General features: G+C 45.7%; 5 protein-coding genes and 1 non-coding gene across 11 annotated transcripts in view; 3 read left to right on the top strand and 3 right to left on the bottom strand.

Moving 5' to 3' along the window:
• The first annotated feature begins 4,611 nt into the window (after positions 1–4,611).
• On the top strand, positions 4,612–13,404 carry slc22a6l (solute carrier family 22 member 6, like). The gene is made up of 11 exons (XM_036523536.1): positions 4,612–4,749; positions 5,145–5,662; positions 5,895–5,998; positions 8,016–8,170; positions 8,862–9,030; positions 9,472–9,595; positions 9,964–10,079; positions 10,423–10,637; positions 11,527–11,635; positions 12,235–12,438; positions 12,866–13,404. Exons 2-11 carry the CDS (start codon positions 5,252–5,254, stop codon positions 12,957–12,959), a joined length of 1,701 nt encoding a protein of 566 aa, XP_036379429.1. The 5' UTR covers positions 4,612–4,749; positions 5,145–5,251; the 3' UTR covers positions 12,960–13,404.
• trnas-gcu lies at positions 11,361–11,442 on the bottom strand. Its single transcript has one exon. It is a non-coding gene; the product is annotated as a tRNA-Ser (tRNA).
• A 1,971-nt stretch (positions 13,405–15,375) lies between the features above and the next one.
• LOC118774295 (cytochrome c oxidase subunit 8A, mitochondrial) lies at positions 15,376–17,379 on the top strand. Its single transcript, XM_036523538.1, has 2 exons — positions 15,376–15,571; positions 16,798–17,379. Exons 1-2 carry the CDS (start codon positions 15,452–15,454, stop codon positions 16,891–16,893), a joined length of 216 nt encoding a protein of 71 aa, XP_036379431.1. The 5' UTR covers positions 15,376–15,451; the 3' UTR covers positions 16,894–17,379.
• Positions 17,380–17,854: 475 nt separating this feature from the next.
• otub1a (OTU deubiquitinase, ubiquitin aldehyde binding 1a) lies at positions 17,855–24,277 on the top strand. The gene is made up of 7 exons (XM_036523537.1): positions 17,855–17,950; positions 18,872–18,933; positions 19,272–19,370; positions 20,130–20,248; positions 22,579–22,663; positions 23,048–23,242; positions 23,352–24,277. Exons 1-7 carry the CDS (start codon positions 17,905–17,907, stop codon positions 23,547–23,549), a joined length of 804 nt encoding a protein of 267 aa, XP_036379430.1. The 5' UTR covers positions 17,855–17,904; the 3' UTR covers positions 23,550–24,277.
• Positions 24,278–24,948: 671 nt separating this feature from the next.
• Positions 24,949–29,883, bottom strand: epdl2 (ependymin-like 2). Its single transcript, XM_036524394.1, has 6 exons — positions 29,704–29,883; positions 29,295–29,329; positions 27,996–28,130; positions 26,909–27,095; positions 26,059–26,146; positions 24,949–25,633 (listed from the first exon to the last, which is right to left on the bottom strand). The coding sequence occupies exons 1-6, from the start codon at positions 29,777–29,779 to the stop codon at positions 25,492–25,494; spliced, it is 663 nt and encodes a 220-aa protein (XP_036380287.1). The 5' UTR covers positions 29,780–29,883; the 3' UTR covers positions 24,949–25,491.
• An 18,744-nt stretch (positions 29,884–48,627) lies between these two features.
• Positions 48,628–60,948, bottom strand: part of nrg2a (neuregulin 2a) — a 95,313-nt gene continuing 82,992 nt past the window's right edge. For 3 of the 6 annotated variants that reach the window (XM_036524941.1, XM_036524943.1, XM_036524947.1), the window contains exons 6-11: positions 60,624–60,647; positions 56,742–56,844; positions 54,704–54,821; positions 53,653–53,795; positions 50,646–50,876; positions 48,628–49,291 (exon numbers count right to left, since the gene is read on the bottom strand). In XM_036524941.1, the coding sequence (XP_036380834.1) occupies positions 48,637–49,291; positions 50,646–50,876; positions 53,653–53,795; positions 54,704–54,821; positions 56,742–56,844; positions 60,624–60,647 (1,274 nt within the window). In that variant the 3' untranslated portion in view covers positions 48,628–48,636. Of the gene's footprint in view, positions 49,292–50,645; positions 50,877–53,652; positions 53,796–54,697; positions 54,822–56,741; positions 56,845–60,623; positions 60,648–60,948 lie in introns of all 6 variants that reach the window. The other 3 variants (XM_036524942.1, XM_036524946.1, XM_036524944.1) reach the window with 2 other exon arrangements.

Genomic DNA, 60,948 nt, shown 5'->3' with positions numbered 1-60,948 from the left:
GGAAATAAAGCCTGTCTCAGGCCCCGGCTGGCACAACCTGCCCAGCCAGTCTTCTTCAGTCCTCACATTCAACGCTGTGGTTTGACCCATTATCATGTTCATATCGCTATTACATATTCATAAGGTTGTTATGCTTAGACTGATGTTATAGGCCTAATACACACATTACAATTTTAAAATAAGGTTAGATTAGATTAGAGTAGATTTGTATTTCTCTGCTGTACACAGGAATTTGCTTTGCCTCAAATGTGCTCTTCCATAAAATCTAACACAATGTCTAACACACTAAAGCAGAATAAAACAAATATTTAGCATAAATCAAATGTTCCCTCATATCTTTACAAGATAAAATTCTCAATTTAGTTAGCTAGCTCACTATTAAGTGCACAGACCAGATCCCATACTGTTTAAATGAAAGCAAAAGTTCATCAGCTTTTATCACATCGTGTGCTGGGGGTTATTTGCGATTAATGCCTGTGCCCTTCGTTCTTTGGATAGCCCCGCCCAGAAAGCTCACACCTATTCAGGAAAACAGTAGAGCTTGCATAGCCAGCTTTCACACCATTGGCCAATAGTAAAGGTTAATGCGTTCACAACATGCAATATCAAATACATGCACTTATGTATTGCCTTATTGATTTGTAGATGAGCATAAAAAAATAAAAGAGGTCTCTGAGTGTGAGCTGTTTGTTAATTTGACGACCTTTCCTTTCCCCTGCTTCCGTCTTTGCCCACTTTGGAAAATAAGAAATTCCTCCACAGAACAGGAGAGAATTTCTCTCCTCTCGTTCTCTGCCCCAACAGCATCTTTCCATCTCTCGATCACTCTAAATTCAGTTCAGTCTAAATTCTATTGAAATAATTGTTACTGGCGAGGCAAACGCATGAGCAAATAGATAATGAAAACAGCTCACTTATTAACTGCTGAAATCTGCAGATGGCACCAGCCTCGTAAGACTTCTCACTGACAATGATGAGTCTGTCTATCGTAGAGGGGTGGGTTGCCTGGCGTCATGGCGTGCTGGCAATGACCTGGAGCTCAACACCCTGAAAACCATGGAGATAAAGATCAACTTTCGCAGACACCCGCCTTCACATCTGCCCCTCAATATCGTCAGCACATCTGTGAACACGGTTGAGTCACTCACACAACACTACCACAGGTTAACTTCTGCTAACCTGAAACTAGACAGCCTAAAAACTAAGGGAAGCCAAGTGCAAACACTACCAAACATCACACAAAATCACAAGTATCCATAATGCATTGCGCTAGCACAAGTGAAATAAGTGGCAAGTAATATCAGTAGCAGGTGTTGGACGGTGACGACTGTCTGAGTTTGGCACCGCCTCCGCCTGCTCCAAGGGGAACCTGCAGTGTGTCGCCCACTCAGGTGAGAAGGTCACTGGCTGTCAGCTGTGCTCCATCGACGCCCTGCACGCTGCCCTGTGCAATGCCCTGCACAGTGCCCTGCACGCTGCCCCGCACAATGCCAGAGCAAGGACTGTTGGGGGCCTTTTTCACTGTTCTTGGGGTAAAAGCCCCATGAAAATTTCCACTTTTGAGACTTTATGTAGCAGAGCTGAAGTTATTAGCTCGTGTGAGTCCTGCGTGAAAGTCTTGGTAGCGCGTAGCAGGTAGCCGAGCGGTTGCAGCAGTTACGTCACTCCCTGAGACTTGATTAACCAGCGTTGTTGCCAACAGGCTAGGGGCAATTTGCCTTTAGCTCAGCTGGCAACTACGCTAGCAGTAAGGGGTTGGCAGTGAGCAGTGAGAACCTTGGTTCGAAACTCGCTCACTCGCTGACCCCCATAACATCTAATACACAATGCAGCAATATCCCTCCCATTACATAAAGCCTGCATTCATTTTCATGCTCAGAAAACTCATTTTTATGTCTACACAAAAAGTTGCATTGTTCTTTCACTCTCTCTCTCTCTCCTCTGTCCCCCTGTCTCTCTCTCACTTCTGTCTGTCTTTTTCTATTCCTGTAAAATAACATTCTCTCATCTCTCTCTTTGCACCTGTCTTTTTCTATTCCACTAAAATGTCGTTCTCTCTCTTCTCTCTTGGTAACGGGTCTGTCTGTCTTTTTCTATTCCTCTAAAATGTCATTCCCTCTCTCTAACTCTCTGTTGGTAACATGCCCGTCTCTTCCTCTTTCAGGAATATGTCCGGCTCTGTACCAATAACATGCTGGTCTAGCTGTCTGTCTGTCACAGAAACATCTGTCTGTCTCTCTTTCCCAGTAACGTATCTGCCTTCCTGCCTGTCTGTCAGTCTGTCCAATTCAATTTGCTTTATTGGCATAATTATAGGATATGCAACAGCACAACAACCATGAACATAAATGTAAAGCACACAAATTGACCATTCAAAACACTACAAATACATGCAGGCTAACACAGACACCCAGCCGTTCCTGCTCTTGGCCCCTGTGTTTGGCCACTGAGGGTCATGCCAGAACATATACTGGGCAGCGAATGCTTTCTTTCCTCCCAGCAGGGTTTAGGGCTTCCTCTCCTCCAAAAGGCACCATTCCTGCCAAATCAGGTGCTCACTCTGTCTCTATCACAGTGACTTGTAGGTCTCTCTCTCTCTCTCTCTCTGTTTCTCTCTCTCTCCCCCTCCTCCCTCTCTCTCTCTCCCCCCCTCTCTCTCTCTCCCCCCCCCCCCTCTCTCCCCCTCTCTCTCTGTCTCTCTCCCTCTCTCTCTCTCTCTCTCTCTCTCTCTCTCTCTCTCTCTCTCTCTCTCTCTCTCTGGTCAGGAACGGTCAGCACCAAACCTCAGTCTCGGTGCCGGTCGTATAATTCAATCATTAGCTTGTTCCGGTGTGTTAGTGTCAAAGCTGTCGCAGTTAGTGCTGAGTCAGACCCGCCGCTTCCCATGCAAATAAGATTAAATGGTGAAAGGAGGTGAGCCCTCATAGGGGTCACGGTTACTCATTAGCAACCATGTGTCTTAAAAAAAGAGGTGCATTATGAAAGGGTAATAGATGCTTTCAAAAGATATGAATTCCTTTGAATGTTGAAATATCTGCTACACTTAGGAACCCATAGAGATCATAAGCACCACTCACATGTGTTAGGACAGAGCCATCACATGTACTGAACACAATTTTAAAGCTGATGTATCACCTTTGTTTTGCTGTATTACTGGATTATTTTTATGGTGATGATGATGATTATTATTATTATTGGATATATCATACTTCCATGTCACATACGAAAAGGAATATGTAATGAATATTGGTTTATGTCAGCATGCTCCTAGAGTGACTGGCATTTCCAAAACCCAGTTGCGAGTGATGTAATGCGATGTGATGCTATGCGAGGTCGTTCCCATCTGGCCTTGTAAAACACATTTAAAAAAACATGAATGGAACATTTATGCAACATCTTATTGGTAACATAAGCAGCAGGTGCGTACCTGCGCCAACTGTGTCTTGTGTTATTGCTTGCCTGCAACGTGAGGCCGCCATGTGTTGACAGTTATGGGGGATGGGGGGGTGGGGGGTGGACTTTGGCACACAGGCATGATGGGCGCACTGTAGGTGGCTGAGACACAGGGCTGCAGCAGTTACTCTTCAACTGTGGTAGCATGTTACCTCTCTTTACATTACGCCCCTATAGGGCGCGTACGTTGCTCCCTCTGTGTTAGTCCTGTGGGGCGAAACGCACTCCGTCTCTCTGCCTCTCTTCAACGCCTCAACACCTTGATCCTTCGCCCCACTTCCTCTGCTCAGCATGCTGTTCTTCAGTATTGCCACATTTCATTCATTCGCTTGTGATATAATCCCCTGGATGCTCCCCTCCCTCTCTCTCTCACTCTCTCTCTCTCTCTCTCTGTCTCTCTCTCCCTCCCTCTCTCCCTCAGTCTCTCTCTCTCTCTCTCTCACACACACACACACACACACACACACACACACACACACACACACACACACACACACACACACACCTCTCCCCTGCTTTACCTCCCCTCTCCCCCTGCACAGCGAAACTATAAACAGCTCAAATTTTACAACCAAGAACACAAAAGCAAAGGTCCTAAGCCTCGGCGCTCACACACAGGAGCTGAAATTCACCTGAGCACCACCGCCTCCGCAGTTAGTGCCGAGGGTAACAGGGACCCCGACTGGATTTGCTGCGCTTGCCACTGTTTTTAATCCAAAGTTGGGTGAATGAAAGGGTTTTTGTTTCCACTGTAAAGCCAAAGGAATTTCAGAGCCAGTGAACAGAGAAAATCACTGACAGAAAGTACAGTTTCTTGACAGGAAAAAGTTTTTTTTTTTTAATTTTCATATATTTGTATTTTTTAGCATTTCAATTGGCTAATATGGTTATTGCACAGTTGGTCATTCACAGAAAAAGTGGAATTTTATGACATGTATGCACTTTTTCTTGTCTTTTTCTGGCTACATGTTTGCAGTTGAATGCTGTCAAATGACATTTCTGGAGATTGTTATTATCACAGTTAATGAACGCACTTTTTCAAATATGAATGCTGTTACATGGGATTTTTCCTTGAGTGATCTAGACTTATGAAGAAGGGAATTTTACACCTTGGAACCAAAGCAAGTGCAATATTCACTAAAGAAAACTGAGTGCTCATATTTGGCTACTTCTAATTTGTTGATAAAATAGTCATTTCAGCATACTTCAGATTACATAAATTTTTCCAACTTCTTTCAGAGATTACCTTTTTATTTTTAATTTTTGGCTCTGTTTTCAAGTCACTGCAGACACAATGTAAGTATTTTCTATGTCCTGAGTAATGTATAGCTTAGCTAGTAGTCTGAGAAGGTCAGGCAACATGTGACACAACACCTTTTAGTATAATATAGCCAATCAATTCAATTGGTTCTCTGGCAACAAAATAATCAATGTGTATTCCTTTATGTAAAACATATGGTGTAATTATTCATGTTTATAATTGTAAAATTTGTATAGAAATTAATCCTTAATACTGATTTATTGATTGATTACAGTTTACATTGGGTTAAATTGTCTGCTGAAAAAACAGTCCTCGTGAATAACTGAGGCTCCTTAAAAGATTAAGGATCTTGGTTTGATGTTATTTTAACTGCTCTAAATAACTATCAGCTGTAAGCACCACAAAACTTTTTTGCTTGATTGATTTTTAGATTTTTTCAACATTGGGTCAAAGTGGAAGTGCCAGCGCTGTAGAAGTTGGTTCTGGTTCTAAGCTCTGCCCCCCTGTGCAGTGCCCCTCCCCTGCCTCTCCGTTGCCATGGCGTTTGCGGACCTCCTGGAGCAGGTTGGCAGCACAGGCCGCTTTCAGGTCCTGCATGTCACTTTGCTTTGCCTGCCCATCCTCATGATGGCCAGCCACAACCTGCTGCAGAACTTTGTGGCCTCGGTGCCGCCCCACCACTGCCGCGCCCCCAAAAACTCCTCCCTGTCTCACCTGGAGCCCCAGGTGGCCCTCCTGCTCACCGTGCCCCTGGACCCCCAGGGCCGGCCGTCCAAGTGCCAGCGTTACTCCAGCCCGCGGTGGCACCTCCTGGCTGATAATGACACCTCCGGGGAGGCAGGGGGCGCTGTCGCCAGCACCCCAGACTACCCCGGCACTGAGCTGCAGGGATGCGTGGAGGGGTGGGAGTACAACATGACTGAGATGACCTCCACCATCATTTCTGAGGTAAGGCGGCACAGGGGACATAGGATCGGTGGGGTTATTGGTGGAGGCAACATGGTGTTGTGGTTAAGCAGCTGAGCCTGTAACCAGAAGGTTCCGAGTTCAGTTTCCAAAAGCGGCACTGTCATTGTGCCCTCGAGTTAGGCAGTTAACCTGTACGGCTGAACCCTTATTGACATGGACGTCTGCTTTGGGGAAACTCAATTACTCACCTTCTCTTCTCTCTCCCTCCCAGTGGGATCTGGTATGTGATCTTCGCTCCTTCAAACAGATGGGGCAAACCATTTATATGGGGGGGGTGCTAGTGGGAGCACTGTTCTTTGGAGGACTTTCAGACAGGTGAGCCCTGCTTCTCCTCCGCCCCCCGTTGCCTCGTCTTCATTAACCAGTCCCTCTGAGCTGTTGTTCGGTTGGCAGATTTGGCAGCAATGCCTTCACATCACATTGAAGTAATTAGGTTGGTCTGGTATTTGCACTGTTATTCTGGCATTCCGCATAATCTTACAAAATGTTACAGATGAAATCATTTTGCAATCTTCTACTCATAGATCAACTACCTGCAAGCTGTTAAGCTGTATTATTCAAGGCTGGGGTAATTTGTAAAAACATCTGTTGCAGACCTGCATCCAATTTCATTCTTAACAGGAAAAACACAGAATTTCACTGCAATGAATCAAGTAAACCTGAGCTTGAATCTTATTTAATCTTGAATCAAACATCTACCTCGGAGTATATTACAAACATGGTTTTGTGGCACTTTACTTGCAAGGAAATAAAATGAAAAACCCGCTGTCTGACCATACATGGGGCAGGTGTTTCTTGCCCTGTCAGAGCAAACACAACTCCTGACCTGATTGGCTCCCCAGGCTAAAGACCAGGGTGCCTCTATCTGGGATAGCCAATCAGGAGGCCAGTCCTGACCCTCTTGCCCTCTGTAGTGGACACACATGCTTCTGATTCCTATTGCAGTCACACTCTCTGTTCATGTAGTAGTGCACAAATAATCTAGGTCTTTTGGCACAGAAATCAAAACCGGTGGCTTTATCAGCTAATTTGACCCATTACATTACATTATTGTCATTTAGCAGACACTCTTACATAGGTTAGACAGCTTTTACATGTTATCCATTTACTCAGCTGGATATTTACTGAGGCAATTCTGGGTTACCTTGCCCAAGGATACAACAGCAGTGCCCCAGCAGGAAACTGAACCAGCTACCTTTTGGTTAAAAGCCCTGCTCCTTAACACTACGCTGCACTGACGAAACCTGTAATGACAAGCAGACAGATCCAAGCAGTTAGGAAATAAACATCTCCTCAGCTCCAGAGCTAGGGCCATGCTGACCCTGCTGCCCTGCTCACTTGCTCACCTGCTCCCCTGCTCCCCTGCTGTCCTGCTCACCTGCTTTCCTGGTCCCCTGGTCCCCTGCTCACCTGCTTTCCTGGTCCCCTGGTCCCCTGGTCCCCTGCTCACCTGCTTTCCTGGTCCCCTGGTCCCCTGGTCCCCTGCTCACCTGCTTTCCTGGTCCCCTGGTCCCCTGGTCCCCTGGTCCCCTGGTCCCCTGGTCCCCTGCTCACCTGGTCCCCTGGTCCCCTGCTCCCCTGGTCCCCTGCTCACCTGGTCCCCTGGTCCCCTGGTCCCCTGGTCCCCTGGTCCCCTGGTCCCCTGGTCCCCTGCTCACCTGATCCCCTGGTCCCCTGCTCACCTGGTCCCCTGGTCCCCTGCTCACCTGGTCCCCTGCTCACCTGGTCCCCTGCTCACCTGGTCCCCTGCTCACTTGGTCCCCCGGTCCCCTGGTCCCCTGGTCCCCTGGTCCCTTGCTCACCTGGTCCCCTGGTCCCCTGCTCACCTGGTCACCTGGTCCCATGGTCCCCTGCTCACTTGGTCCCCCGGTCCCCTGGTCCCCTGGTCCCCTGCTCACTTGGTCCCCTGGTCCCCTGGTCCCCCGGTCCCCTGGTCCCCTGCTCTCCTGGTCACCTGGTCCCCTGGTCCCCTGCTCACTTGGTCCCCTGGTCCCCTGGTCCCCTGGTCACTTGGTCCCCTGCTCACCTGGTCACCTGGTCCCCCGGTCCCCTGGTCCCCCGGTCACCTGCTCACCTGCTCACCTGGTCACCTGGTCCCCCGGTCCCCTGCTCACCTGGTCACCTGGTCCCCTGGTCCCCCGGTCCCCTGGTCACCTGGTCACCTGGTCCCCCGGTCCCCTGCTCACCTGGTCACCTGGTCCCCTGGTCCCCCGGTCCCCTGGTCCCCTGCTCACTTGGTCCCCCGGTCCCCTGCTCACCTGCTCCCCTGGTCCCCTGCTCCCCTGGTCCCCCGGTCCCCTGCTCACCTGCTCTTCTCCCCACACCTGCGCAGGTTCGGGCGGCGCTTCCTGCTGCTGGTCTCCAACCTGCTGATGGCGGTGTCGGGCACGTGCGCTGCCTTCTCGTCCTCCTTTTCCCTCTTCTGCCTCTTCCGTTTCGGCTGCGGGATGGCGCTCTCGGGACTGGTCCTCAACTCCTTCTCCCTCAGTGAGTCCCCGCTCGGTGCACGTCCGTTTGACTGGCAGGCGCGCCCACACACAGGCTACATGCTATCATACGTGCAATCCACCCACCCAGCTGGGTGCTCACTAAAGCCATGCAGGTCCAGCACCCTGCTTCACTGTGTTTCAGCTAACAGTTCATCTGTGATTCAAACGTACAATACTCTGATCTTGTTATGGAAATGGTATAGGTGCTTTCTGCCCTCAGCAACTGACCCTGAATCAGAATTTAAGTTTTACAATGAGTGGTTTTCGGTAAGAACTAGTGAGTGGACAAGCTGATCTTAGATCTTTTGTCAAGAGCAGAAAGCCCTGAGATCAACAGTATCTGAGTGGAAATTGCATGAGTCCCTCAGTCTGTGACACCCTGTGGAGGTTTGAAACAGGGGAGGCTGTGAACTTGTGTTTACATCTAGATTTAGCCACTTAGCAAATGCTCTCATCCAGAATGACTTCCAAAAGTCCTCACAAGGTTAGGCTGAGAGGCAATACTAGGCAATACTAACTTCTCTATATTGGTATGAGGCCTGAACCTATTCTTCACTTCTGTTCACCTCCCTCTCCCATCCTGACCCTCGCCACTACCCTGCCCCGCCCAATCCTACCCATTCCATACCCTGCCCTGCCCCACCCCACCCACCCTGCCCCGCCAACCCCACTCCGCCCCACCCGCGCAGTCGTGGAATGGATCCCCACGCGTGTGCGGACAGTGGTGGGCACAGGGTCAGGGTACTGCTACACCATGGGGCAGCTGATCCTGGCGGGCATGGCATACTTCATCCGCGACTGGCGCTGGCTGACCCTCGCCGTCTCCCTGCCCTTCTACGTCTCTTTCCTCTACGCCTGGTGAGACACAGACAGAGGAGGGGTTTAGTCCACACTTTAACCCTGTTCTGGAGGCAGCATCTCTGTCAGCTGACAGCCCAGCTTAGTGCTACCATGACTTGTATTTATCTAATAATGTAAGTGTCTGATTTAAACTGTTAGGACCCAATAATTATAGCTGATAATGAGCTATCCATAACACTTGCTTTAGGCAGCAAAAAGTCTATTTTGAGTTGGACACAAGAAGCATGCACTGATCAAGTCCATATTTATGGATAGGATTTGGTATAACAGATGAATTATCTTTTTTAGAAGCCTAAAATAAGACCTGTTAGTATGTCTACATCATGAGAACAGGGCAGAGGTAACTTGTTATCAGGGTTCCTGATATGCAGCTGGTAGCTCCCACACTGACCCAGCCTGTCCTGAGAGGCTGATCTGATTGGGCGACCCTCCCTGCAGGTGGTTCAAGGAGTCGGCGCGGTGGCTGGTTCTGAACGGGAAGTCGGAGCAGGCCGCCCAGAACCTGCGTAGTGTGGCCCGCATCAATGGGCGCAGGGCTGAGGGGGACAAGATCAACGTCGAGGTCAGCGTCTCCTGGGGCAACGGGGCTGGGCGGGGGGGTGGGGAGGAGGGATGTGTCTGCATCTACTTGACTACACGTGGTCAATACGGGGATATAAGCTCAAATATAAGAACATAGCAAAAGAACCACTGAACAGAGGCTCTGACCACTTTGGGGGGATCTCCATCAGCCTAGTGGTGAAACAAAGGCACTGCTAAGCAGCAGGTGAAAGAGTGAGGGTGGTGGGATATTACCCTCTCTAGACCCCAAACCCCCCCCCCCCCCCCCAGCTGCAGCAGAGTAAAACTAACAGCTCAGATGAGCAGAGCAGGTCAGACCCTGGGAACTGCACGCGCTCAGTGCGTGAACAGTGCTGTCTGTGTGTGCAGATGCTGCAGGAGTCCATGAAGAAGGAGGTGTCCTGTTCGCAGGGCGCTCACTCTGCCCTCGACCTGCTGCGGACCCCCACCATGAGGACCATCACCGTCTGCCTGAGCGCTGTCTGGTGTGTCATGCTCTTCATCCATCTGTCTGCAACTGCCTCTGTCTGCCCCTGCCTCAGGGATTCTGTCCTAGACTGCAGGGCTGCGCAGATTCTGTGAAAATTCACCGGTGTATACCATTTGTGGATTGGACACAGCTGGTATAATGAATGTTTTTTTAATTATTATTATTTTTAGAAGAAGGCACCCACATTGTTTTTGATTACTTTTAAACAGTGCTTTGCTCTCACTTGGTTTCATGCTACAATTTACTAGATCTTTACTAGATACTTTATCTAACCACTAGGTGGCATTGCAGCCACATCTCAATCATGAGAATAATGGCTCTGTGGTCTCTCTTCCCAGGTTTTCCACCAGCTTTGCCTATTACGGGCTCTCCATGGACCTGCAGAAGTTTGGTGTCAGCATCTACCTGATCCAGGTGATCTTCGGGGCGGTGGACATCCCAGCTAAGGTGGTTGTCACGGTAGCCATGAGCATGATTGGCAGGCGGCCCTCGCAGTGTGGATCCCTCATACTGGCAGGAATCACCATACTGATCAACTTACTGGTGCCGTATGGTGAGTCTGAGAAAATGATCCGTGATATATGTGTGTGCATGTGTGTGTGTGTGTGTGTGTGTGTGTGTGTGTGTGTGTGTGACATGGCTGAAGCAGCATCTTAACATACATTATTTCATTTGTCTTCTTGTTTGCAGAGGTGAAGTGAATTATCTGTACAAGGGCTTTCATTGGAGAAATTTCTACCCTATAAGGGAGAATAATTAATGATTTTCCAAAGAGGAGCATGGGGTAACTGTGTGTGTAAATTGTTGCATTTAAACAGTACACATTAGAAGCTGATACTTGTATAGATAGGTAGACCTGGCTGCTCTGGACAAGTGGCTGTATCTTAATTAAAATAATCCCGCACTGCAAATACTTTGCCCTCTCATTGTCTTTTTGTGTCTGCAGTAGAGGTTACTGTTGTATCAGTCATTCACAGACAGACACTTTTATAAAGAGAAACTTACATAGCTTACCGTTTTAACATTAGCCATCTATACTGCTGAATATTTGCTGAGGTACACTTATGTTCTGGATACACTTCTGTTCTGTTGTACTGGAAGTCGGTCTGGATAAGACGGTCTGCTAAATGCATGTAATGTAATACAATGAGGTATTTTAGGTTAAACTTTGCTTGACAGTACACCACTAGTACCCCACCGCTGAATTAATCTGGCAGCCTTTGGACTAAAAGCCTTGCTCCTTAATGCTATGCCACACTGCCGCCCAAAAGGCCAGCGACGAGGATGGGATTCGAACCCACGCGTGCAGAGCACAATGGATTAGCAGTCCATCGCCTTAACCACTCGGCCACCTCGTCACAGCTGCAACAGGCTAGGCTACAGCAGCATGTTTGTTGGGATTAAATGCTGGGTTGCCATGTCCATACCTCTGTGCTTTGCAGATATGCAGACTCTGCGCACCAGCCTGGCTGTGATAGGAAAGGGCTGCTTAGCCGCCTCTTTCAACTGCTGCTATTTGTACTCCGGAGAGCTGTACCCCACTGTCATCCGGTACGACACTCTCTCTCCTCTCTCTCTCTCTCTCTGTCTCTCTCCACTGCTCCCTCATCAAAAGCCTCTCTGTTTCGCCACTCACCCATCAAGCCAATGCCTTTCAAAACAGCATTAGCATGCAGCGTGCCCATTGTGTCGTCTCTTGCTGCTATTTTTCTCCGTCTCCCTCCCTGTCTTCCTTTTTACTTTCAGGTGAAAAGTAATTTGTTTGCTTTAGCTACATTTAGCAGTAATGAATATCTGTATGCATTAAACTGAGAGCTGCGCACAAAAACTGATTTTACTCACTGCCACAAATAGATCAGGCCCTTGAATATGAAGAATGGACATTTTGCACTTACAGTTAACTGTTAGGTGCTATGTCTAATGCTTTAAAAGGGTTCAGCTTTATTATACGCATTGTGTATATGATTAAAGCAGCTTTGGCTCTAGGCTTAAGTCCTAGCATTATTTTTCAGCGTGTCCTTTTCAGCATATCCTTGTTCTTATGGCTCCTGTATGTGTTCTGTATGTAGGCTGTGTAGGCTCTCTGTATAAATCATCTGCCAAACGAATAAACACTGATGGATAATTATGATTATAATTATCCATCACAGGCAAAACGGCATGGGCTGGGTGTCCATGATGGCCCGCTTGGGGGCGATGGTGGCCCCCATGGTACTCCTCCTGGGGGAGGCGCTGGTCTGGCTGCCAGGCCTTATCTACGGGGGCATCCCGATCCTCGCTGGGGGGTTCGCCCTCTTCCTCCCCGAAACCCTGGCCACGCCCCTCCCAGATACCATCCAGGATGTGGAGGAAAGGTAAGACCGAAAGGCAGTCCTTTTTAAAGGGGGTTGAGCTAGCTATAGTCTTTGTAAGGAGGGGTCCTAAAATTAAGTAATTTTACCTGTTGGACAAATTACCCTAATAAGTGGCAAAATGAACCGGATGATTTCACTAACTGGCTCCTCTTCTGGCTAAAGAGGGCAGAAAATCAAAGTGACCGGAACAAATCCTGGAAGTACTTCTACTTTTTGAATCCAGACTTTTGCGCCCCTGCAGAAAACATAAGTGGGAATTTGTTGTTTTTGCTGCCTTATATCCCTGTCTTATTGTGCAAGATGAAGAAAAAATATCATCACTTGAGAACAATAAAGTGGTCTAATCTAATCTAATGTAAACTCACTGGTCAATGCAACACACTCTGCTCTACAGAGCAGAACCTTTTAATGATCTTGCCTTTTTCAGAGGGAAAGGCAAAAAATCCTCCAGTGCCCTGCCCAAGAAAGAGGAGCTCGTGCTGAAGGATGCCAACAATTCTTTACTGAAAGAAGCTGTCTGATGTCATCGCCACTAATACTTACCGCCTGTGCCTATTGTGATCAGTTTCACAAGTCGGTGCTATAAGCCTCATATTTGGTCAGTAGTTAGGTCCATGATTAGGATCATTGAGTTTTTCTTTTGCCATTTGAATTGTTGTGTCCATTTGTTATGTACATCATGTCAGCTCCAAAGCGTTATGTGCTCATTTGTAAAATTCATTCAATAGCAGCTTTAACTCACTGATGTATGGGGAATATTTTTTTTATCTTTTTTTGTATTACATGCCTGTGATATTTCTTAAAAGAAGTAGAATAAGTTAGATTTTTATATATGATCAACAGACAGCATCACATGTATCCCTGTAGAGTAAGTATGGTGTTGACAAACAGTTTAAAAATGCACTAATATTTTACATGGTTACTACCAACTCCTTCTTTCCTTCTATAATGGTATTATTCAGTATTATCCAGATTTTTAAAAAATGAATTGAATGAATTTGTATGTAAAAATAAACTCTTTCTAGAGATCATTTGTGTGATCCTTTTTCTGTTATTTTTCATGTGGTCATTAATTCATTTTAAAGTAACACTTTCAGTTAATACTGTGCTGAGGTGAATGCCATAGCGTGCTCTTTCACAACATAGCAATACCTTACCTTAAGTCTTCCTCAAAGACTTAACACCACACATGTTTTTTCACCAGGCTTTCGGCTCATGTTTTCACGACAGGAACTTTCTACTGTATTTTTAATAGCTTAAAATCTGAAACAATACAGCTATTTTGAAGTCAAACCTTTAAAGCCATGTATAACATATGAAATATTGACTCTTCCATGATACTCAGTATAAAGTCCCTGCATAAATTAACTGCAAGTTATTGTTATTGTTGTTAATCATCAGTAATGCACTCATTCAGTTCACAAACACTGTTATCCAGAGTCATGCACAAGGCTATTATGGCATGGTACATGACATTCTTCACAACACTAAGAAAAACAGCAATAGTGTAGATACAAAGCAGATAGAATTACAGTAGCTAGGCGCAGAAGTAAGTGTTAAAATGAAAAGATTTCACACAGAAAAACCACAATACTGAGCAATTATCCTATTTTGCAACATAATTGTATTGTACTAGACTAACTATAGACCTTAACAAAATTATATAAAGTATATGAAACAAAATACCAAATAATATAGTTACAAGCAACATTTTTTGACAAACAATGTACTGAAAGAGTTATACTGAACCACAATTTGTTTAAGGATGGAGTCCTCAGATGTTGGGTATTAGGTGTAGGACAGGTCCAAATTCTTATGGAGTTTGAACACATATAGGCCTACTTAGATTCAGTCAGAAGACAGTGAACGATTCTGCAATGCCGACAGTTACAGCTGATTCAATCATACAGTTCTAACAGTTCATTCCATAAATGAATCACAGATAATTCAGATGAGAGAGTGATCAGGGCTGGCTGATGATGTACATACTGTTTCATGATGGACTGAAGATAGATACAGTAAGAGCTATGCCCTTCACAGCCTGGATAGACAGCCTGTGAAGTCTAGCTGTGTAGAATTTGATGCAAGCATTAAGTTCACTCCAGCCATGCAGATTCCAGAAACAGATTCTGTTCTCTCTGCCTGCTCTTCAAGAAACCTTTTGACAATAGTCAGAAGTTTCGCATGGTGCGTTTCCCTCTGAGCAACCGGATATGGGGGCTCACAGCTATTACGATTTTAAGTAATATTTTTATTTACATATTAGCTACCCTTTTGCAAAGCGACTTGCATAGCTTACATATTTATTTTTAGCGGTTGATATTTACTTGCGCAACTCGGAATAAGTACTCAAGTGTACGAAGTGTACAACCACTGTCTCCCAACAGACAGCTTAGTCACGTCTACACTGACCTGCCTAACAGTTCACAGTTCCCACAGAATGTAGAAACAGATTCAGCCTCAGTGTGGTCTGAAGATAAAGAATTACTCTTTGTCATGGTTATTACACTTAATAGTAAATTCATTTCGTGCCAGTAGCTCCTAAAAAGCTTACATGCTACAAACTACCTAAACTACTGCGAGTTTGCTTTGCTTGACATAGGACGGTCATCGGTTTCTGGTTGCATGGAGGAGTGCCCACAGGAATTCACAGTTGAGGGTGTATTTTTAGCAGAGAGAGAGAAATAAATGATTTACATGGGTTCCACACACACCGGCGTTAGGTGGAACCCTGCTCAGTGGACGCACCCCCATGCCAAACATGGCAATGAAACAGTGAAGTGACGTATTTCCGGAGCGACATCGAGCAAGTTGCTTTTCTCATCGTTCCAAGGCGCACTTTTTTATTATTGGCTAAATTTTATCCGAAGGGTGGTTTGAACCAATTATGTGAAGATGTATCTTTGATCGATGAGAATAACAACAGCGTACCCGCTGAGCGAATTACCCAACGTTCTTTCAGTGATTATCAAACGCGGCCACCAAGGATATTCATTTTACACGGCAAACCGAGATGTCTGGTGTCCTGCGCGGAATCGCGACAGCCCGATCGGCTCTGGTCCCACGGGGACCGGCTGTCACCCAGAGAGCCAGTCTCTTCACAAGACCCCCGAAGGACCCGCTCGGTCCAGTCGTAAGTAGCGTTATCTTGCTTGGGATTTTGGAGAACCCGGTGGTGTTAGCGATCTTGCGATCGGAAAGCATTACTCCCGGTTGCGGCTTAAGGCCTAGGAAGTCAATCACGTTACCATCCACACATTAGTGCCTGCAAGATCATAAATATAATTTGGATGGCTAGTCAGATCGTTAACATACAGTGTTTTTCATAGCTCGAAATGTAGGATTAAGTAAAATATTTTCACTATGTGCACGGTTTATGCTCATATTTTACAAAGGTCATACGGTTTCGTAATGGAGGTCGTTAGCTAGCTAATCTGCTACAGCACAACATTGTCTTATAACTTGCTTGCTAGTATGTTTCAGTGGGCTGTGATATATTGTAACTATTCATCTACCTAATTACGTTTTGGTTGACCAAGCTTTCTATCAATCGTAGTTGGCTAAAGTTGTGAAAATTGAATAGATAACTAACATTAGCTAACGGAAATATTGTTGATGTTCGCTAGCTAGCCGAACAGTGGCAAGCGTTACTTTTCTCCGATTCTTGCGTCATTGAGTTTAAAGTTCATTGAAACCCATGAAAAATACTGTGTCGGTGTAATAAAAGGTCATACGTGTTTAGATGTATTGCTCAGAGGTCTTAAACATTCTTTGTGGGGAGGAGGCGTAATGTAGTGGTAAGGAGCAGGTCTTTTAACGGAAGGGTTGCTGGTTCGATTCCCCAGTGGGGTACCACTGTTGTATCCTCAGGCAAGATACCCAGCCCAGATTTGCCTCCGTAAATATCCAGCTGTGTAAATGGATGATATGAAATTGTAACCGCTTTGGATAAAAACATCTGCTAAATGATAAGAATATTATGTGCAACTAGATATAAACTTATTTGTTTTCTGTACCCTTAATCAGATGGTAGCGTTACAAGCATACTGTTCTCTCAAAATCAACGAATTTATAAAAATGGTATAAACTGGTCCTGTAGAGCCATCTGTTTAGGGTTTTAAAGAATACTGTCATCCATCATCAAATTCATTGGCCGTTCTTTTTCAACCAAGAGCTCCGTTCAAATTAAATGAGAAAGACCTTAATTAATCAAGAGATATTAGGTGTTGTAAGCACGACTAGACCATGCACAGTGCTACAGTGGACACCACAGGCTTGTAGTAACTCGGCTAAATTTATGACACAGCCCATGCTATGCTACTGAGCTGTTGATACATGTGTGTTTCCCTGTCTGCGTAGGAGACCGGGATTGGCCTGGGGATGTTTGCTTTGGCTATCCTGGGCCCTGCTGGTTGGGTCCTGGCCAACCTAGAATCCTACAAGAAGAAAGACTGAGACGACAGAGTTTGACTTGAACCCCAGCCTCACACAGACTGGACCTACCGCACATCATGTACAACTCTCATTCCCATCCTGTGGACCAGCACCCCCTGTAACCACCCTCTGCTTGCTTAATCGCTGTGAAACAATTGTTACTCTCCCCTCCTACCTCCCTATCAAGCTGTTTACCGCACACACTCCAGTCTTTGAGCATCACTTCCGGATGTTCAAATGGCTGAACAGTAACCTCATATCTGGTGGACTTCTTGTTCCCATTGTTACAATAAATACTTATTTAAACCTGTAAACTTTTTGTGTCATCATGTTGACAAGGTTCATTCCAATTGTGATGTCTTATAAACAGTATAGGTGAATGACACGGACACTACACTCTTCCATTTTTAAAATATGTTTATTGTTAGCTGATAACTTTGTTGGAGGGAATTTTAAATTAGGTTTGCTGTGATCAATAAAAAGACATCTGATTACAAGTGGGTACAATTTATGAATCCAGTTTTTTCAATTTAGCAAGATACTTTTCTGATACATGCAGTGTTGCAGTGCAATTGAGCGAACTACTTGTAGTTCACCAAAATTTGAAGCTATTAAGTTAAAAAGCCGAGGTGTACTAAATTTCTTCTGTCTTCAGGTGCCTAGCACTAGCATGTTAACAAAAAGGGCGGTTGTAAGATCTGTAAAATTGTATTTATCAGAGACAGTATGCAGAATTAGAACTAGTTAAGTGGCGTCATACAGTTCAAAACACTGCTCAGTGTGCTGCTCTTTTTCTGTGTCTGTTACGGATTTCCGATTATTTCAGACGTTGAAATACCTAAGGTTGAACGTGTGAATATGTCGAAACAGTGTTTCAGTTGTAGACGGTACAAAAAGAGTTCCAATCATGTAATGTTGCGTGGAAAGGAGAAAACACCATGTGTCACCCGGTGTAACAAAATGTACCATAACACCGGAAGCGCCGAAATGCGCCAGCGGAAGCGGAGCTGAGGGGGGCGGGAAGACAGGAAGATGGCGGAGGAGCAACGGCAGGAACCAGCACAGAAGGATATGGAGGGTGAGCGAAAAATAATCAATATTAAAGACAGTTTGGAACCCGGAGTCACCCGGCCCGGTTGGGTATCTTGTGAAACCTCACCAAGACTTTTGCAAGCCTAGGCTGGTTCGGTGACAGCGAGGCGGCTAGATATGAAGTACGATAACGTTAGCGGGCTAGCTGCTAACGTTCGCTTACCAGTCTGTGACTGAATGACCAAATCAAACGAGGGGAACCGGCTAGCGACCTGGCGACCTATTAACATCCAAGCCGGCGGACACAGTTCGACACACTCAGCATATTTCATTAGCTAGCTCGAATTTGGAAGTGGATGTCCCATTCATCTCATTTGTTAAATAGGTTTGACTATGTTTTATTGTTCAGAGTGGTCCAGCAGAACCCCTGACCGTTGGAATAATTGACGTTAACGTTGATAGAATTTTGACAGTTAAAAAAACGAAGGCTCGGCCTTGTTAGCACGCAATTTAGCCACTAATTAGCAAACTGTAGCTTGCTAGTTTGTTTGGCTACGTTAGCACTTGTAGTAGATCGATAAGTGTGGTCCTAATCAGTGAAATGTCCACAGTCAATCATGCAGACACAACAGGATGGGTATTTAACGAATGTCAGACTGACTTTATTGCTACCTAGCCCCCAACTGTTCGCCATAGAGGTAGCTAACTAGCTTGCTACTTTAGATGTTAAATAGGCTACCTAACGTTGAGTTTCATAGATGAAAACAGAAAAAAATAGACCAGTGTATGTAATATAATCCTTTAACACAACTTTATAACGGAAGAAAACATGGCGAAGTTGGCCTGCACATCCATCTAGCTAACCTGTATGTTTTGTTACTTTAAATGATTGTAACGTACTCTTTTCTTGCTATGGTAAGTTTAACCGATGTGTCCCATCCACGCCCCCCCCCACCCCCCCTTTTAGGGGTGAACTGCCTCGCTTACGACGAGGCCATAATGGCGCAGCAGGACAGGATCCAGCAGGAGGTAAGTTAATAGCAATGACCCCCAGGCCCGCAATTATCTGCATGTCAGTCACAGGAGCAGCAACAAATGGGTTTGGTTCTGCCTAGTGTTTTTGCTTTGCCTGGCGACTGGAAGCATGTCCAACTCGCCGAGTTTGGTTTCTGCGAGTATGTACACACTGAGTTGGGACGTTTATGTCGATGGTGTTTTGTTTTAGTATTTTGTGAGCGTGCTCAGGAAGGCTGTGCAGTTAGAATACAGCTGTGGGTGTGTAGTGTATTTGGTACAAAATGTTGATTAAGGGTTTAAGATGCTTTTTTCCATGCCCATTTTTCTTTGTCTTGTGTGTTTGTGTGCAGATAGCCGTCTGCAACCCTTTGGTGTCAGACAGACAGGACCTGTCAGTACTGAAGTCAGAGTATGCCCAGGATGACACTGTATACCAGCAGAAGATAAAGGTCAGAACCCAACACACGCTTGCAAAATGAGCAACATGTTTAAAGAAGCTTCAGCCTCAGAGCTTAGGGCAACGGGGCCACGCTATAGTGTTGTATCTACTCCCTCGCTGTGTAACTGTGGCCTCGTTTGGGTCCTCTGTTTGCTGTGACACCTGTGTCTTCAGCTAAAGCACACCAAGTGCAACAGCGAAGTGTAAAAACAGCACCACCTGAAGCAGAGACACAGCCTGAGATGGTCTGGTCTGAGCGGTGCCCTCATGTCAAACACATGGTACCTCACCTATTCAGTTATTTTGCTGTTTTTAGTAATGAAATACGTGGACACATTGGGAATGAGAGGTTGTATAAAAATTAAGTAACTAACATTTATTTAGTTCCCTGCAAATCGGATACGTGTCTGTGATTGCAAATAGAGAGAAAAACGCTATAATAAAAATGCTAATAAAAAGGTACAACTTGTTGAAACTCGTAACAGCTACAGTAAAAGCGCAGGAAGACTGACAGGTGTATGACAAAGTGCATTTTGAACAGTTAATGTCATTGAAAAACACAGCTATGGTCTGAGCTAGCTGGCTTACTAGAAGTGGTTTGTTTAGTTAGTGGAAAAAGTTAGCTTCCATATATAAAAGTTTTTAGCACAACAGTGAAATCCTGGCTTCATTGCACAGTATGATGGCTAAATGATTAGAGAGTGGAATGGGAAGATTGGGGTTAAAGGTTTGAGATGATTCGCACACAAGCTCCTCTGCCCCCCCACAGGACTTGCACAGAAGGTATTCTTGCATCCGGAAGACGAGGCCGGATGGGAACTGCTTCTACAGAGCCTTCGGGTTTTCGCATTTGGAGTCGTTGTTGGATGACAGCAAGGAGCTGCAGAGGTGACGTGCTCCTGCCGCAGAGCGGTCACGCAGGCTGCCGTTCCCACAGTCCTTTATACAGCTGCGTGGGGTGACCATATTCTGCCATCATTTAACTCAGAGTTCCCATGGTCCTTGAAAGGATTGTCTTCAGGATAAAATTAGTGGGAGATGATGTCTTGTTGTCCTTGAAAAGTCATGACAATTGCCCCATTGAAGAAGGAAAAAAAAGTACTTGTGCTTTTCTTCTACACCAGGCAAAATGCATCCATCTTTCTTGCTAAATCAGCTGGATGCTATTGCATACTAAATCCCATGTCAGTCTAATGATATTGCTAATCAATAACAAAGCTTGCTACCTTGTTTGCTGTGCCCATTTGGGCTGTACTTCCTGTGTACTTCCTTTCTGAGCAGTCGCTGGACTAGCAGCTCTGGGCTACGTGTGTCATAGAAACAATGTTCTCAGTCATCGTTGTAATGTTCCACATATGTAACGCATGAAACGTGTGGTTTGGTTTCTGACCAGAGTCCTGCTTTGAAAAAACTGGCACCTGTTGCTTCTGTGCTGGGTGGGTAATTAATAATTGCAGGTAGGCTGTCTGACCATGTGATGTGCTCATGTCCTGTCCTGGCCATGTGCTTGAAATGGGCACATGAGCACTGAGTTCTGACTCAGCACCAGTATGTTAGAATGGTTTGCTATTTTCTGCATACGGAAGATCATATACAGTGGACTCCAAAAGTATTTGTACAGTGGTACGTTTTTTTGGTTGTTGTGGCTCTTTACTGCAGAGCTTTGGAATGACACAGTGACTGTGGAGTTAAAAGTGCAGGTTGTCAGGTTTAATTTGAGGGTATTTTTTATCCAAACTGAATGAACCGTGTAGAAATGACAGCACATTTTGTCCATAGTCCCCCTATTTTAGGGTACCACAAGTACGTAGACATATTAATATTATGGACAGTAAAGTTTTCATGTTTAGTACTTGGTCTCCTGTCTTTTGCATGCAATGACTACCTGAAGGCTGACCCACAGAAATCACCAGAGGCTGAGTATCTCTCCTGGTGATGCTCTGCCAGGGGACTCCCCTTTATTCAGGTCTTCAGCATGTGAAATGCCCGGTCAGGCACATTGAGATGAGGCGATTGACTTGGTTAATCAAACATTTTCCACTTTCTGGTTCTGAAAAGCTTTGGTTGCCCTGGCAGTATGTTTTGAGTCAATGTTCTGCTGCATGACAAAGTGCTGTCTGTTGCTTAAAGGCGTATCTGAGAGGACAAGATGTTTCTGTACACTTCAGGAGTCTTCCTGCTGCTGCTGTCGGTGGTGACATCGTCAGTGAAGGCAAGTGGGCCAGTTCCAGTGACAGCTATACAGCAGCTATATGCTTTGGATCTTGGGTAGTTCCTTTTTTCTCCATACTTTCCTCTTTCCATCGCTCTGGTGCAGGTTAATGCTTGGTCTCATCTGTCCATAAGGCTTTGTTCCAGAACTCCACAGGCTCTTAACAGGCACATTTTAGCAAACCGTAAGCTGGCCATTCTGTTCTTGAGGCTTATTATTGTTTTGTATTTTGTAGTGTACCCTCTCAGGTTCTGCTGCTGTAGTTTTCTGTGTATGGAGCTCTTTGGCACCTCTACGCCTACATCCCGAATTGTTTGGCTGTTGTTAGGGGGATTTTCTTCACAACTGAGGGTCTTCCCTCAGAGATTCACTCTAGTGGTCTTCCCTGGTCTACCACCTCATTTGCCATGCATCAGTGCATTCTCCCTTTTAATGTTGTAACTAACAGTTGGTTTTGGCATGCCTAACGTTTTGGCTGTGTCTGTTATTGAGCAGATTTTTCAGCCTCATGATGGCCAGCTGTACTTGCATTGACACTTTGGTTCTTATGTTGTCAGTTGCCAGCAACAGACTCTAAAGGCAAATGCAAGGCCTACAATCAAGACTAGACATGGCGAGCTGTCTTGTTCATGTACTAACGGTGTAAACAAACACATCTAATAAAATACATTTGTGAGACCAAGAGTCTAAATACGTGTACCCTAAAATGAGGAGACTACATACAAAACGTTCAAAACATTCTGTCCGATATGGATAAAAATACCCTAGTTAAAGCAGACTGTCTGCATGTTAATTATGTCATTATATCATGGCAAACCAAAAGTGTTGGAGTACAGAGCCAAAAAAAAAAGTCACTGTACAAATGCTGGAGTTTTGGAGTTCAGTGTATGAACAGTTCATGTTCATGAAAGTCTTTGAACGTCTCAGGAGTAAATGCTTTTGCTATATGGACACTGGGATTGGCTACACGTGCTGATTGTTTGGCATTTGTACTGTGGTTATGTAGGTTTAAAGCGGTGGCAGCCAAGAGCAAACTTGATCTGGTGAGCCAGGGCTTCACTGAGTTCACCATCGAAGACTTTCACAACACGGTGAGTGTGCAGCAGACAGCCCTGCAGTGAACCTGCGGTGTGCGCTGGTGCTGCAGAAAGCGCTACACCTCAGATCTGACGGGACCGAGTTCCCTCACCCCCTGCTCTCTGTCGCTTTCTCTCTCTCTTTCTCTCTGTCTCTTTCTACCTTCTTTTCTTTACCCATCTCTCTCTCTGTACCTGCCTCCCTCTCCCTGCCTCCCTCTTTCTCCACCTCTCTTCCTTTTACTGTGTCTCTGACACGCTCTTGCCTGCCTCTTGCTGCCTCCCCTCAGCTCTCACTGTCTCCTCATGCTTCTTCTCAACCCCTTTTTCTCTTCCTCCTCTTCTCTCTCTTCACTCCCTTCTTCCTTGTCTCCCTCACCCTCTCTCCCTGTACCGCAGTTCATGGACCTGATCGAGCTGTGTGAGAAGCAGTCCTCTCTGGGGGACCTGCTCGGCTCCTTTAACGACCAGAGCGTGTCGGACTACGTGGTGGTGTACCTGCGGCTGCTCACCTCCGGCTACCTGCAGCGGGAGCACGCCTTCTTCCAGCACTTCATCGAGGGAGGGCGCACCGTCAAGGAGTTCTGCCAGCAGGTGAGGGGGGGTGTGGGGGGGCGGAGCACCCCGGGTCATTAGCGTCACCTCTGTCTGCTGTTTGACCGATGAGTGTGACTGAAAGCTTCACTCCCTCTCCCCATGCCAGGAGGTGGAGCCCATGTCGAAAGAAAGCGACCACATCCACATCATCGCCCTGGCCAAGGCCCTCAACGTCTCCATTCTGGTGGAGTATATGGACAGGGGTGAGGGGGTCGCAGTCAACAACCACGTCTTTCCGGAGGGAAGCGAGCCCCGCATCTTCCTGCTCTACAGACCGGGCCACTATGACATCCTCTACAAATAGCGCCTCCTGGCCGGCCTCCGCGGCCACTGCAACGCAACTCCACACAGCGGCCGCAGTGATGCCTCCATCCGCGCTCGGAGGCAATGGTTTTATTTAAAAAAACGGCCACTGGGCGCCCCTGCCTTCACATTGCAGAACTGAAATAACACCACCATGTTTGAGAATAGCAGTGACTCAGGCGATAAGCCATGTACAGGTTTGTTTTTTTTGCCTTTGTGGTTGTAAATGGTATTGAATTGCATTTTGTTGATTTATTTCTTTTTTTTTCCTTTGTTACACTATGTTTCATGTCTTTTATTAAAGGGATTGCTCCTTCGAGTGCTTCGGTAGTGTCTGTTTCCGTACGTGCTGTTTTTAACATGGAACCCCCCCCCCCACACACACTTTCACGTTCTCCATCTGATACTGCTTTCACAGGAAATGGTTGCTTTGTTCATTTTTCGCGTGCAGAATCAATGCGACAGGGAAGTGGTTAACCCTGAACCAGTCAGGAAAGTGCACACAGCTTTGCTCAGCTTTAGCTGAAGAAATTGGTGTGACTCCTCCCTCATGTACAGCTGTAATGCTGACTCGTTGATCTCCCATTGCTTCACTACTAATACAGTGTAGACTGTAGTGTAGTGTAGCATCTACGTCCTCGGATACAGATATAATGTTGACTGCTACCTGTCTGTAGCCTTAATTCCATAGCTTGTTTCAGTCCTTTAATTCCCTCGCTTTTCTCTTGTTCTTTTTAGGTTGTGCTAGTCGGCGGCAGTGTAGCATAGTGGTTAAGGAGCAGGACTCGTAACCAAAACGTTGCGGGTTTGATTCCCCACTGGGGCACTGTTGTATCCTTGGGCAAGGTACTTAACCCACAATTACCTCTAAATATCCAGCTGTATAAATGGATAACATTGTAAAAATCTGTAATTGATACAAGTTGCTCTGGATAAGAGCATCTGCTAAAAGCCAATAATGTAATGTCTTCACCTCAAAGGAGCTTGAGTCCTGACCCCTATCACACATGTACCTTTATCTATAGGTTTGCCTTTTAAAGGTGGCCCATTGCCTGAGGAGCCAGAGGTCCTTAGCTTTGGCTCCCTGGTGGGTGCTGGCAGTGTGGGGTAGAAACACAGTACTTAACCTGAGCTGCCTCAGTATCAGCCTGCGATGTGTCACAGGGAAATATGAGCTATGCATGCTGTCCTGAGTTTCTGCCTAACCACTGTAATATGGGGAGTTCATTTCTACAGAACACTCCAGGGTAGACTGATGTCATATGTCTCTGGAATTGCAGTATGGTATAATGATGAATAACTGAATAAAATGACCCTGGCTCTCTGACTGGGGTATGGATTTGCACATGTGTGGATATGTACAACTGAAAAAGAAGTGGAACCTGCTCATTGTAAAAATGTACTTTATCTTTTAGATCCACATCTGTACGCCATCCTAGACATTCATAGACAGATAATTTTAAGCATCCAGTAGTTATTCATGAATATGTATGATCAGGCTTGGAAATTTAAACATTCATTAAGAGCTGTAGCAAGTGGTATTCTTGGCGGAATCATGATGAGACTTCATTACAACAGCGCCCTCTAGAGGGCGAGCTAGACTGTACACTTACAGAAATTATTTATCTGATGCATTTCCCTTGTCATTCAGTGTCTGAATGCATGTGTAAACCATGGACTTGGACTGTTGGTCTCAAATTCTGCCTGAACCTCCAGTCCCTTCTAAGACATGCTTTTTGTACACTATTTCACTTCATGAAAACAAAATACAACCAGTAGTATCTGTCTTTTTTCCTAGATTATAACAAAATAATTTCATTTTTTCCCTTTTAAGTGAACCTAAAAAGGCAGTGCACATTCAGTGTAGGTAATAATGTGAAGTTGGATTAAAATGGAATTTAAAAAATGCTTTGAGGCACGTTGATTTGCATTGCCGGTTTCTCCTATTGGTCGTCGTCTCTCCGAAGAAGGGCCTGGAAGAAGTCCGTCACCACGTCTCCTTCCTCCACTGCAGCCGATGTGGCACAGAATTCGGGGGGGAAGAATTCCTGGGGATCCTCGATCCCGATCACAAGGTCAAAGAAGCTGGGAATGAACAGAAAGGAAGTTAGAAGCCATCTGCCAGAGAGAGCAGGCCTTAAATCCAACTGTTCCTTGCTCTCAGTGGGACTGAGAATAGCCTCTTATGCCAAAATGCATTTTCTGTGCTTTGCCTACTGTTGCACCCAAACACACAGACCTGGGGAGGGTATCTCGTCTAGCTGCTATGGTGCCCTTTCTATAATGAATGTTGAATTTGAGCGAGTGTTATGGGGGTTTCTTCTTGTCCATGCTTATTCTGTACTGTTTATTCATTTTCACAGAAAATCCCCATAACATTTGTTTATTTTTGGCTCAAACACCAAAGCGCCATGGTGGTTAGACTGAACACGCCCCTCTCTCCGTCTCTCAGGTGATCTCCGGCAGTGGCACATGCACACACACACACACACACACACACAGCAGTTCACCTTGTAAGAATCCAGCCCGTCTTGTCGGTATAGTACAGGCTTGTGATGGGGAGGCAGCCGAACTCGGTGAACGTCATGAAGTACTTTCCTGGGGGAGGAGCAGAAGGCAGAGTCAGGGGTCAGGGGTCACGAGGGCTCACGTGACCCCCAACTTTTTATTGGCTAAACAGACTGTGGACAGCAGAGACAGCATAGCCAATCAGGTGTAACTAGGAAGAAACGCTACAGTAGTGTATAGTTTATTAAAGGTGTAGCTTTTATTGTTACATTATTAAATGTAGAATAGCATATATAGTTATGCCGTTAAAGGTATTAGTGTATCTAATTATATTATTACAACTATATTAGCATATGTTGGTATATGATGAAATGTATTTTAGGGTATATTGTTATATTATTAAACATATTATATTATTATATTATTAAGCTCCTCTCATGATCAGCTCACAGCCAATGGCTGCTCTACTCAGAAAGCCACATGCCTGATCAATCCTTCACCACATGGACCAAATGGACACCCATTGCTACCAGAAGGTTGTAGGTTTAATTCCTGTATATTGCAGCAATGCCCTTGAGCAAGATTAGAATCCTGAACTTCTGTGGTAAACACCCAGCCACATAACTGGACACTATGTGCAGTGTAATCTGTTCAGAGAAAGTCCTCCTGTATAATTGCATGTAATGTCACAAGGTGCTTCCCCTGAGACTAAACCAGAGAACAGTGCCTGGGGGAGCAGGCCAGGGGAAACAGTGAGCCCAACAGTGACACCCGGACAGCCAGCAGCCGATATGCCCACTTCCTCCCACCGTTCCCCCTGTGCCCTACTTTTTCCACCCTTCCTCTCCTCACCTTCGGTTTCCGGCACCTCTCCGATCCAGTTGTTGACCAGCAGCCCCTGTCCCGGGCCGGAGGAGCTTCCCACGATCACCTGGGCCTGCAGCTCGGCATCGCGGGGGATCTGGATGGGCTGGAAGGGCGCCTTCAGAGCCCTCTTCTTGCAGCTATGGTTTCGGTAAGATATCTCGTACATGACCTCCTGAGAGGCGCAGAGGGAAGACCGAAAGGAAACATTAACCTTTTCAAAGAGGACCTGAACCTTTCAGTGTTCAGAAAGTGAGGGTGTGTGTGGGTGGAGCTAACGTGTTGGTGACACAGTAGGTGAACCAGTCATGCTGTTTTGCCTTGGTTGGCTAGGCCTCCTCTGAGGATTTGTGTTCTTCTGTGAAAGCAGACATTGTTCATTCTATGATCATTCTTCTTATTATTATTATTGTTCGGGGTTTTCTTGGCAGACAGCATTATCCAGGGGGAAGTTGTAAAGATTTCGCTATGTGTGTTTACACTAGCAAAATTGTGATGTTCAAGGTCATGTAACTATGGTTTTTTGGGACTGAAACAAGCATGTCTTCATTTCTGAGGTCTTTGTGCTGCAGCTGCCAGGGCAGTTCACCAGCAAACACTTTCACTCAGACTCAGATGTGGCCCCTCCGTTTCACAGGGAAGACAGAAGATTCAATGCAAAATGTGCTGCAGAGGCTGGGCTGAAGTCAGATATCTGTGTCCAATCACCCTGTGGGCTGCTGGTGCCCATGTGCTGCCGTGCATTGTGTTTTAAATCACGCGTCTAATTGGGCCTGTCTGTCTGTTCTCGTGTGTCTGTGTGCCCAGGTCAGGTCTGTTTAATCCAGACAGAGCATGAGAGTGTGAATTCTGATCTACATGGATGTGACATTGATCCAATCTCACATGTAAGGAAAAAAACATCAAAGGCGTTTCTAATATCCAAAAAGGCATATTATGCATCATAAAGTGCAACATTGTATGAGGTGACACCGCTTTTGACACAGACTTTTACAGGAACACGTATAGTGGAAAATAGCATAGGAGAGGTGATGTTTAAAAAAAATTCACAAAAAGAAAACGTTGAAGGTGTTACCTCCCGAAAAAGCATCAGCAGGTCATCGTGGAACGAACGGTTCTGGTACAACCCTTCTGCCCTGACTCGAACCCTCTGTCCCAGAGCATCGTAGGTGAAACGCTCATATGCAAAGAGGGCCTCCTTCGGGTAGGTCTGAGAGAGGGAGAGGGATCGTCATAATTAGGCCCTGGCATTCCCTAAGTCCTGAGGCTCACAGCAGTAATGGCTACTAACACCCGTCAGCCTCAGTACACCACAACAGCAGGTAATACAGTTAGAGTAAACCCAATTATAACACAGCACAAGCAAACCTACATTACCTATCATGAAAGAGAAACAGAAGCACAAAGCAGAATGCCATGCAGTCTGACCCTTAAGAGTGCTGTGCTCACAGAGCCAACTTACATAAGACACGACAGAGCAACATTTTATTTTAAAATGTGAAAAATGTAAAGAGACACAATTTTTATTTGTTTTGTAATTTTTCTTCAGAACTGAGAGAGATGGCAAGATAAAGTCAGACAAATTAAAACAGATGAACACTGCTAGTCCTGAAGCACCAACAGCCCAACTCATAGCGGAGCAAATCCCATTCTGTCTCAGTCCAAAGGCAGATACAGTATGTTACACACATTGTCATCAATTCAATACATTTACCTATACACAGTTCATTATCAGATTAGACTATACTATTAAATACTGTAGTAATTCTGCTTATCTCTCATATCCACCAGATGTATATTTACAATCACTGCTTGTACACTGCACTTTGGCAATATTTACAGACTGTTTCATGTTTAAAATGGATATTGTATTGAACCGAACAGTATTCAGAGGGATAGAAGGCGAACTCAAAAAAAAAAAAAAAACAAGTAGAGAAAATGACCGCTGTTACAGTTTTAGTTTTTGTGTAATTTAGTTCAGAGCTTTGTTCTCTAATTTATAGTGAAAGTGATTTTTAGAGAACCACAGTGTTTTGCTTATGTGTAGCTCCACTGGATTTAATGTTTATATCTGCTTCTGGACCAATTCTACTATGATTTGGTAATATTTACATAAAATACTGCCGGCAATTAAACAAGCTGAGAGACACAGACAGCGAGAGGGAGAGAGAGAGAGAGAGAGAGAGAGAGAGAGAGATAAAGGGAGAAGGAGAGGGAGGGAGAAAGGGAGGGATTCTCGGGTCGCCGCCTTATCACTGTGCGTCTGCACTGTGCTTCTGCAGGGAGAGCATTCAGCCGCACGAGTAAGGATCCGTTACGATCGGTGCGTTAGCATCTGTCACGGTGCTGTGGGAAAAACAGACTGCCTACTCACCACACTGATGCGGCCAACCATGAGGGGGGGAGACTCTGCACGTGAGGGGAGAGGCGTGTCCGTGAGTTAGTGATCAGGACCGTTTTAAAACAGCAAAGTTACTACGCAACACAACCGACCCCCTGCTGTACTGTCAGCGGCATGACATATCTGGGATGAAACAAAGCTTAATACAAATAACACCTAATTACATGTTAAATATACCATCCATTGTAATAACTGCTGTTCGGCATCTTAAAAGTCGAACCCTGATTCTGTGTGACACTGCTAACATCGGTAAACAACTCTCCCTCTCCTCTCTCTCTCTCTCTCTCTCTCTCTCTCTCTCTCTCTCTCTCTCTCTCTCTCTCTCCTCTCTCTCCTCTCTCTCTCTCTCTCTCTCTCTCTCCCCCCCCTGTTTTTTTCTTACTGCATGGGTGTGGTTTTTGTGCCTGGGCGCTGGCAGCCAGGAGCAGGCAGAGTGAGAGCAGTATCAGGTGCTGCATGTTGTCAGAGACGGACGCGGGCGATGTGAGGACGGTAATGCTCCTCTGGCTGACCTGCGATTCTGCTCCTTCCTTATATACGAGCTCAGACGCGCTACTTCCTCATGCGCAACAGTGACTCCCTCGGGGAGTTCAGATCTGATCCAGGTTTTCCGTATTGCCTTCAGGGAGGGCTGGTAACTCATCTTGCATTGTTGTGGTGTGGGCACTTTCTCCCCTTGGCAGCTGATCCTGGACCAGAATCAAAATTGAACACTGAATAGCTGGAGTTAGGGTTGGGGGGAGAGAAAGCTGACCTTAGATCTGTTGTCAAGGACGGAATATGTTTGGAGCTATTTCTGTAAGTGTTAAAGGAACACTACACAAATACAACCCTAGGCATATTAGACAGGGATCATAGCAAACAGCCTGGGCTCACAGTATCATTTCAAAAAGCTTGTTTTTAAGACAAAATTTAAATCCAGCTGTCAAATAACACAATCCAGAGATTTGTTTTCCAGTGTTGAGTTGTCAAAATCTTACCAACTCTGCACTGGAAAACAAATATTGCCAAACTAAGAAAAAAGGAAACAAAATAAACTTGGAAATGAATAACTGAATGAATAGATTGACAAATACATTTTGTACAACTATACTGATTAATCAACAGATGAGTATTGTAATATTATTGACATACATGAGTACATGTAAATGAGAATATATGGCAGCTAAATGTGTATGAATAAGCCATTTGTATAACGTGACAGGTTCTTCTCCTCATGCACTGTAAAGATAATTGCTATCACTGCTAGCTACACCTCTCTGGCTTGTTTCCCTTAGCCAGAGGGATGGCTGTTTTTTTTGCAGTGTGTGATACACAGAGTCAGACTTCTCCCCACTGTAGGTCATTTTTTATTATTTAAATTCACAGTAATGTTTTTCAGAATTGTCCATCATGCTTCTTAGGGGCATGAGAAGGAGAAATGAATAGATTTCCTGCGGGCCCTTGCACTCCGGGCATACAGACACACCAACTGGTGATGTCATCCAGGAAGCAGCCCTAAAACATGTGATGGAGCTGGAATGGAGCCGGGTCACATGATGCGGTTGCAACACCTCTGTGACCGTGTGTCATGTGACGCCGAACAGCACTTACCTGACCAGGACAGCAAAAGAGCAGCACAGGTGCGTGGCTTTAAGGCTCTGGGGGTTTCTGAGTAACTCGCACCCACCATTCAGTCTGACGTTGAGCTGCATAGCGATGGACAGTGAAAAAGGCTTGTGTGTTTTTGCGTGGGTTGACCTGTTGTTGAAAGTCATGACTGACAGTAGAATGGTGGTGAGGGGGGAGTAGTCTGAAGGAGGTGCAAGGTCAGAACATTGATATTAATGTGAAAATTTATCAGAAAATGCATAATGTGAAATGCATCGTCACTGTGTCAGATATTTCCCCCCTTATCTCCGTCTCTGTCCAGAGGGCACTTATCTTATTTACAGTCCATTCAAACTGTAATCCAGTCTCCATGTTACTGCAGTGTGAGGGACTGATTTATGTTGACTTTTAAAACCCATTTACAGGAGAGGTCTTTGGACTTAAAAGGCTCACTGTCATTCTCAAGGCAGTATACTGGTTGTAATGTTGTTAAGCTTGGTATAGAAGTGCCTTCCTCAAACTCAAATTAAACATTCACTGCTGTCTGTACCGATCGAAGATTGATCGGGGTGTGGGGCGGTACTGTTGTACCGTTGAGCAATGCACTTGACCTGAATTGGTGCAGTCAAATACCCAGCCGAATGGGGACATAATATGGCAAAAAGACGTCCTTGCAAAACCGCAAAGCTTGATGGTTCATGAAGAGGGGCAAGGAATAAAAAATAATAAAAATAATAATAAATAAATCCCTTATCAATAGTTTGAGCATACTGTTGCTTTCAGGAGTGTGTCCAACTCTGACCCCTGAACACAGTCAGTACTCACACACACATACGCACACATACACACACACACACGCATACACACATACACTCAGACAAAGGCTCTCTCTCTCTCTCTCTCTCACACACACACACACACACACACACCCTGTTGTGTATGAGAGAGAGAGAAGTGCTGTAGGGAAGCTACTTTCACTTCTCCTCATCTATATTGTTGTTGGAGCTTCTGTTATTTCACAAATAAAGGACAGCTTTTATATTATCATATGATCCAGCATCGTGATCTTCAGATGTGGCTGACTATGTCTTATATCACACACACTCACATACACACTCATGTTCGCACGTACACATACACACATGTACGCACACAGGTGTACACACATGCACACACACACACACGCACACACACACACACACACACTCGCATACACACTCATGCTTGCATTTACACACACAAACACACAAGCACATATATACACTCAAGCGCATACAAACACACACACGTTTATATATAGTGATGGAATGGTCTCAGGCACAAAATTAAAACATGATGTAACAGATTATTATGGTTCATAAGGTTTACATGTGGTTCAGTCTTAAAACGTAGCGATGGGGACATATGGCGTATAAGGTGAAACACAGAAAATGATACATTGCTTGGTATATAAAAGCTTTATATGTGGCTCAAGCCTAAAACATAGAAGATGATATAGGATTCTTTATGGGTCATGTATGGTTCAAACTAACAAAGTAGCTGTTGGCTTGCAGTTCAACAGGAGTGGTAGGCAACAGAAACCTGATCTTCAGGAGAAAACACACATGCACAGCTTACATGGCAAATGACTTTACCCAAGGTAACGCATACAGTTCACATACCCTCCATTTACACAGCTGGATGTTTAGAGTAGCATTAATGCAGCATAAGCACCTTGCTCACTCCTACAGCTGCAGTGCCTCTCCTGGGAATTTGACTCTGTGACCTTTGGGTCACAAATCCAGCTCCTTAGCCATTTTACCGCACGACTGCCACAACAACTGAATTGTTGATTCCTCTGCCGCGCGCACACATCTCATCTCATGTCTGAATAATGCTTCGTTCCTGTTTCTCCTGCCTGCATGAGGTCCCGCTCTCTCAATTCCCAAAAATATCACTGCGCTTGCACCCTGTTTGCGAGTGTGAAAACAGCTTGCAATGGGAGATTCTGGATCAGGGTTGCAAACCGCACACGTATCCATCGATTTGCGTTTTCCAGGTCCAGACAGGTCTAACCAGTGTTAGACAAGCCAGAAAGACAGTTTTGGTCGGCGAATCACTCGAAATACAGTCTATAAACTGGTTTTACTGCTTACCATCAATTCTTTCCCCCAGATTTTGAGACTTGGTGGGATGAGTATGGAAAATCAGCATCAGAAACCAGCACTACTATATTGCATTTTCATGTACCTGTCTGATGTATGATATTTCAGCACTGACTTATAAAGCTACCATGTCAAGGAAAATATATATATTTGATTTGATTTCAGTGAATTTAGAGAGATAGTCCATTTACATTAGAGGAACTTACAGCTTACATAATGTATATTTATTGGTACTAAAAGTATTCTAGTTGCTCTGGAGCCCCAAGCATTAGTCGGAGTTTTGTGTATTTTTACTACAAAGAGACTGTGCAGGAGTGCAGAGCACAGTGGTGCAGATGCTGGTCCTGTAATGCAGAGATTACAGATTCAGCTCCCAGATCAAGGTACTTTTGCCTGAGTTGCTCCAGTACTTATCCAGCAGTATAAATGTCCGATGCGTAATTTGTGTGCTGTGTAGGTCAGCTTTGACGAGGGTACCTGTTTATGTCGGGGTTGGGGCACAGACAAATCACACACACGCACATTTTTTTCTGTTTTGTTTCTTTGATTTGGCACATACTGATGATGTCACCAGGCAGCTGGAGACAGCCCCTCCTTCCAGGTAAGCATAAAAACATGAACTGCTGACCAGAAGGGCAAGAGAGAAAACCCGTGGTGGCAAGCTTGCAAAGAAAGGAGACACCGGTGCCATGTAAATGAATTTAGTTCGTTTTGTTGAGTGTGGAAACCGTTCTTTTGTGGTGAGTCCAGTAGACATCATTTATTTGGGACCACAAGAACCTATAGCACTAGGCTGTGTCATTGATTTTCACTGGGAATCCCTGGCTATCATTCGGAGTCACAGAAATGGATTGGGTTTGTGCTTTTTCGGCTTCTAGCCTTGGTTAAGTGTCAAACTGTGTGGTCCTGCTTTCCCCTTTTCTCCCAGATCCCAGTTGCAGGCACCTCACAAGGAATCGGACTGTCGCCTCTGTCCCATCGTTTTAAATAAAATAGACTAACCTGAGCATAAAGCAGCCCACCGTGGCGACTCCGGTGGCTGCCGGGGCCTCGGAGACAGAGCTGGCCCGAGGGGAGATGGTGAAAGTTCACCTCTGCCTGTTTTGGATTAGGAAGCCTGTCTCGTGCCAGGTTTGAGGTTTGTTAGCTTGTTTTTCTTCCACTCACACACATAACTCACCCAGGTTCGGGACCAGGTTCCCTTTAGCGTCATTTATCATCATTTTATTTCGAGCCAGGGATAACGTTTGTAACATTAAGCATATAAATAATCCATGCTAACCAGGCGCTGCTGTGGTTCTTTTACACAGTCCTCTCAAAGGTTATATTTATTCATCATTTTATGGAAAGTATTGGTTTTTGAAATCAATTGCTCTTATTAAAGCAGTTACATAAGAGAGTGAATTATTATAGTCTTGTTAGAATACCCCCCCACCATAAAGTTCACAGCAATCATTTAGAGAAAAGGTCTAAGTGCATGTGAAGGTCACATGATTATAACAGAGCAGAAACCACAGATGTGTCTCATTCCAAAGCCTCTGGCAGCCTGGAGAACAAAAACTCTCATCTGGGGGAGGAGTAATCACAATACGGTACTTTCAATAGGGAAGTTGAAGTGTATTTGCTGAAGACAAGGATTATCTGTCTGCAGATAGGTGTGATAAAGTATTGTACATACAGTTAAGCATATTTAAAACAAAGATTCACTCTACATCAGAGGAAAACAAAGAGCTGGAATGTGTTCAATGTCATCTTCTCATGTTTTGTGACTGAAATGAAGCGTGTATCTCCAATTCTCAATGAGCAGCAACCCAAGAAAAAAGTACAGGTGTTTTTCTGGAACTTGTGGACAGTCACTTAATTCAACTGGCATTATGGCTCACGAAATGAGTACAAGATAATGTCTGGAAAAAGTATGTGCTTTTCTCCGTGTCCTACAAAGAAAACACCCAGCTCAACAACTGCATAACTGAACTGTGTTATATAAAGCAGATAAAAATGGCTTAGTGTGGAAAATGTTCCTAACTTGGGAGGGCCTAACAACAACAGCACCTCTTCCCTCAGCTGTTTGAAAACAACTGCAGAGGCACAGGTCAGCATTTGCACTCTATATTAATAACTATAAAACGCTGCCATCTAGTGGTCATGAGCTACATGTGCTATTTCATCCCTGTGTCCATAGCGAAGGCATTGGATATGACGGCTAAAAGCAGACTGAGGCAAGGAGAGAGTGGGTGAAGGTGGGCCCATTGCTCTGAAAGGCAGGAGGGCGGGCGGGGAAATCCATATGTATCTGGCCTAAGGGACAGGGGTCACTACAGGAACAGAGGAGTTAAGCAATAGTTTCTGCATCAGCTACATTTCAGCTCCAGTTTCTTTACGATCTCAGCTTCAATCCATCAGTGCTGCCTTTTTTATATTCTGTAGAGAATGTGAGCCAAAGATACCTACAGGCGCCAGAGGCCTCTCCAACAATGTCAAACCTGCAATGTAAAACATTCCTAATAATAGTGCATAAAACTAACTCTGGTGCCAGATGTACTGGCAGTGGTGTGGTGTGTTGGCAAATTTGACTTTTAATCACACCGCTGAAGGTTTGAATCCCAAACCCCAAGCTGTCCCATTGAGGAAGGCAGTCAATCTGAAATGCTTCAATAAATATCCTCCTTTAAAACGGATAATATGTCAAACTTTAGACGTGTCTGCAACGCAATAAAATAACAGTAAAGAGTGCTGGCCTTTAGCCCCGGGTGATCCTGAAGCTCGAGCAACAACCTGCTGTAAGAGACGTTTATCTTCCTTGAGTAGGCAAAAGACGCCTGCTCCCGGCGGACAGGCAGACAGATATATCAGATCATTACACTGCTAACACACCCTGAGTTCTTTGCACTGTGATCGTCCTCCGTGTTTCTTTTCTGTCCAGAAATCCCGGCCCCTCTGTGAGCTCTGCTGAGAGCTTTACGGTTGCTGAGGAGAGGCCGGAGCCCCGGTGCGAACCGCATAAATCTCTGCAGGCACATCGAACCCAGACCGCCGTTAATCTCCGTTAGAGCCGCAGACAACGGCTGGGGGCAGAGCGATCCGTCTTCGTTCAGTTTCACCTTAACACTCACAGTCGAAGTGTGGAGGGGACTGTAACCTAGAACAGAATGTGTATAGGTTTGAATCCCCAATTGAGCACCAAAACAGTTTCCTAGAGACAAGAAAAGTCATTTGGTTGGACAAGTCAGTGTTTAACCGTATGCCACTGTGTGGTTTATTTAGGCTACCTCTCATCACTGACAATGGTTTTTTGCAAAGAGAATGTAATCTGAATTGATTCAGCTCAGTATACGATATATTGTCTTAAATGACAGATAAAATCTGACTGTTAATGTTGCAGGGTAAATAAATAATGTAGAAAGTAAGTTTTAAGTATTACTTAAGTATTTTAAGATATGTAGACTAAGTCACTCTGAATAAGAGCATCTGTTAAGCAAATGTAGGCCTATTGTAACGCAATATTATGACATCCTGCCTTGTCGTGAGCACCCACACACAATCCTGAATAAGAAATAACTACCTATCTATATATTGTATTATCTTGTGAAGGGATGCGGCTTTCGATGACTAACTCCCATGCTCGATGTTTGACTCCACACACAGGGCTGCTGAAGGGGACAGTGCAGTCTGCGGGAAAAGAAGGAAACGAAGTGTGTGATTTTAAAGAAAAAAAAGCTGCTCTGCAAACCAGGCCGAGTGCAAAGGCCTCAGGTGAGGTACTTATAATAGGCCTTGTATTTAGAGCAGACTGCGGAACATCATTACAACCAGAAAGTAAACTCATTCATGCAAATTAGGGACGGCTTATCCAGTCGTGAAAGATTCTGGTGTAAGCTGTCCCGCCGTGTTTGTTGTACACGCCATACACACGGCTCCACCTGAAAGGTAGGCAGAGTTGTAGCGAAAGCGCTGAGTTCTGCGTAGGCGCAGCTGTTATTCATTTACTTAACTTGAACACAATTAAGCTTCCACGGATAATTGAGATAATAACGTAAGGAACACTGATCGCGCTAGCATGTGTCGTTTACACTCCAGGCTTCCTCTAAAATTCGCTGCGAGCTGTGCAGACCTTGGAAACGTCGACTGAACGGTTTAAATAACATTCGGCGTATTGCCGTTAAAGTAACGTTAGCAGTTTATAGCTACCCAACCAACCGTCACCTCGCTCGCTATGATGTCACCTTGCCGTAGATTACCATTGAATTTTTAATTTATTAATGTTGCATTTATTTAACATGTAATGTGTGACAATCAAATCAAGCAGAACATTAACGAAAATACAAAACAACTCATTCATGACATCATTTCCCGTCGGTGCATCCTTACTATATCTAGTTTCTCAAACTCTTCGCCTCTGTTTTAGTTCGTAACGTTAGGGTGTCAGACTTTAGTCTTTTAAAAGTCTTTTCAGAGCCTTGTCAAAGTCCTCTAGTGTATGGTCAGCATTAGCTGTAAGGTATACCGGATAATGAGGGAAAGTGTGTGCAGCCGAACGCGCCTCCGGGTGCGGCGCTTGCGGGGATCGTGGTGCGGAGTTTCAGAGCGCAGCTGCGCGGCCGGTGATGGACCGCAGCTGGACGCAGATTGCGCAATGCGTGCGCGTGTGCTCAGAGGACCGCCGTGTGCGCTGGCTTTTGCTCCGACCTCTGCTCGTAATTTCTCAATCAGCCACAATAATTTAGTCCGTTTTCCACTTTTTTTTTTTTTTGCTTTGAGCGAAATGATGGATTACGGCTGAAGACCGCACATGTGCCTGCCGCTCTAACTACGGTGTGCTTTTCATTTGAGGGAAATCTATCAACATCCATTATACGCGCTAATGAGCTGCTTGGACCAACGGCTGCAGCGGAGGTAGTCGGGACAATAACCAGGGTAACGGATTGGCATCCGGACCCTGAGATTTTTGACACTGCTATTCCAGGGAAGCAGGTGTGGTCCAGGCCAGCCCTCTGTGCCTGATTCTGGATTAGAGTCAAAGATGAACAGTGTGGAGCTGGGGTTAGGTATGGAGGTGGGCAAGGTGATCTCAGATGGGGACAAAATCAGAAGGTCCCCAGAGCCTCTGACTTTAGTTATGGTGGTGATGGCTTCCTATGTTTGGAAACCGTGCGTTCCAAACCAAACATTTCCGTGTTGAAAGCCCTTACCCCTGTGTGTAAACATCTGAGAAAAATGAAGAGCACGGCTTTTCAGCGTATTATACACACATACTGTATATACAAAAATATTAATATATACTCATAATTAATTTCTCCTTTTTAATCTTATTGCCCATTTACCCTCAAACCACATTCTAACTCATATGTTCATACTTCACAAAGTTCAGCTATGCATACAATGAATGTGGTGCATCTGAAGTTTTATTAAACCAGTTTGATGATGATGACGACGATGATGAAGATGATGATGATAATGAGCCTCATCATGCTGTCGTTCACTCGTTCAGCTGTGAGAAGGTGCCTCCTCTCAAATGCGTTTGGCAGATAAGAATAGCTGTACATTTGAACTGCAGTATAGAAAGTCCACTGCAGGTGGGCTGTGGGTTCACTGTGTAAATGCGTGCAGGTGGGAGATGGCACGTTTGCAGACTACAGCAGTCAACGTACCTGGAGAAACCCGGGCCCTCTGCACTGACACCTGGAAATGAGTCTGGACCAACCTGACTCAGAGGCAGTGCTGCTTTGAGGTATGTAAGCTCTGAGAATGACCTCGGCTTCCTCCGTTTTCAGATGGACACAGTTTGTGGGCAGGGAATGTGATTTACATTGATGTGCATGAAAACCAAGGGGATTGTCAGTATGCACTGATACTGTGAAGCTGATGAAGAGGCAGACAAACGATTCGTGGCTTAGCAGTGTGACTTATAACTGGAAGGCAACTGCTTCACATGCTATTGATGTGACTGTATCCTTGAGCAAGGCTCTTGAGATGAACTGTGAAACCCAGCTGTTTGAATTGATAATGCACAACAACCACCTTTTGGTAAAAGTGACTGATAGGAATATGAAGAACAATAATAACTGTATTAATGTAAAACAATCACTTGAAATAATACTTATAAATAAAAAGCCTGTGGTCTCTCTCAAAGGAACATATAAAGGAATGAAGACAGAAAAAATATTGTTCTCTGGGGAGCAACATCCTTATCCTTAGTGAGAGTTTGAATAACTTGAGTGGACTGCATTGTGAGAATAGTAGGGTATTCAAATGTTCTTTTGCCGTTCCAGAGTCTGTTAGGTGTTAAGCAACTTAGACTGGAAAGCTACTGAAGGTCATTGTATGTCTGTCATCTCATAAGAGTTCTCAGTCTTCAATTCTCTGGTACTGTGCTATTCTATTCCTGACGGAGCCTGAATGTTTTGCGTTTATTTGTTCATTCTTCATTCTTCAGCCAGAGTGACTAGCGTTTCTATGGTAGCAAAGCAAAACAGTATCTCTCATTACATTATTGTCATTTAGCAGATGCTCTTATCCAGAGTGACAGTGGGTTACAATTTTATCCATTTATACAGCTGGATATTTACTAAGGCAATTGTAGGTTAAGTACCTAGCCCAAGGGTACAACAGCAGTGTCCCAATGGGGAATCAAACCTTTTGGTTACAAGCCTTGCTCCTTACCGCTACACCGCACTGCGGTATTTTAGAAATACTGGAGGATAAGTTAATTGTTAAAAGTGCCATTCTGAGTGTTAGCCTTATTGCAGGCTTTATTTGAATTATATTTTTATCAAACAAATTTGAGGTATGTATGATAGCTTACTGCACAGATGTAATGTCTTAATGGGCATGTCTTAATGTGTCGGTATGAAATGCTGTGTCTGTGTTCAGTTCGGCTCTCTTAGATGTAGTCAGCTTGACTTTGTTATGTATAGCTTGTTTTCCACTCAGTCGGTTTGAATGAATTGCTTTGCTTGTGTTATAACTCAGGTCTTGTGATTTATTTTTAACACCTGTGCTTGTGGATGGAAAAACAGTCTTGCAACATACTTATCTGAAGGAAATAGTACCCTCACCCCAAGAAAAGAACTTAATACCCCAAGGGAACGCCAGCCTCATCTTGAGGGACTTAATATCTCAATGTAGTTTGATGTAGTGAAGGGAGGGTCAACCTTCATGAACCTTGATCGTCAACTGTCAGCTGTCAACTGGTACCAGTGAGTCACTGGTTTGAGCCAATCACAGTTTTCCGCACGCAGAGCACAGTGTCTTGATTCATTCATCCGAGCTCGCAGTGGCCCCCATCCGTACTGGCAGTCCCGAAACCTCTCTCTCCCATGCCTGGCTCGCTGTCCTGTTCTCCATCCTACCCTGGTCGCACGCTGCAGTCTTCTGCAGGGTGTGGGCAAGACTCTCCCTCTTTACTCTGCCAGCTTGCTTTCGTCTGATCTCGTCACACCACCTCCCTGTCGAAAGCACTGATCTGCCTCCGATCCAAAGGCCAAATTGATTACTGTGCATGAAATGTAACGCAGGTCAGCTCTGAAATGCAGCGACCCCCCCTGCGCAATCCCCACGCAAGACTCAATAAATCCACCTTTTATAAATGCCTCATTTTATGGTCACACTCCTCTGGCCAATAAGGGATGAAAGCAGATGTTTTTTGGAGCCGGGCCACCACAGGCACTTTACGAGGCGTTTAAGATTAGTTTGCTTTACGCGATGGCCTCTCCATTAAAGATAGCGTGATGTTGTTTGTTGGAGGGGCGTTCATCTCTCTCGGCGCTCGGAACAGTTCACCCCAGAGCTCGTCTGACTTGTGTTTTTGACCTTGCATAAGTGCAGTGGCCCAGATGTACCGGGGCCTAAGACGCAGGACGCCAAATTGATCTTAACAGATAAATTGCCGTGGAAATGCTTTGAATTCCCCTGAAACTTCAAAATACTTTTTTGTGTTCGCAACAGCTGTGTTGTGTGCACCGCGAGAAAAATACAGAGGAACCTTCCCAAAAAAAAATCCTGATCCAGAAATACAATCTGAGCAAAACACCCGTGATTTGTGTCCTTAGTCTTCCAAAAAAAGGATCAAATAACAACAGTTAAGGTTCAAATAACAAATGGCTGCAATATTTAAAAGAAAATGCTACGAGGACAACATTGCCAATTGTCCATTTCTGGTGTTACAAACTGAGTTGAAGTGATGTGGCTGTAGCGCTCAGGATTTGGGGCTTTTGCGGGTCAAACATTTTGTCCATCTTCGTTAAGTGGACAAAATCCCCTTGAAACCACAAAGACAACATTCTGGTCTTCCCATCTTCTAGGTGGTGTACAGCAGTATAGGGGCGGCAATGTGGCATAGCGGTAAGGAGCAGGGCTCATAACAGAAAGGTTTCTGGTTCAATTTTGCACACTTTTGTTGCACCCTTGGGTAAGGTACTTAATCCACAATTGCCTCAGTAAATATCCAGCTGTATAAATGGATAAAACTGTAACCTGTGTAACTCGCTCCGGATAAAACCATCTGCAAAATGACAAAGTAGTGATTATGGATATGGATATACAACCTGAGAGTTGCAAGTTCAAATCCTGGGAGTTACAGAGGAATCAGTGCTGTTGCACTCCTTAGCAAGCCAGCTAGAATGCCTTCAGTCTGCATCCAGCTGTATAAATGGATGCACACGGGTGAGTCTCCTTGATGAAGGCGTGTGAATATTTTCATTATTTATAATTATGATAACAATACGAGGCATTATGTAGGCTGGAGCTGTCCGCTGATCAGAAAGTACACAAAACACACAATAATGATGAGGGGCTAGGGAGGGAGGAGCGGGGAGCCTGGGATGATGGAGGCCAGATGAGTGTGCTGGAAAGACCCTGGGAGTTAAAGTCTGTCAGACGGCCAGAGAGTCTGGTTGTCTTTACCCTGGAGCAGTGGAGCACTCAGCTCAAAGCAGGGAGCCCAGCCCTGGACTTTCCTTTCCTTTTAATTAGTCTAACTAATTAGGCTATTGGAATGTGACAGGGCCTGCAAGCTCCCTTCCTAAGCCAAAAAACAAACCCTCACTCCGCTAACACACACCAAACTTTAAGATACATACACAAAGTTTTACAGATTTATAGGACTGTGTCCAATGCGGTGCGATTATTCATCGGCCTTGCTGACAAACTCTGTAGGTTTTAATTTGTAAGATTTTGAAAACTTTTTTTTTTTTTTTTGCCAGCTGTGCAAACCAAGGAAGCCATCGTGCTCTAAAGACAAACCTGGCCACAGTTGCTAGGCAACCTCTCAGCTGGCTAACCAAGTAACCAATTAAAACTGGGTGAGTCTCTCAGCCACACATGCCAGTGACACAGCGGGCCTGTTTGGAAGCATGCATTTCCTACTTTGTCCTCTACTGTTGTAGCAGCCAATCAGAAACTGGTTCTACAACATACACCTCCTACATCCAAAAACATATTTAATCATATGCATTTTTCCCAATAGCAAATTCTGAGACACATTACAGATGCTAGCTCAATGGCTGTGAGCTAATGAAAGACAGCTCTCCTATGAAATGAAATGCCAAGGGCTCATTAGCTAGTTTGGCAACTTTAGCAACAATGCAACACATCTTGCTGTCAAAGTGTCCCTATTCATGATAAAATGACAAAAGATAAAGCAGTTTTTGAAAATTTTCTCTGCATCAACAATTTTAACATTTCAGAATCCAGAGGAATTACCCAGAGCAGTCCATAATTATGAACTGAAAAATTGTTTGGAAAATGAAAAAGCTGTCATATCTGTGTCTAGCCTCAGCTGTCTTTATCTCTAGTGACACACAACCGCACAATTAATGCTTATTCCAGAGGCAATGCTACTGCCCTCAGTGCTACAACCTGCCAGTATGTGAGGTGTCAAAATGGAAAGTCAGCAGCCATGTATCTTCCCATCATTGAACCGCCCATCCTATCAGACATTCCCTTCTTTGTGTTCAGAATTTCAGTCTTCTCTTCGTCTTGCCTTCCTTTTTGGCCCATGTATTTACAGTTTGCAGCTGTAACATTCGACTACCATTGGCTTTCCCCTCCCTAGTTCAGAGGTCAAAGTTCACTTCCTTGGTTCGGCTGAATTGGACCACCAAAGGTCAAAGAGGATTAATTAGGGAATTCTCAAAGGCCTGATTGCTTTGTGGGGCATTGGAGTGACACAGGAAACACTGAATTCCTTTTTCCTTCAGGCACAGTGCAGCAGCCATACCAGGAAAAGCCTCATGTGTAATTCTAATGTCTTAGAATGGGCCACTTTTCCACTTTTAAAAGCAAGCATGATAATTGTGCTGGATCATCAGCCGCACTAGAGAGGGCCAAGGCCCTGCAGCACCTACACAAACAAAACACATGCCAGGATACCCCACACCCCCTCTATATTAAGAGTCCCCCATTATCTCCAACATGGAGGACAGCACAGATACGCAATAGCAACGGCCACTGTTATGTTTGTTCAGGTCATTTGAGCTTTCATCATTGCACTTGATGATGTGAGTGTATTTAACCAATCACTGCCAGCCTGGGAGGTGAAAAATGTCTTTTTCAGGATGGAAGGTGATCAAATCATGTAAAAATGTGAAAGGTAGCCATCCTTTGAATAATCTCGTCTACTCTTAGGCTAATTTCAGTATTTAGCGTTCACCTTTGATTTACCCTGATATTTAGCCAGCTCAAACACACGCTCACGGCTTGGCAGGGTTATGAAATAGCTGTTAGCTGGAAAGTTGGCTACAGATTTAGCTTGCTGTGAGTGACAGTAAGGGCCGCCCATTGTCTTGTCTTGTCTCCGGCCTTGAGTGAGAGCGCTGTCTGTGCCTGCCCTTGCGTTGAGATTGACAGTGTTTTGCACTCTGGTACACGCAGTGTGAGAGCAATCTCAGTCCTGTATACCCACCTCCCACTGTGCTTTGGATCCGCTCCTCATCAGCTGCCAACCTGGAACACCAAGACTCCAGCTCTAAACATGCCAGTCTGGGTCTTCCAATCACATCGCTGCACACCGAGGTGCATGATGGGATATGTAGTCCTCTCTGGGCACGGAGGCACACAGTGCACACAGTACCAGCTCCTTTAAATGTATTATTTTTGATTGAGTCATTGATTGAAAATTATTCTGCGATCAGGACAATAGGTCTGCTCAAAGTCCAGTGTGACTTTAGTTAGTAAACTCATTTATTAAGCATATGTTTCCTGTACATCTGTCCTGCACAGACGTAAGCCCATGAGCTGAGGGCCTCAATCTGCTACACAGTGTGCCTCCTGGTGGTGTGGTGGAGAAACGGCTCTGAAACAGTGATATTTCCCATCATGCTCCAGGTGTTGCTCCTCCTCCTCCTCATCATCACTTGCTGCATCTTCCAGTGCTGTGAGTCTCAGCTGCAGTGCTGACCAGCGATCTGGCCTGTGGGCCTGTGCTGTCATTTAATTCCGTTATTTCTGACAGGACCATCATGTGTCATCCAGTGTCACACTCATTTGCAAGAACAAAGGAATACAGATATGGAGAAGCACAAAGAAAAGGTTATCAGTAAAGAAAATGTCACTTTTATACTCCTTTTGGTGAAATAAAATAAAATCTCCCCTTGATTTGATATGCGATAACACAACCCAGGCCCTGAAGGACCATGATTCCTGGAGGTTTTACCACTGAACATCTCTCTAAGGCACTCACCTGTAGTGGCTTAATGGCAGTTATCAACCCTATGACCCTCTGGACATCTGTTAAGCAAATGAATGCTGTGATACGATAGAGACACATTAACTTTGGGACTGCTGAGGGTGATCATAACAGACAGGTGATACAGATTTAGCCCTGCTGAATACTCTCCCTCACTACACACACAGACCAGTCCCCGAGAGAAGAGGTATCAGGGCACACACATCATTAATGGAACAAGCTTCTGAAGAACCTCACCATACAGATGACAACGTTATATTAAAAATGGTATGAATAGAGATTTATTTTTTCATATGAACAGATGGTTTGATTTTCTTTTGTCTTTTTTTCTCATTTTATTTTACATCTATGACAATCTCGCAAAAAAAAATGTTCTATTATATTCCAAATATGGACATGGGGGAAAAAAGGGATTTATTGCTGAATGTTAAAATGGAAAAACACTTTCACTTAGTGGAGAACTTTTCAGTCGCTGCTCTGCCCATGCACCTGTCTGCCTGGCCCACAGCAACATGCAGGGGGTAGACACTCCTCAGCTGAAGCCTGGAGGAACCACAGAGCCCCCCTGGCCACAACTGCAAGAGACTCTAACAAGAAGGAGTGGCAAAGTTCATATTTACCCTAACTTGAGAAGCACTGTCTTCATTTGCATAATCCAAATATACAGAATCGGACACAGAAAAGGAAAAAAAAGATCTGAAGGAACAAATAAATAAAATCAGGATGAATTCTTTGAGCAGTGAGAGAAAACGAGTTGTGATCTATGAAATACAGCACCATGCCTTTAAGAAAGCAGTAGGTGCTTTTTTTTTGAAGATCTACTTCAGACAAGTTTGTTTTTTTTTCCATTGGATATATCACTGATTTCACTGAAAACAAAAGCAGTAAGTAATTTGTAATTATTATTGTGTCTTTACCTATACCAGCTAAAACGAGGTGCCAACTTATTCTTCATATGACTGAAATAACCTTTCTGGTCTTTCCATTTGTGAAGGAGATATTGTAGTACATTTTGTAATCTTGTATATATTAATCTCTTTTCAAATTTTTTATTGATAACCACTGGAAAAAGAAGTGATCAAGCAATGTGAAATTATGGATCAAAACTGAAAAAATGAAATGATGGAACAAATGTTTCAAATGTCTGATCAGTATGTGTAATACCTGATCGACACTGGAAATGTTTCTGTGGAGTATCTGTCCCTCTCTGTGCTGGTCTGAACCAGTGACACACACATAACAACCAATCAATGAAGACATAACAACCAATCAGTCAGCCAATGAACACACATCAGGAAATGCTTTTGGTATCAACCAAAACAAGAAAGGAAAGCACATTATGCTTTTGTGCAGAAAGGCAATTAAAGTCTGCATAATTACAGTGAATAGAAATGTACCAAGTATTTTGCAAGATATTGTTTCCTGTGACAATTGTAATAATAATAGTAATAATAATAATAATAGCTGCAGTATGCCGTAATGATGCGAGAACTAGGTTGTCCCGCAAACTGATGTTAGGATGCAAACTTAAACACACTGAAGATATCACTCAGAAGTCCACACACAATGGACTGTTGTCACCATACCTCAAAGAAAACAACGCATTATAACAGATCTAAATACAAAGTTTGCATATTTTGACATTTTATGACCTTTCTAAAATTTCACAGGCATTTTCTGTGCATCTGTGTGTGTCTGTATGTGTGTGTGTGTGTGTGTGTATGTGTTTGTGCATGTGATCCCCATCTTCTGCCATGAGTGTCAGAATAGAAATGCACGTTTGCTAGAAGACAAATAGATGTGCACAAGGGTAGATGTACACTTGGGCACAATGGATGTGCAGTAGGAGAGGAATAGCTGTGAGCTTTGAACAGACATGGTGCTTGGAGAGCAATGAAAATGCCCTGGGACACGAAGTGATGGGATGTAGGGACAGGAAGTGATGGGGTGTAGGGACAGGAAGTGATGGGGTGCTGGGACAGGAAGGGATGGGATACTGGGACAGGAAGAGATGGGGTGTAGGGACAGGAAGTGATGGGGTGTAGGGACAGGAAGTGATGGGATGCCGGGACAGGAAGTGATGGGATACTGGGACAGGAAGAGATGGGATGCTGGGACAGGAAGTGATGGGATACTGGGACAGGAAGAGATGGGATACTGGGACAGGAAGTGATGGGGTGTAGGGACAGGAAGAGATGGGGTGTAGGGACAGGAAGAGATGGGGTGTAGGGACAGGAAGTGATGGGGTGCTGGGACAGGAAGTGATGGGATGCTGGGACAGGAAGTGATGGGGTGTAGGGACAGGAAGTGATGGGGTGCTGGGACAGGAAGTGATGGGGTGTAGGGACAGGAAGTGATGGGGTGCTGGGACAGGAAGTGATGGGATGCCGGGACAGGAAGTGATGGGATGCTGGGACAGGAAGAGATGGGATGCTGGGACAGGAAGTGATGGGATGCTGGGACAGGAAGAGATGGGATACTGGGACACGAAGGGATGGGATGCTGGGACAGGAAGTGATGGGATGTAGGGACAGGAAGAGATGTGTACTGGGAATGTGCTGTTAGAGTAATGCGCATGTGGTCAGAAAAGGTGGAATGTTACCTTGGAAAGGGATGAAAATGACCTGAGAGTGTGACCTGGGAGGTGAATGACCTTGCACTGGAAGAGGCGTGGATGTGCACTGGGGTTGTGCAAAGGGAATAATGAATATTTGCTGAGAGATGACTGGATGGATGTGAGATGGGAGGGGAATAAAATGACCCGGGAGAGGAATGTATATGACAGAGGAGAGGAATGCAAATGACCTCGTGAGAGGAATACAGATTCTTGGTTCAGTGTGCCGGGGTGTGTGAAAGTCCTGAGACGCTGAGCGGCTTTGGGAGGCAGCCGCGGGAACAGGGCGGGGCCATGTGGGGTGTGGGGGGTGTAGGCCTCACTCTGAGGGTCCATCCTGACCTTCTCTGAACACTCTCCCTAAAGCTAAAGCGTGCTCACACCGGGACCTGCCTTTCAGGTGCTCACAGACAGCCTCACACGTGTGACATCAACCCCCTGTGCCACAGCACCCCTAGGCAATGAGGGTAACGCGCTTCCAGCCGAATGAGAACCCTCCCTTACGCAGCCCTCAGCTCACACACCACACCTCCGTACAGATCCCCCCTCGAATCCACGGGTCATAAAACAAAATGAGCTGGCTGGCGTGACGCACCGTAAGCACACAGGCTTCTATCCCCGGCGGAGGGGAAACAGGGACCCCCATTGCATTTGTTCATTTCCTGTCAGGAAAGGAAAAAAAAAATGCGAGAAGCACATCTTGCAAATCAAACCCATGTAAACATACACCTTATGCAGAAGTGGCTAATATCGCATGGTGTGTGGAAAATGTCACAGGTCGCATGGGGCGAGATCCCACAGAACCAAACCTGAAGAAAAGAAAAAGGAAAAAAACAAGGAAGAAGAGGAAAAGGAGGAGTAATGTGTGTATAAAAATGAGGGGTCCATATAAGAAAGGCTACAAAAAACTCAACTGGATCTCTGGCATCGGCATACAGCAAAAGGCACCACAATATTATTCTATTTTTTTTTTTAGTTGTGAAAAAATTGGCACGTCTTTTTTTCTTTTTTTTTTACTTTATGCTGTAAATCAAAATGTACATATAAATAGAGTTTACCTATAAAAAAGTCTTTGCTGTTAGCTAGTAGACAACTTTTGCTAAAATGAAAATAAATATTTCATTTGTTTAGAATATCTGTCTGTTATATAAAATAAAAATATTTCTTAGAGGTGCAGGTCTATAGTATATTGTTTTTTTTTCTGTTTTTGTTTTTCGTTTCGTCTGTTTGGTGGGCGGGGTCGGGTCGGGGTGGGAGGGGGTTGGGGGTGGGGGCGGGATTGTCTCAGCGGGGCACGGCGTCGTGTTTGGACCGTGAGTGTGCGGCTCGGGTCTGAGAGTTCCCGCGTGCGGCGTGCCGACCCGGCGGCTGGTACGTCCGACTGTTGGCCGGCCGGCACACGGTGACGGGCTCGGCGCTCATGTTCTGCATACTGAGGAAGGGCGTGCTCTCCCCCTCCTCCTCCTCGTCCTCCTCCTCCGACTCGCTGTCCGACAGGTAGCCCCGCAGGCCGCAGCCCCGCCCCTCGCCCGCCCGGGGCGAGGACCGCCCGTCCAGCCGGGACCGCCGCCAGCGCCGGCCGCCGCCGCACGCGCTTCTCTTTGGTTGCTCCAGCGAGGAGAGGCACTCCTGCGTGGTCTCGTAGGCCTCGTCGTCCGGCAGCCGGTAGGGGCTGCAGGGCAGGCTGCCGGTGCTGTCGCTCAGGTAGGCGCGCCGCCGCTGCTGCCGGTACACCTGCGCGTCCTGCAGCGGCACCTGGTAGCGCCGCAGCAGCGGCTGGTCGTCCTCCGGGCGGTAGGGGGCGTGGGCGGCCGGAGGCAGGGACATGGCGTGGCTGGCGTTGGGAGACGTGATCTGGAAGGTAGGCACCTGTGCGGGCAGTGAGTAGTGGAAGTCCACGGGCGACAGGCGGGCAGGCGTCGTCAGCGCAGACACATACCTGCGCGGGAGAAGGCGGGGTCACCCGAAACAGGGGGGCGTGTCAAACTCCCTTCCTGGAGGGCTGTGTGTGTGTTGTTTTTTTTTTTTGCTCCGAAACAAATCCTCTGGCTATGAGTCACCCACATGGAAGCATGGCAGACATATTCACACAGGTACGCACAGCAAAGAGCTGAAAAAACACTCGGCGTTGATGGATTGTTCACAGCAACCGTGAGAGTGAATATGAAACGAATCTACAAATTAAGCAATTAAGAGCTGAGGCTGGAGAGAGCAAACGGCACACACACGGCCCTCTGGGAATGCAGTTTGACACCCCTGACCCAAAACAACATCAGTCAGTGGGGCTGTGGGGCTCCCTCCATTCCAGCCCGACAGGACCCCACAAGCCCCCCACAGTTACGGGGTCACTGCATGCAGTGTGAGCAGGAAGTGTGGAGTGTGTTACTCTGCAATGCTGTGCTCCCACAAACAGAGAGACCCCCCTCCCACTTCAACGCCCAGCCCCCAAACCCCACCCCTCACAACCCCCTCTCTCTCCCCCACCCACTCTATGGCACTGAGAAAGTTTAAATGTACACAATAAAAACTCGCCATTCAAAAGGTTCAATAGCAAAAACTACAAAATGATCACCGCAACAGGTTACTGATATTCTACAGTATAGGTAAATGTCTACCGTGTCTAGATTTCCTCATTCCTCCTGATGTGTATGTGGAGTTTTTTAGCCTGTATGAAATTGTTTGGACTAAATAGTCTCATACTGAAGCTCATGACTGAAAAGAGTTAAATTAGAGCTTTGCAGTGTTTCCAAAAAGTGCTAATCTGACAGCTGTGGTGAACGGAACCACGTCCCGATCAGGGTTCTGCTGGTGTTCTCTCCGTATTTCTCATTGGATGGAGAAAAGGACCTTGCAGTGGATTGTGGGAGTTCTTCTACAGTGCACCCAGCAGCTTCAGGCTGCAGCCATGACAGATCACATGGGCTGTTAACATAGACCTTTCCACAGAAATGGGGCTCAGAACCCGTGGTTGTGGGTTTGAATCCTGGCTGTGGCAATGTTGCTGAAACCTCCCTGCTTTAGCTGTTTCAGTACAATATCCAGCAGCACAAGTAGAATGCATGAAAGCTATATGATTCACTCCCGGTGAGGGCGGTCTGCCTTCCGAATAATCACATGTAATATACCCCCTGGCAGACAAGCTACTAAAAGAAAACCAAGCACATATTTGCCATTGAATCTTTCAAACCAGCTTTAACCGGATCTCAATCCGGTGAATAACACTGTGCTTTTAAGGTGTACACTTAAAGGCGCGCAGCGCTGTAGCGGACGGTCCTGGGGGGGGAGTGTCCCACCTTTCGCTGCACGGAGAGTCCCCCAGCGAGTCGAAGGAGTCCCTGTAGGGCGGGGCGGGGCGGTGGGGCTCAGTAACGCCGCAGTGTGCCGCACGCCTGGCTCGCGCCTCCACGCACGCAGGACTGTTGCATTTACTGGTCCCCACCGAGGACGAGGACCGCGCACACGAGCGCGAGTCTGACAGCCCGCCGCTGCCCGTCCGGTCCAGGCTCCACGTGCGGCCCTCGTGTCTGCGGGGGGGGGTGGGGTGGGGGGAGAGAGCGAGAGCGCCGTTACACCTGCGGGTCATGGAGTCAAATCCCAGGACGGGACGCGGGAGAAGCGTGACTGAATCTAGATCAGCTCTGGTGATGGGAGAGGAGGGGAAAAAATGAAACCCAAGCGACCGGAATACCGGGCACACACTGAAATGAACATACACACCCAGGTATCTTTCCTGTTTTTATGAAATCTAAATAGACCTGATCCTTTTTCTCAACTGTACGGGTCCTTGAGGTGAACATGCAATTGCTTATTGCCAGCATTGTGTGCCTCTCTCCAACGCCTCTGAGAAAATATGGTTTAAATATGGTTTAGGCCAGGGGTGTCCAAACCTCTCCTGGAGGGCCACTTGTCCTGCATGTTTTAGATCTCTCCCTGCTCCAACACAGCTGATTCAAATGATCAGTTTGTTATTCAGCAGGTTCAGGAGTTCATAACGAGTTGATCATTTGAATCACCTGTGTTGGAGCAGGGAGAGACAAGTGGCCCTCCAGGAGAGGTTTGGACACCCCTGGTTTAGGCTCTGAGCTCCCTGAATAGCAGCAAGGTGTGCTGGGATATGCTAACGTGGCATGCATCTGTGCAGAACAGCATAAACTGTGTACATATGGACAGAAGTACAGGCTGACTATTCGCGGGTAGAAGCCCATTGTAGGTAGGTCTGAAGCACTTCTGAAAGACTGGGGGATTGTAATTCAAATGCAATAGCATTTTTCCCAACATTTTTCCAACATTTTGACACAGGCTGTGCGGGAGCGTGCCTTGCTCAGGCCGCAATGGTTTTGCTGAGGATAGACTGCTCCCCTTGGTAAGCCTTAATCAGTCAGCCCCAACTTCAGCCTGTTTTGTCCTGGTATGTACACACTGCATTCCACTTTGTTTTGCTGGACTCGCTGTGGTGCAGAGACACCCCTGTGTTGGGTAAGTATGCGTCTTAATTAAGTAATTACATGTCTTAATTTCTGGTCTGGCATTACCTCATATGTCCTGTGATTATTGTTGCTTGCAGGTCCCTGTAACAGATGGTGTAATGCATGGTAGGTGTGTTACGCAAGTGCGCTACAGATGGAAAAATTTAGTTCGGACAACTGAGCCATTCTCTGAAAAAAGCAGTCCATACTCTAACTTATGATGTGTACCAAACCTGTGACCTAACTGGATTCTGATTTGACACAATAAAAATCATATTACGGACCCAAGTGTGAAAGCTGGAAAGAGAAGGCACATGGGAGAAAGATAAATTATCTCAGAGTGTTACGACTGCGAGAAGCTATGCGTTTGTGTAGTCCGCTCTGTATATGTGCAGGTCTCTCTCCTCTGCAGATGCTAAAACATAAATCTCTCAAAATAAAGAAAAAAAATCAAATATATAACAAATAAATAAATCAAATATATAACAAATAAAATAAATCAGTGAGTTGTGTCCACAGCCAGCAGGTGGCGCTCCTCAAATTGCATTGACTCTACAGAGCCACTTTGAGGACAACTCCGGTCAAAATTCCTAATGATACGTTTCAGGATAAGGTCCCTGTGCTTACATGCACATTGCGAATTGTGACCTGCCTTCTGTAAGCTTAGAACTCACCCTCCAATAAAACTGCAGCACACATAATTAAACTGTCACCATGCACAGGCCAAACATTGATACATGCCTAAGTATTTTTTTTTCTCTCTGCAAGCTATCCGTGGGAAAAAGAAAATGTTTGCGGATTCTTAAAATTTCCTTTAATGAAAGAAGCCGTAGGGCAGTAAGGCCATCTTGCACCTTTAACTGGAGGACCAGGGTTGTGTCCTAGGCTTACAGGACATGGTACAGAATGCTGAATTGTGTATGTCAGCAACTGATGCAGATATTAAAATGTAACAATTTTAATTTTTATGCTGAGGTTCTCCTTTAACTGACTGACAGGGAAGGTTGGTGAACTGGTTGTTTCATGACATTAAATGTCTGATGTGATCAGTCTTGTGAAAGGACAGCATACTGAAAATGTAAACTGGGCGGCAGTGTAGCATTGTGGTTAAGGAACAGGACTCGTAACCGAAAGGTTGCCGGTTCAATCCCCGCTGGGACACTGCTGCTGTACCCTTGGGCAAGGTACTTAACCCACAGTTGCCTCAGTAAATATCCAGCTGTATAAATGGATAACATTGGAAAGAACTGTAACCTATGTAAGTCGCTTTGGATAAAAGCGTCTGCCAAATGAATAAATGTAAATGTAAACTCCTTAAATATCAAGCTTTGTACTGAGGACTAAAACAACATGGTAAAATATAAACAGAGTCACTGCAGGAGATCCGCGGGAGGATAGACCGTTTCTGCCTGTAGTACAGTCAGGTCTCTGACTACATCCCAGGCTCCTCTGACAGGTGGATTTGGCTGAGACTGATTGGGAGTGGGTGGAGTTACATGTGACCAGGGTGGATTGGAGATTCCCTATTTCTGAAGGTGTAGACGGGGCTAACTGTAACTAAGTGTGTGATGTTTTCCTGTGATTGGATGGGTGTGTGATGTCACTTATAATTGGAGATGGGGTGGATGGGGTTAAATGTGTGCAATGTCACCTGCAGTTGTAGGGGTGGGAGGAGTTTTAGACAAATGTTAGTTTTGTGTTGTCACCTATGCCTGGGGTGTGGGTGGAGTTACCTGTTGCTGGACACGTGTGTAGTATCACCCATAGCTGAAGGAGTAGGCGGGGTTTTGCTGTGATTTGAGGAGTGCCTTATGTCACTCGTGAGCGCAGTTACCTGTGATTGGATGAGTGGGCAGGGGTTGACGAATGGTGGGATCTGGAGGATGCTCGACTGCCGGGAAAGGAGGTCTCTGCTGTGTGCCTGATGACTCGCTCGGTGGCCGGGACGTTCTTCGAGATGTACTGCAACGGAGACAGCTGTATAACGGGGGAGGTTCGTAAGGACAGCGGACACAGGTGCCGGTATCCCTCAGGACTGCATTTCACAGAGAGCTTAGGGCCTGTTTTGCAAGTGTCATCCTTACAGAGGATTGTGGGTAATGTAGTGTTTCTCAAACATGGTCCTGGAGATCTCCTGCCTATTCTGGTTATCATTCCACTAGTACTATGAGAAGATAATGTTTGACTCAGCTGTTGAATGAGTTCAGATCTTAAATTTTACATCTCTACATTTGTTTACATTCAAGTAATATTAATTTGGCCCTAGGCCTGAAGCTGCTATACAACAGTGAATCCCCTGGACAAATTTTGAGTAGCACTAATGTGGCCCTCCTCGCAGAGAGGATTATGGGTAATGTAGGCCCTGATTCACATTGAACTTGCAGCCTCTGAATTTCAATGAGACATCACTCCACACCGCTTCCTCATACTGGCGACAGAGTCAGAAACAAACAGCAACCGGGAGACACATTGCTGTCTAAGGCAGCTGAGGTAGGAACGGGCACAGAAAATTTGAATGATTTATAGAATGAGGAGTAGTTTTTGCACCACATCTGAGACTGTGTGTGCAGTTAACGCCGTCGGCCCCCTGGGGCTGTGCGTAACCTCGTGGCAGGTTTTCAAACCTAAAAGGTGTTTAATACGATGTCGTGCGAGCCCCCGTCACTGCCTAACTGTGGCTGTGTTTGGAACGTGACTGGACACATTCCACACAGCTGTAGTAAATGGCAGCATTTCCTTCCCCAAAATCCTTTCCTTCCTTTTGCAATGACTATCAGAATAGCCACTGGTAAATAACATCCAATCAATAAATCAATCAGTCAATCAAGCAATTAGTCAACCTGTAAATCTGTCTATCAACCAGCCAACCAAAAACTCACATCTACCATAGGGATCTCCTCCGGGCCCGGTCCCGGGTGGTTGGGTCCGTTGGCCAGGGTTCGAGTGGGGTGATCAGCACACATGTTCTGACGCAGGTGGCTGTGCATTTTCTTCCTCTGTTTCCTGGAGAGAGAGAGCTCTGCTGTGACCCCCATGGGGAGGAGGGGGAGAGGAGACTCCTGCTCTGTCGGTCATGTGATTCAGGAGCCAATGCAGTTTAAGAGTCTACTTACAGAGAACGTTCAAACTGCAGCCTGAACTTCACTTCAGCTCTCTGCTGTCAACGGCCTGAATTGCTATCAGTGCATCACACAAACAGTTTTCAGACATGCGATATGCTCTGAATAGCTCTGCATACAACGCATTAGCCCTTGCAGAACAATTATGAGCAGTGTGGCATAGCGGCAAGAAGTAGGGGTTATAGTAACCCAGAGGTTGCCAGGTTGATTCCCAGGTGGGGCAATGCTGTTGTACCCTTGAACAGGCTGCCTAACCTGAATTGCTTCAGGAAACACCCAGCTGTGTAAGTTGATGGTATGTAGCGCGTATGGGTGTCTGCTGAAAGCTAAAAAGGATAAATCTTCCCTGGTCCCCTGGTTACTGTGTGGCTGTGTGTAATGCACAGTGTGAAATCATGACTTCATGTCAGCTTTGGGATGGGTGTGGAGGAGAGCCTGATCAGGGATCAGTGATTTCACAGCTGCTCTGACACTCTGCAGCGGCTTTAGCCTCAGCATGCAAGGCCAAATGCTCTCACTGATGAGAACAAGGAGGCGGGAACTGTGTGTGTGTGTGTGTGTGTGTGTGTGTGTGTGAGTGTGTGTGTGTGTGCGTGTGTGTGTGTGAGTGTGTGTGTGTGTGTATGTGTGTACGTGTGTGCGTGTGTGCGTGTGTGCGTGTGTGCGTGTGTGTGTGTGAGTGTGTGTGTGTGTGAGTCTGTGAGTGTGTGTGTGTGTGTGTGTGAGTCTGTGTGAGTGTGTGTGTGAGTGTGTGTGTGTGTGTGTGTGTGTGTGTGTGTGTGTGTGTGTGTGAGTGTGAGTGAGTGTGTGTGTGTGTGTGTGTGAGTGTGTGTGTGTAGGTGTGTGTGTGTGTGTGTGTGAGTGTGTGTGTGTGTGTGTGTGTGTGTGTGTGAGTGTGTGAGTGTGTGTGTGTGTGTGTGTGTTTGTGAGTGTCTTCCACGGCTTTAGCTCCAGTATGTGAGGCTGACTGTTTTCACTTCAGAAGCTTTGAGAAGAGAGATGTAGGGACACATCAGGACACATGTGTTAGCGTGTGGGTGTGTGCGTGTAAGGCTAACCCTGCGTGTGAAAGCTGAGAAAGGTTTTGTCTGATCAACAGTCAGGAAACATCCTTCTGTATCTGTGGAAAATCCAAACTTTTCTGTTTGTGCAAAGCCAGGCAAGCTGAGGCAGAGACACAGAAGCATCCCGACCGGATATACTGCGTCTTATTTATTTAGCAGATTCCCCTCATTCAGGGCAATTTATGCAGCTCTCAGCTTACACGCCATCAGTTTATACCACTGGATATTTATCAAAGCAATCTGTATCCAAGTTCATTCATCCAGTGTACAACAGCACTACTGCACACGGGACTCAAACCAACAACCTTCTGGTTACCTGACCATCACCCTGACCATTACACCACAGCTGAGACAGCAGTTGAGTTGAGGCAGAGGAGTGATAAATAAATATTTTGAATTACACCTAAATATTTACATTTCCACACATTTCAGCAAAGGAAAGATGAAGAAAAACTACAAATTGTTCTGGTAGAGGAAAACGCTGCAGCTTTAGCAGCATGATACATATCTGAGTGCCACATCATGAGAGACAATGGGCAGGAAGCATCTGCACAGTAACTGTAAAAATGTAAATAAACGTACTGTATGTATGTGTGTTTCTGTATGTGTATAATGTGTGTGCGCACATATTTTTCAGTTCATTGCAGTTGTAGTTGTAGTTGTGTGAAAATTTCTTTGGTGACACTGTGCACCTGTGTGGTCATGCTGATAAAGCTAGCTTGATTCTGAATTTGACTCACTTGGTCTTGCAGTAGGCCACCACGCACACGATGCCCACCACCAGCAGTGCCACGCAGATGCCCGTGATTGTCAGAACCCTCCTCTGGTAGAGCTCCTCCGCCTCTGTGGAGGGCAACACACAAAAACACGCCCTCAGCGCCTCTCCCTCGGATCCCAACCCCTCCACCAGCACCCCCATCACCACGCCCCCCCCCCCCGCCACCCCACACACACACCCCCACCTGCACTGACCCTCTCGCTCTCAGCCTAACTCCCAGGCCCTCTCTCTCAGAGCATGATCAGGCTGACGGGCTGTGTGGGACAGATGTTCTGGCAGCGACCCGGAGAGGGGCAGCTGGGGCGTGCCTGGCTCCCGCTCTGAGCCCTCCGGCAGGACAGGTCTCGCTCTAGTGAGCGGAAAAACACCGCCCCTCCCTCCCCGTCCTGACTGACCGCTCCCTCAGGGGTGACACCCCGAAATGTGGGGGTTCCATACCTCTCGCATTGAACAGCAAACACCGAACAGCCTCCATTTGTCTTGTACAGTGGGCTTGGCATGGAAAATTGCTTTCTAATAAAGTATAGTCTTTTTCTTCTAATTATTAAGAAATTACAAAGGCAGCATATATAATGGTTCATGTTTTAATCTTGCCCTTCTGCCCTCTTAAACGAAAAACAACTGCTAATGATAATGGCTCTCTCTCTCTCTCTCTCTCTCTCTCTCTCTCTCTCTCTCTCTCTCTCTCTCTCCCTCTCTCTCCCTCTCTCTCCCCTTCTCTCTCTCCCTCTCTCTCTCCCTCTCTCCCTCTCTCCCTCCCTCTCCCTCTCTCCCTCTCTCTCTCCCTCACCCGGTGTCTTAGAGCATCATGCTGCGCAGAGTCACTGATGTTTAAATCCTCTCTGTGGCTCCGCCCCTTCAACATGCTGCATCACGCGATGCTCACGCCTCAGCCTGAATCAGTGAATCTGCGCAGCACCTGCACTCCGTCTGCGCAGTGTCTGCGCAGCACCTGCACCCCGTCTGCGCAGCACCTGCACTCCGTCTGCGCAGCATGGTGTCCTGAGCCTGCAGGCGCCTGCAGGAGGACCTCACCGTGTCTCCATTAACGTTTAAACTGCAGAGAACATCTTTCACACACTGCACACGCTCCCCGCTCCCTCCAGCCGCCTCTCTCCCTCTTACAGGGGGTCAGTAAGCTTCAGATGTTAGTCTGAGTGAACATTACGAAATGTGTGATGGGAAAAGGTCAGAGGTGTAGCTGGGTGCAGACTGCTGCTGTGGAGTGGGGTTAAAACGATGCCCACGATGGTTCTAAAACCCTCTGTTTAAGGAGATATGTTTCTCCTTTGTGTGGAAGAGGGGCAGTGTCTCAGCAGTACAAGAGTATAAAACTCTGATAACGCTAGCGCTAATGAGGACACAGCGGCATTAGCTTTAAATCCCGACCGGCTCAAACCGCAGAACACATTGACCCGGTGCTCTTATTTCACGGACACCTCGACTGATCACTGAGAGGGTGTCAGAGCGAGTCTCCTGAGATCCAGTGTGTACACGCGCTTCTGGATCCAGCATCGGCTCTTACTTTCTCTCTCAGCCATTTACTCGGCTTTGGATTGCAGCCGATGACGGCACACATACCACATGCTCAAACGCTTCACATTTTGAGAAAACTCCAATGCAAATGTAAAGCTGTTGATTAAGTAACTGGACTAATCAAGCCCTGGTAAAAACAGTGTACACATCAGCTCTCCAGCAACTGATTTTGACACCCCAGCTTCCCTGAACAAATCCTAACACACCCCTGTCTCCCATTGGCTCTGTGGCCCAAAAGCTTCTCCATTCCCAGTGTACTATTCATATTAAATTCAGACCGTGAAAGGCCCAGCAGCAGGGCTAAGGACCACACCACTGACCCGATGAAAAGCATCGGCCTCATATTTCTGCTCTAATGTTGACATCATAACAGAGGTGTTCATGACACAAACGCCCAGGTCAGTGTTCTGCAGTTTTGGCTGTTTAAATTTCAAATATATTTTGGCATTTTAAAATTCAAGGGCTGGGAGTGTGGTGTTATATAATATAAAAACATTCTTACTGCATGCAGTCATGTACAGTAAAATTAAACAAAAGATAAAATTAAAGCAAATGCAACTAAGAGAAAAAGTTATATTTCTCCCTTGGAAATGTTCCTGTGAGGATAGGAGGTGTGGTATTATCTGGGCAAAGGCCAAGAGAGCACAGCACCGATGGACTTCAGATCCATTGTAGACCAAACTGGGAGGAGGGGCCAGAGGTGAAGGTTGTGCTGCTAGTGTGTGGGGCTTGTAGGAGGAGAAGGGGCCAGAATATGGGCTGTGCCAATGAGAAGCAGGGCCTGTTGGAGGAGGGGCCTACGGAAGCTGAGCTCAGAGGAGAGGGTGCCAGTACTGGACGATGTTGTGAGTCTGGCAGCCTCCCTGACTTTGGCTTACAGTCAACATGAAGTGTATACTGTACAGTACCCTCCCAGGAAATATGGCTCAGTTCCCCTTACATACACACCCCTCTGCCAAGCCTACTGGGGGTCACAGGAACTTTCCACATGGAGAGAAATGTAAAACAAAAAAAGTATTATCATCTAGTAGAAATAATTAATTACATAATCACTTCAAATGGAGCAAGGCATGCAATGATGCTTTCAAGGAAATATCAACATAAAAACATATTCGTGTCCAGTTTTTAACCCATGATCCTTTGGCGCAGAGGAGCATCAGAGACAGGACATTCAGACACAGAACACAGAAAGGTGAGAAGCACCTGAAGAAGGAATGGGGGGGGGGGGGGGGCAAAGGTAAGGCTGGAATTGCATGCTTGTTACATGAGAGAAACAGCAGGGGGAGTAAGAGAAGGGCAAACCTCCACAGAACTTTCCCTAAACAGCACTCATTTGCTTTTTCCATTGAAATGGTCTGGAAAAGGCTGGACTGCACCCTGTCAATCAAACCCCAACAACCAATACGCTACAGTACAGCACAAGCACCGCCCACAAACCCCGCCCACTTCCTGATAACCTCTGTATACACAGACAAACAGTACGGCACCAGTTCTGGCATCACATAGGGCTTTCCCCTGTACCCTAACCTGTCTCAATGAGCAGGTATTTCTAGCAACAAGTCCTAAGCAATGTGCAGTCTACATTTAGTGAGAAACATGTTCAACAATTAAGGTCCTCTAGTTAAGAGGATTCATAAGGTGAATAAAATGTGTGTGTGTGTGTGTGTGTGTGTGTCTGTGGTTTCATAGTTGTGTGTAGCCATGCAGAGGTTGGCAAAGACTATGCTGTATTAAAACTGCCTAGAATATTTTTAGTATTTAGTAATTTTGCGTTTTAACTACCATCAAAGTTAACAGCATGCCAGTGTAAACCCAAACAATCCAAAGACATCATACTTTGTATAGTGGTAACACTGTCCCAGATAATACTCCATCAATCCAAAGAAATCATACCCACTTCCAAGTAAGCAGTATCCCAGTGAAAATTCTCTTGGTCAAATGAGATCGCAGTCACTACCATGTTAACTCTATCCCAGTGTAAACTCTCAATTACAATGTTAACACTATGCCAGTATTAAGTCATAGTCCAATATAATTGCATGCAGCTTGGGCAACCCAGAGTCTATTCGGACACACCCCAGACACCCCACCCGACCCCCTCTACACCCCAATAACGAATGCTGCAAAGAAAAACCTGGGTGTTTAAAGAAGGGGGCTCCTTGCCAGTAGCAGTGTGTTCAGTGGGGTGAATCATTCAATGATCAACAGATGAAATGATTTAGTTGTTAATGTCAGTACAGCTTCTCAAAGGAGTGGGAAAACAGAAAAAAGCACATGTAAATTTCATGAATCAAAAAACTTTTCATACCCATAAATCCAATTCCAAGGTGCGCTGCCAATGTAGAAAGTTGCAAAAAGAAAGAAAAACAATGCAGTTTCAGAGAGAGGTATTCCAACACATAAAAACAACTCTGTGTGTGTGTGTGTGACTAGTGCACGATCTTCAAGACACACTGCCACAAGTGAACAACGCTGACAGACACCATTGCTCACTTTCTCCACACAAGCATGAGAGAGTGAGAGCAGCAAGCACCAGGGCATGCATTAGCAAGACAGAAACGACAGTTAGCGCAACATTTCCTACAGCTGATTTACCAGTTACCATGCCATCAGTTCTGTTACTGCTAAACACA

Source organism: Megalops cyprinoides, chromosome 3, assembly GCF_013368585.1.
Source record: "Megalops cyprinoides isolate fMegCyp1 chromosome 3, fMegCyp1.pri, whole genome shotgun sequence".
Lineage (NCBI taxonomy): Eukaryota > Metazoa > Chordata > Actinopteri > Elopiformes > Megalopidae > Megalops > Megalops cyprinoides.
The sequence above is the reverse complement of the archived record's forward strand: the minus strand, read 5'-3'. Positions and strand labels throughout refer to the sequence as shown.

Bases quoted from the DNA above. Each gene is read 5' to 3' on its own strand.
- slc22a6l (XM_036523536.1), top strand. From the start codon at position 5,252: ATGGCGTTTGCGGACCTCCTGGAGCAGGTTGGCAGCACAGGCCGCTTT. The intron at 9,031-9,471 runs GTGAGACACAGA...CCCTCCCTGCAG, and splicing joins GTCTCTTTCCTCTACGCCTG to GTGGTTCAAGGAGTCGGCGC. The intron at 11,636-12,234 runs GTACGACACTCT...TATCCATCACAG, and splicing joins CTGTACCCCACTGTCATCCG to GCAAAACGGCATGGGCTGGG.
- LOC118774295 (XM_036523538.1), top strand. From the start codon at position 15,452: ATGTCTGGTGTCCTGCGCGGAATCGCGACAGCCCGATCGGCTCTGGTC. The intron at 15,572-16,797 runs GTAAGTAGCGTT...CTGTCTGCGTAG, and splicing joins AGGACCCGCTCGGTCCAGTC to GAGACCGGGATTGGCCTGGG.
- otub1a (XM_036523537.1), top strand. From the start codon at position 17,905: ATGGCGGAGGAGCAACGGCAGGAACCAGCACAGAAGGATATGGAGG. The intron at 17,951-18,871 runs GTGAGCGAAAAA...CCCCCCTTTTAG, and splicing joins AGCACAGAAGGATATGGAGG to GGGTGAACTGCCTCGCTTAC. The intron at 18,934-19,271 runs GTAAGTTAATAG...GTTTGTGTGCAG, and splicing joins AGGACAGGATCCAGCAGGAG to ATAGCCGTCTGCAACCCTTT.
- epdl2 (XM_036524394.1), bottom strand. From the start codon at position 29,779: ATGCAGCACCTGATACTGCTCTCACTCTGCCTGCTCCTGGCTGCCAGC. The intron at 29,330-29,703 runs GTAAGAAAAAAA...CCTCACGTGCAG, and splicing joins ACAAAAACCACACCCATGCA to AGTCTCCCCCCCTCATGGTT. The intron at 26,147-26,908 runs GTGAGGAGAGGA...CTCCTCCCCCAG, and splicing joins AGAGGTGCCGGAAACCGAAG to GAAAGTACTTCATGACGTTC.